The sequence below is a fragment of the Castor canadensis genome, chromosome 7, assembly GCF_047511655.1.
Source record: "Castor canadensis chromosome 7, mCasCan1.hap1v2, whole genome shotgun sequence".
Classification (NCBI taxonomy): Eukaryota; Metazoa; Chordata; class Mammalia; order Rodentia; family Castoridae; genus Castor; species Castor canadensis.
In genome coordinates, this window is record NC_133392.1 from 115,463,455 (window position 1) to 115,535,543 (window position 72,089).

The 72,089-nt window shown below is 40.8% G+C and overlaps 1 long non-coding RNA gene across 1 annotated transcript; it reads right to left on the bottom strand.

Annotated features, from left to right (window-relative positions):
* Positions 1-1,531: 1,531 nt before the first annotated feature.
* LOC141424931 (uncharacterized) lies at positions 1,532-29,208 on the bottom strand. Its single transcript, XR_012449894.1, has 3 exons — positions 29,035-29,208; positions 2,654-3,257; positions 1,532-1,864 (listed from the first exon to the last, which is right to left on the bottom strand). It is a non-coding gene; the product is annotated as an uncharacterized lncRNA (long non-coding RNA).
* Positions 29,209-72,089: the final 42,881 nt, after the last annotated feature.

Genomic DNA, 72,089 nt, shown 5'->3' on the forward strand with positions numbered 1-72,089 from the left:
CTCTCTTTTCTCCCCTCTGTTCCTCTCCCAGTAAACTTTACTGTTACTTAGACTAAAAACAAAGGGGGTAAACACTTAAGCTAGAGGACTGAGTGGGGACTGCAAGTTAATTCTGTCATCCAAGGCCACATGCAATGAGGCACAGGTTGGAAAAATCTGGGATGCCATGAGCCCCAAGAGATTTCTGGATAACTTTCTTATATTTCGTTGTAAGAGTTCCCCCTACCTTTTATAAGTTGCTATTTGGGGACTAGGATATCTCTTACAGTGATGCAAAGAAGTGCCACTACTATTAATTCCTTGCTACAAGGACATTGTGTTTTTGCCTGTTTGGCTTCCTTTTCTCCTGATTTTAATAATTGTACCTCAATTTTTCTTTGAGGAATGCCCCCTTCTTCCTGCCTTAGTAGAAGTGTCAATTAAGTTGTATCACATTCCCCTAAGATAGAACAATTGAATTTTGAATCTGTGTTAGAATGGAATTTTAATCTTGGACAGTACAACCAAGGAACCAAGAATGCCAGAGTGCATATGTCCTGGAGATGGGTAGTGAGGAAACTTTTCTCTATTAAAGAACAGTAATCAAGAAATGTACCAAAGAGGCTAAAAATAGAAAATCACCATTTTATAGCTATTGTCACATTGGATCTAAGTAAAAATCATCAATTGATGTTGTTTAGGCTAAAAAAATGCTGGAGAACAAGATATTCACACAAAACACCATGCCACAGGTTACTTATCAACTATGAAGTCATAAAACTACCTCTATAATGACAATGTCTGGTAGACAGCACTTATCAGATGAACATAAAATCATCAGTGAGAGGTTATTCTGGATCCCTTGATGTGAGGCACTAAAAATAACTCAAGGTCACCTATGCAGTATCCATACCAAATTAGCCCAAATCTAATCAAGAAGAAATAATCACATGAGTCTAAACTAAGGAACATTTTGCACAATTGGCTTACACTTTTCAAATATTTCACTGTTGTGAAAGACTAGAAAGGAAAACAAACCGATAAACAAAATACCCTAGGGAATTATTCTAGAAGAAAGGAGACGAAGAAAATAATATAGTTAATATACATGATTCTTGATTGGATCCTGGATAAATAAAACAGCTGTAAAGGACAGTTTAGGGACAATTGGGAAGATCTGAATATGGACTAAACATTAAATAATAGTATTATTTTAGGACTGAGTATGAAAATTGTGGTTACCTAGAAGGAAATTCTTGTTACCTTATCCTTAGGAGATCCATTCTCAAGTCTGTGAGCAAAGTGTCATAATGCCTATAATTAATATTCAAATGATTCAGGAAATAAATTAAAATTAATGCATATATATATACACATAGAGATATACATATGTCCTACATAGGATATATGTATGTAGAGAGAGATATATCTATATCTGTATCTCTTGCTATATATGATTATGTGTGTGTGAGAGATAGAGAGAGAGAGAGAGAGAGAGAGAGAGAGAGAGAGAACATTTTGCCAAAACTGAACATTTGGTGGGGCTGCTAGAAGGGCATAAGCTCATTGAACTGGCAACTTCTCTGTAGATTTTAAATTTCCCAAATAAGAAGTTGGGGAAAAGTCTTTCTTTTCCTGTACTTAGAGTCTAATACAAAGACTTCCAAATCAATGCTTACCTCTTGTCTCCTGACCTGAGTTCCTAATGTCAATGAACTCGTGGATAGCCAGGAGTGTGATTTCCACAGCTATTGGCACAGAGCAGGGAAGTTTGTCCACTGTTCAGAGTGCTACTCAAGATCTCCACTGTTGGAATTGGTTCAGTCCATGTGTCAGTGGCTGACAGGACACTTCTGACATGGGCAGGTAATTAGAAGAGAGGGCCCTGAGGCAAGGAAAGAGGAGCCATTACAATGGCAGTGAGCCTTGCTTCTCTCCAATCTGATTCCCTACTTGGCTCCCTTCCTACTCTACTGTGGTACCAAAGAGACTCTTTCTTCTCTACAGGCTGTTTTTGTCCCCACTTCAGGACACCTGTGCTTATTGATCTCAGGATCTAGAATGTCTCCCCTCTGGTTCCTAGCATGGCTGCTCTCTTATCACTTGTGCTTGTCTTTGCATAGCTGCCTCTTTCAATTGAAAAGTTACCTCTTCACCAAGTGGAGGATAGCTAAGGCTAGCCTCCACTGCCAACTGCCCCAACACCCAACCCACTTTTTACCCCAATCTACCCTTAGGTTACTTTATAACCTGCCTCACTAGCTGTTATTCTCCTACTTCTTCTGTTTCCTACATTCAGATGTTATATTAGCCAGGACTCTCCAGAGAAACATAACTGATAGGATATACACACACAATAATTAATATACATATAACATGTCAGAAATTATATATTTTATGAAAAATTGGCTCACATGATTATGGAGGCTAAAGAGTCCCATAATATGCCATTTTTAAGCTGGAGACTCAGGAAAACCAATAGTACCACTCTAAATAGTAAAAATCCAAAGGCCTGAGAACTTGTCTGATTCCAAGACCATGATTTTAGTTGTGCTCCTTCTTTCAAATGTTTCTTTTTTTTTAATTTTATTTTATTCATATGTGCACACAATGTCTGGGTCACCTCTCCCCTGCCACCGCCCACTACCCCCCTCCCTCTGCTACCCCCCCTTACCCTTCGCTTATCAGTCTCCTTTATGGGTACTGCTTCCCAGCTAGTTCAGTACACACTCCAACCCATTCTCTGCCATTCTCAGGGCATTGAGACCATCACAGAGACCCCCCACCTCAAGTCAATGCTTAAATCCTAGCCAATGTTCCTCTCCTTCCAAGTCCTTAGTGTGTAGCAAGGACCTTCCACCTTCAGATCTTTTGTGTCTTTTCCAGGTCTTGTCTCACCCAACTCCTTTATGTTTCTGTCTTTCTACATAAACCAGTCTAGACACTCCACAGTTTGCCAAAGTCAACACTTGCTTCTCTACATCTCAAGGCTGCTAGCTTGGAGTAGTCCTTCCCTTGACTTTGTCACCATGGAATATCCATACTTCCTTCAAACATCAGCTCAGTGACTTCTTCAGTGAGGTTTTTCCTACTTTCAACCTGATCAAGACACTACTGCCTCTGGCCTCAGTACATCTTCTCCTTCTGCCGTGGCAGCTAAGACCCGTCTTTCTTGATCAGCCTTCCTCCATGATTTGTGAACTTCCTGATGCCAAGGATGGTGTCTGACTCATTCCAGTGAGGAGACCAATGTCTGGCCCAGAGGAAACACTTCAGATCTGTTAATGAATAAAGGAGAACATCAAAGGTAAAAACAAACAAAGAAAAAATCCCTAGTTGTAAAATGATAACATAAACAACAACAACAATGCTATTGATAACAAACATGTATAGAGTAACAATTCTGGGTCAAGCATTAGACTGTTCTCTTTTACTGAATTATTAAATCCCCAGAAGAATCATGGGATACTAGCATTTAATAACAGACAGTTAGCATTGAGCTATTTACCGTGTGTCTCAGCATTTTTCAGGAACCCCCACCTCAACTCATTAAGCCTCATGAGAGCTGTGTGAATGATACTACTACTGTTATTATTTATTTTACTAATGAGGACACTGGGGCTTAACCTCATGAGATAATGTTGTTTGCCTTAGGTTATACATCTAGTAAGCTGGGGTTTATCTCCCTAGAGTCAATGACTAGACTCCAGACTCCATGCCTCCCGATGCCCTTATCATAACTTAGAATAACTGTATGTGTAGTGAAGTATTTTGATTGTTTAGTACAGTCACTACAAGCAATTCTGAACCTCAGAATATATTTTGTTGGGGTGAGGGAGAATGTGATTCACGTGCTTAAGTACTGCTGAGTTGCTTGCCACTTAAATCTGGGTGCCACAATAATAGATAGTTTTGGTGGCACCAGTTGGGATATAGGTAACATGATAAAAGAGCTTAGCATGAAGAAATCAGAAGACATGCCTGGGGCTGCTTTGGAAAAGCCATTCGTTCTGGATTCCTAAACCATAATCCTTTAGTAAAAGGGCTTGAAATTCAAACTTGCTGGAAACTAACAATAGACTAAACATCTCATGCTCACATCTGTGCCAGAGGATGGGATGTTACAGGAGTGGGATTTGCTGGCTTCAATCTCTGGCCTTTTGGAATATAGAGTAATTGAGAATCTAAGAAGTCCACACTCTGTATGCTCATTCAGCCTGAGGTCATGAATCCTAAATGGACCCCAGGGGTCGAGGCAGCCTGAGGGTGTAGTTTTCCAACTCCAGAAACCTGGGAGCTTGAATCAGAGAAGCTGGAGACAATAGATGTAATGACAATAAGTCTAGAGCCCTTCAACTTGGGGCTGGGAAAAGTATTTAACTTCTCCAGGTCTCAGTTTTACTTTTTATAATTGGGAGTAGCAATTCTACCTCTTAAGGCTTGTGAGAATTAAAGGAGAATATGTTTGTGAAGTTCTTTGTAATCCTAGAAAACATTTATTAGGTCAGTCCCATGGCAGGCATTTTTAAAAGCATTTTTTAACATGTGTTAACTTATTTAATCCTTCCAAGAACCCTATGAGAAAGGTAGCTGAAAATCAGTAGGCTCTCCTGGGATACCAGAGACCAGAGAACCTAACATGGATATGTTCCCATACACTGACTGTCCCACACAATGGGTTTATCTTAGGAAAGCCAGGCCTGATCAAGATGCTGGCCCCTTTCTCCACCCCTGAGGAGATGACAAAAGGCTGAGGGAGGAGAGACTTTGGAGTCAGACAGACTCTGTTTTCAGTCCAGCCTTTCTACATACTGTTGGATTTCCTCTGGCAAATTACCTAACCTCTCTGTGCTATTGTTTCCTCATTTATATCATGGTGATAATCCACTGAACTAAGTGGTAGCAGTGAGGATTACCTGAGATAAGCTCTACAGTGAGCCTAATTTAATGAGTGCTCGGTAATGAAACTGCTACTGTCATTATTATCATTTTAATTAATATTTCCCAAATATGGGCAGTCCACACCTCTGCCCCACCTGTGCCTCAGCCCAATTTTAATGCATGTCTCAGGCCTCTATGCACTGTCTAGAAAAAAATTAATCTACACCAGGCAGTTTTTCTGAAGATCTTACGGGGAGGCTGAGAAGATAATTTACATTGCATGTTCCAGAATTGAACATTTGAAACCCTCCTTTAACATCTTTCTTCTCCTGAATCTGTTTTCCATGCTTCCCCCAAAACTAGCTCATCTCTGCACCATGCATAGCTCCAGTAACCCTTTCAAATTCTGCTATGATCTTTCCAGTCTCTCACCTCTTCTTAGTTCTTTTTTTTTTTTTTCTTTTTGTAGCACTGGGTTTTGAACTTGGGGCCTTGTACTTGCTAGGCAAGTGCTCTACCACTTGACCCATACCTTCAGCCCTTTTTGCTTATTTTATTTTTCAGATAGGGTCTTGTGCTTTTTGCCCAGAGCTGGCCTTGGACTGCAATCCTCCTACCTCTGTTTCCCAAGTAGCTGGGGTTTCAGGTGTGCAGCATCAAGCATGGCTCCCTTGTTAGTTCTTGACCAAATTTTATACCTAAATTTGCATATCCTGCTCAACAAACTCTACAGTTAATCAAACTCTTCTTTTAATCAACTGTTCCTCCTTAAAAGTAGTTTAACTTTTTTCGGACCTCAGCTTCCAGTCCAAGCTGTCTATCAAAGTCACTTGTAAACACCCAGAGTCCTGAAAGGTATTCTACTGAGTGCAATTTTTCTGTCTCCTTCCAATACGCCACCTCTCACCGCTGACATTGGATAACCTGTCACATAATAACAATTGCCACATTATTATTTTAGATCGTTCTTAGTCTTTGTAAGAGCTAAGAAATACACTGATGAAATATACTTAGGTGATGGAGAAATTCCTCAAACTTGGGATCACAAGTGTGTAATCTTTTAAAAATAAGGTAGATTTTAGTGTGGCCATCTCCAAGATTTGTTCAAACGATCAACACTCTTCCCAGAATTTAAGATGTAAGAGTCTTTAAAAAAGAAAAGAAAAGAAACAAACCAAAAATTTGTTTGAATGTTACAAACTAAGTCAATAAAGAAAGCTGAATTGGTATGGAAATGTCCTTGCTTGATCTCATAATAACAAAAAAGACAAAATGATTTCTGCTTTTTCTAAAGCTACAATCACTTGGAGGAGAAGAGGCAGCAAAGCAGTCATTAGTTTTCTTGATGCAAAATAGTGATGAGGAACAAGCAATATTAGCAATTAAACAAAACCATCAAAGTTCCTAATATTATTCATTCTGGTTTCAAAGGATTCAGCTAGCAGGCCCCACGGAACCTTTATAGATGTACACGCATGCATATGGAACAGATAGAGTGGGTTTAGAGCAGTTTCTGACTCTCCTAGTCATCTTTCTAAAGCAATTAACCTTGATCCCAGTGCTGATGGATCCTACCCTCTGCTCCTTGTCTGCTCTTTGGGGGCAGAAAAGGACCGATCATGAGCTTCTACCGTCTTTATTACAACTACCTGCTCTAGGAAGGAATTTTACAGATTTTGGTAATTTGCCACACTTTTAAAGCTTATTATTTTGACCTTGGGGGGCATGATTCCAAGGGACTAGAAAGTAGGAATGGGGAAGGGAATGGAAGAAACAGACTTGGGGGAAGGGTATAAGCGTTTATTTAGCACCCATTATATACCAGGCATGCTTCCAATAGTTTCCACCTACATAATGATGTTTAATTTTCATTACATTCCAGAAGATCAGTATCATTATGTCTATTAAATAAAAGAGGGAACAGAAATTCACAGAGGGCAAGAGACTTGGCCGAGTTCTCTGCTAGTGAGAGGTGAAGCTAAATTGTTTCCTGGGCTTCTGATTCCAAATCTTATGTCCTTTTCCATGTACCATATGCCTATGAGAGATAGCAAAGAGGAAATTTGCTATGGTTTCCTCAGCCAAACTGCTTGCATGCCTTTCAAGGTACATAGGGTGGTGGGTGGTGGTAAGAGTTCAGCTCAGGAGCTAGACACTTTGCAACTTACCTGTCAGGCAGCACCAGCTGTTAAGATACTAAAAACTATCATTATGTCAATTTGTATACTGCTGCTGTCATTGAGTGTTCTTTCTCTGAGCCCCTCAAGTGTTCCCTCTGCTACCTCAAATATCCCAGAACCTTCCCCAGGAACTTCCACACCTCACTGTGGAAGACTAGGTCACTGCAAATAAAGGTGCCTCCAGGACACTAATCCAAATCTTTGGCTACTCTATTCTGATTCATATGTATCTTTACCACACTGATTGCTAATTTTGGATTCTATTTCTGCCCCCAGCCTTTCTTCCTCCATTACAAACCCAGTTGATCTCAGATTTCTGTCATTACTAACATGGTCCTTGACTTTCCTGGTGCTTTATCAGGAAAACGGATAGAGACAGAAAGACAGATAGGAAAGTAGTGCATGCATGGCAGGGTACAGAAACTGAGTTGATTTACATAGCTGAGTTGAGAGGAAAGACAAAAAAGGGCCTTGAGGACAGAAGTTTGAGAGGGAGTAGCAGTAATGTGGTGACAGTTTGTGTGTGGTGACAGTATGTATAGTGAGTTGGTTCTGGAGCATCAGTACATTTAATGAATTAGTGACAAAGTAAAAATGTCTTAAGAAATGTTTTACTGGGAATCGGTATGCCTTAAAATTCCCTAGAGATATAAGACAATTGTTTGTGCAGTGTGGAGGATCAAACTAAAGCCTTGAACAGGCTTGCAAGCACTCTGTCACTAAGCTACACCTTAGCCCTTGGGTTTTTGAGACAGTGTAATAATGCAGGCTGTCCTAGAACTTGAGATCCTCCTGCCTCACCTTACCAGGTGCTGGGATTACAGCTGTGCACCACCATGCCTGGCAGGAATTTGTTTTTAATTACTACTGTGCTATGCTTCTTCATGTTCTATGCAATGCAGAAACTGGGCCGCTGGAGCTCTGGATTTATGGAGGTTACAAGATGACCCTCTAGGATTCCTTCTAATGTCAATCATAAACAAAAATCAAAACTGACCTCTCAAAGGCTGATCAACTTCTATGGATTCTGTAGATAAGATAGCAAGCTGTGGTGCTACAGAACTCAGTTGGAGAGTTCCAGTCTTGGCTCTAACTGTAGTCCACTGTGAGGCCTCAGCATGTATCTTACCTTTATGGGTCTCAGTGTGTGCATTTATAAAATGAAAGACTATATTTATTGTTGCTTATTTTAAAGATTTTTTGTTTTTGAATTTTAGGGGGGTCTTATTTGATTTTTTTTGTTTGTCAGAGACAGTCTTTCCCTATGTAGCCCTGACCTGCCTCAAACTCACTATGCTTCTGCCTCAGCCTCTCAAGTACAGGAACGACAGGTGTGCACCACCACACCAGGCCTAATGTTGCTTTTGGTGGTGTTGCTATTTTTTGAGATTGAATGATATGCCAGGCACTTAATTTTATGTCTGTCATTCAACTAAATTCTTATTATAAATCTGTGAACTATGCAAGATCATTTCATTTTCAGAGTAGACCTAATAAGCATGAGAAACATAGTCATGGACTCCTAGATGACAGTGGCAGGACTGGGATTCACAGTGTCCTCTTTTGCTCTAAATCTGAAGCCTTTTCTTTTGTAACATTTGCTTCCCCACCCACCTCAAAGCCTTAGAATGGCAGACACAATTAAGCTTTCACATTTGGAGAAAAGTGAAAAATACAAAAATGCCTTAGAAAGACCAGGTGTTTAAAATACATTTTTAACTACTCATTTCTTTTCTGCACTTTTTGTTGTTTCACCAGAACTGACCTCACAATTTGAACTGGATGCTTAATGAATCCCTGGATCCCTGTCAATGACAACCTTGTTATCACACCTGTTAGCTGTCAACCTTCAAGGAAGAGAGCCCTCATCCAAGATCCTACCCTTCCTGGAGCAGCCCATCCCCAGTGACTGACTGACACACTATACAGACCTCTGGTTGTCTTGATCTCACTTTTACAGCTCTGAAGGTTCACCTAGTCCCAGAACTCTGAGTGGGGGTGGCCATAATTCCTTTGGGGCCTGCATCATAGCTCATCCTCTCACTCTGCCAGTCCTGCTTCCAGCGTCTTCCCTTCCATGGGTATTCATTCCATGGCATGCCCTAAAAACATCTCATGTGCTCTTCCTCTTGAGTGCCCCAACCCTTTTTGCTTTAACTATTTTTCAGGTAGGATCTAGTGTTTTTGCCCAGGCTACTCTGGACTGTACTCCTCCTACTTACACCTCCCGTGTAACTGGGATGACAGGCTCCTGCCACCATGTTCAAGGTTTTTTTTTTTTTTTTTTGGTGAGGTAGGTCTTGCTACCTTTTCCCACTGGGCTAGTCTTGAACCCCAACCCTCCCAATATCTGCCTCCAAAGTAGCTTAGATTACAGGTGTGAGCCACCATGCCTGATCTTACCAAATACTTTTTAAAGGCTTTGAACCTATCAGCTTGAACCCACAGCGATCCTATAAAGCAATTGTTATTATGATTTCCATTTTACAGATAAATAAAGCAAAGCAATTAATGGTTCCATGTTCTGTCTGAGGTCACATATCTAGTGGTGGATCTAGATTTTAATTGCTGGAGTCTCTCTGAAATTCACTTACCTAATCGCTTTTCCTTACAGCCTCTTCTTACCCATTGATTCATTAAACAAGGGTAGCAAAGAACTAGGTAAGGGGGGGAGAGAGGGATGGTCATATTTCAGGAGACTGAACTCATCACTAAACATTTCTGGTGATAAAATGTGTGTTCTGAGCCTAGAGTCCATATTAAAGCCTCTAGGTATATTAAGGGTACAGGTTGCTAAAGCATCCTAGGTGATTTTGATGCACAGGTGGGTTTTGGAACAACTGATGCAGGTGGCAGTTGCTGGCATAGAGAAGGCACTTAAATGCCATATCAGAGGCCTGGGGATGTGCCATGATCTGGCATAACCATCCTGGCAGGGCCAGAGAAGGAGCCAAGACGCTCCCCTGTATCAGGGTCCCAGGCTAGAGCTCTTTGAGCTGCACTTCCTGAGGCTGGGCCAGGAATCCGCTCTGGGCGTGGGGAACGACATACTTCACACGTGCATCTAATGATTACGCAGGAAGTGGAGTCTTTGAGGCTGACAAATGCTGTGCCGGAAAGGGGAGGGGAGAGCCATCAGGAGGGGGTCAGCCAAGCCAGCTCCCTCAAAGCATTGTCCTTTCCTTCCTCCAACAGGATGCCAGGAGCCCTGCAGAAAAGGGACTCATTTGTCTTCCTTCCCAGCACAATAACTTGCTGCTGGCCTTTCTCTTGGGTTCTGCTCATAGCAACAGGATATGGTCTCTGCCAGGACAGAAGGAAGGAAGGAAGGAGGCAAGGGAAATGACAGGAGCTCAGGATCTCCAGACCCCCAGCCTGGATCCTGAGCCTTGGAAAGACTCAAGACTGCCTGGGTCCAGCTGGGCCTGGTATGTGAAACAACTTTCAGTTGCACAGGAAACCTTAATCAAATGTAAGCTGAGTAACCATTAGAAGCTGCGTTGTAATTCCTGGGCATATCTGAGTGGCCTTTCTCCAACTTTTACCTTAGTCTAATTTCCTTTGCACATTTATTGAAGAAAAAACAAACTGGTTCAATTCAGAATGAGGCCTTCTTTCCTTTTTTCCTGTCAAAGTTAAAACGAAGAATGTATGCTTTAGAGCTTTTTAAAGCCTTTGTTTGCAATTGAGATTTTTTTCTGAGCTTACCCAATACCTACAGAAATTGTGTGTGTGTGTGTGTGTGTGTGTGTGTGTGTGTGTGTGTGTGTGTGTGTGTGTGTGGTGGGGTTTGGAGGTGGATTACCTGTGGCAAAGATAGGGATGGGCTGGGTTGAAAACTTGGAACCAATACTGTAATTTACCACAAAGGTATGAACGAAACAAATCAATAAACTTCAACAAATGCTTTTGTTGTTGATATGAACTTCCTGAATATGCCTAACACTGTGCTCAGGATGAATTGTACAAAGCTAACCCAGAACAAGGGACTGAGGGCCTTCCTGAAGAGATGGCCATTCTAGCTAAGCAGTAGGGAAGATGGGCAGAAGAAAGTGAATCTGAAGTTGCATTCCTCAGTGGGAAGGGCTGCTGAAGAAAGAGCCTATTCTATTACTTTTAGATTAACATTGTATTCTTGCCTCTAAGACTGTTCTAGAATACCAGAAAAACATCACCATATTTTATTAAAACATGGGCCCTTGATGTGAACTCTGTTGCCTGTCAAAGAAATCAAATTTTTTTTAAGTAAGATTATTCAGCACAGACACATTTTAGTGATTAGGTGCTCTCTCTCTCTCTCTCTCTCTCTCTCTCTGTGTGTGTGTGTGTGTGTGTGTGTGTGTGTGTGTGTTTATCCAGAATTAGGATGAAGAGATAAGATGGTGGAGAGGGCCTGAGGACTTTCTGCTGTGGGCCCTGGGGTAAGAATGTGAAGGTAACAAGGTCATTGGCCTGGTGGAGCTCCCAGCCTTGTTGAAAGCCACAGTCAAAAGAGATATCTGAGATACCAGAGCCTAGACTCTGGACCCTGTCCTTTTCCCCCCACTCAGTTGCCCTCTGGAGAAGATTTTTGAGGAGAGGTGAACAAAAAGGAAGATGAGAAAGAAGGGTCAACAACCACTTGCTGAGTATGTACTCTATTAAGCAGGTTACATCCATGATTTCTCTTGGTCCTATTGGGGTTCAGAACATGATACCCCAAAGTGTGGTGCTTTGACATGCTGAGTACTTTGAATTAAAGGGGACTACAACCTCAGAAGCAATCTCAGAAACAAAATTTCTCTGACCTTCTCTTGCTGTCCTGTCTCTTGCCTTTCATTTTCTCCCAAAGCAAGTCATTTCCTCCCAAAGTAAGCCACTAGAATCCTCTTCTCCAAGGCCACACAAATTAAAATCCCTCTGTCCCAAAGCAAACCATAAAAGGAAAGAAAGATACTCTCTCCTTTTTCCTTGAAGACTCTCATTTCAAGGGAGTCCTGCCCCGTATCTGGGAGGAAGGAATGCTACACAGAAAGACCAAGAAGAATCTGGACAGGACTTGCTGCCCACCCCCTGCCCCAATCTATTATCATTAGATAGCTCCTTTTTGTCCAATCACATTTCCATATGACTGTATTCTTTGTATCTAAGCATAAAAATAAAGTTTTTCCAGGGTCTTTGGGTCTTTATTTCTGAAAGTGCTTGTCACATAAAACTTCAATTAAATAAATCTGTTATGCTGTACTCTTGTTAACCTGTCTTTTGTTACAGGAATGTAGGCTGTGACCTTTATGATGGGTGAGGAAAGGTATTATATCCTTTCTGCCCTACAGTCTTTACTACATTTCCATGCATCACAAACACTTGTCCTGATTTTCACCAATGTGAAAACAGGGACTCAGAGGTCATTGTCACTGGTAAGGAGCAGAACTTGTGTTCTTTCCCAAGCCAGTCTGACCTGTATTAAAATTCCAACTCTACCATTGAGAAGTGAAACCTTGGGCTGTTTACTGGATTCCTCTGGGTTTTACTTTCCTCATTGATAAAACCAGGATGAGTGATGCCCATTGTACAGGCTTGGAGGAGTAAATGAGTCCCAGTTGCTGGTACCTAATATACCATCTGTGAGGGGTACTTCCTTTCTTTCCCCATTTTCCTTCCCTTTAAAAAGGATTTCCTTTTCAAAACTGTGCACATTCTAGAATCTGTTCTCTGAAAGAAAGAAAATGCTTCTGAAATATTAATCATATCCATTAGATCCGTGCCTTCCAATATGGTAATGTGCATGTGGTCCTTTAAATGAAAGGTAATTAAAATTAAAATTTCAGTTTCTTAGACTAGCCACATTTGAAGTGCTCAGTTGCTAGTGGTGCTCGTTCAGTATGTGATCAGAAGACTTCCAAATTCTTTGTCCCACATGGAAGAATCCATGGAAGGACATGTGGGTATAAATGGAGTTTATTAAAAGTTAGGGAAGGGAAATACAAAGAGAGCATGATGGGTCCTAGGTAGAATCTGAAGCCAATTGAGTGTGTTTCTGTTCTGCAAGCGCTTTAAAAACCTACAATAACCTATGGGAAGGGAAGAACCACGTGATTCCCATCCAGTAATCAATTAGTGGGAAGGCGCATGGGTGGTTCCTGAGCCAAAGCCTGGTTAATCTAAGATATAATATTTTTCTATGACTCCCGAACTTTCCCTAATTTAGCCCGCTTCACAATGACTACATATGGTTAGGGACCAGTGTTCGGGACAACACAGATACAGAATATTTTCATCTCATGAGAGTTTTTGTTTTGATTTTGCAGTACTGGGAATTGAACCAGGATCTCAAGCTTGCCCTTTCTGTCTCTCTCTCTCTCTCTCTTCCTTCTCTCCCCTTCCTTACCTTCTAGAATTATAGGCATGTACCACTATTCCCAGCTAACATAGAAAATATTTGTGGTGCTGGGGATTGAACCCAGGGCCTTGCACATGCTAGGCAAGAGACTTACCCCTGAGCCATATCCTCAGCCCCATCTCAGGGGAAGGGAGTTTCTATTGGACAGTTCCTATTTCTTAGACAGTTCCTGTTTCTCCTGGCCTTTTGCTAAGCAACAACCCAGCTGCTTACATAGTAGTATCTAAATAAGCACTCTTTGACTTGAATTCTGAAACTTTACTTATTGGAAAAGAGAATACCATGAGAGTCCAAAGGTCTGTTCCTGCTCTGTCCACAAAGGACTGGTGTGATCTGGGTAAGTTTCTTCCTCTCTCTCTGCTTTGGTTTCCACTTTTGCAAATTTAGAGGGGAAGAGGCAATAAGAAGAACACATTATTTTAGACTAGAGCCTTTGCACTTTTTGTCTTTTTTGATAGTTTCACCAGCCTTAGAGCCTTTAGTGTGACCAATTCATCCTTGTTTGACTGGAACTGACCCAGTTGTAAAACTAAAATCCCAAGTCCCAGGAGCTCCGTCACTCCCAGGCAAGGCAGGGGACTTGGTCACCTTACCTACAAGTCCCTTCTAGTTATAAAATTCCATGGTCCTCTGGAAGCCTGAGAGTGGGGTGCCAGAAACCCCCAAATTACTGCCAACAGGATAGAAGCATGGTTAAGAGCTCAGGCTCTGGAATCAGATTAACCTAGGTCTGATACTTGATGCTACCATGTGATTTCTATGGGAATTTGGACAAATAACTACTTTCTCTGCGACTCAGTTTCCCACTCTGCAAAATAATCAGACTAATCCTAGTTCTTCCTTCTGGGTGTTGTGAGGATTAACTTATTGAAGCTTTGCACAGCATGGAACACTCAGTCATCTTAGTATTACTAATTCAGTAGATTCTGAAAGGGAGCTTGTGATTGGGACATTCATGTGCACCCCCCAAGGTACCTCTGAAAGAAAGGTGACTTGGCTTATGAGCCATTCAGCTACCCTTCAGCACAATTCTCACTCTTTGTCCCAGACTTGTGTCTAATAAATAACAGTTCAAATTGGTTAAAGAGAACACATGTCAACTCCCTGCCCGACTGGGATGAAGTGAATCTGATGCAGCAAGTTTACTAAAACACAAACTAATCATTCTTCTTGCCAAAGTAAGCTTTTGGCAGTGCTCTGTTAAGAAAGAAAGAGAGAGAGGGGAAAAATGTCCTGGATTGCTGAGCCAGCATTGTATTTAGACAATTAAATTTGGAAAAGCAAGACAGTTCCTGTAACTACCTCCCACACCCCCTACTCCAAGAACAAAAGGTTTTGTTGAAAGTATTCATATGGATATTAATACCGACACTTTAATGAACCCCTCAGCAAACTCATCAGCAGTAATTAGAGCCAGCCACGGTGCCACCAGTGGGAAAGGTACAAAAGAGTGCCTCCAAAAATTAGTCACTTGTAAGTTAACCCCACAGTCACGTCAAGCAGCCTACACTTGATGGCTGATTCACAAAGATTCCTTGACACCTCTGTCGTTAAGGGGGACAGATCACCATGGGAAGTCTGCAGAAAGGGAGAAGTTCACGTTTACAAAAGACCTTCACGTCAGAGAAGAGTTTTTAGGAAGCCAGGGTTAGAAGTTAATAGCTGGGTTAATGATGGCAGCAATTGTAGTATTGCTGAGCACTTGCTGTGTGCCAGGCAAGGCGTTGAGCAGTTCACCTGCTCAACCTGGCTTAATCCTCATTTAAGTCCTGGGAGCCAGGAAGTTTTTACCGTGTCGATTTTATAGGTGAGGACACAGAAGCTTAGAGGGAAGATGTGAGGGCTTTGTCCAAAGTCTCATTGCTAAAATGGCAGAGATGGAGATTTGAACTCAGGCTTTCAGTGAGATTTGACCCTATTCCTATGAATAGATCAGACAAAAAGGTTGGAATTTTCTTCTCCCTTACTAGAGATGTTTTGGGGGTTAAATACTTGCCTTGGGTTGGGCCCAAGTATAACAAATCCATAGAGAAAAGACTCTCTTTGTTTTGTTATTTCTCCCTACTCTTGAAATTTTCCCCTCTTGGATTCAGAGTTCACACAAAAGATCATGCAGAACTCTTGTCTACTGCTGTGGATACTGCATCATCCAATCATTCCTCTTTCTTTTTTCCTAGGTGGCTATTTAGAGAAATAATATGGTCTCACAGAGACTAAAATGGAAGAAAGCGAGCGTTAATGAGAGAATGAAGAACAAAAGTAAGAGAAAGAGGCACCCAAACTTGGTTTGAATCATTGCTCTTATTATCTTTAATTACTTACTAGCTGTAAACTTTTGAGTAAACCTCTGTGTGACTCAGTTTTTTCATCTTTAAAATGGGGTCGATGATACTTACCTCACTGGATTTGTTGAGATGGCCAAATAATATTGTCTTATGCATTTCCTGTAATTAATGAGGTACTCAATAAACTGACCACCCTCCTTCCCCTCTCCCAGCTTCCTTCTCCTTCCTCCCACCCTCTTTCCTCTTCCTTTCCCTCCACTTCCCTCTCCATTTAGTCCTTGAAACAACTCTTAAAGCAAATGATACTGTCTTATTTTATAAATTAAGAATTGGAGGCCTGGAAAATAAGCTGAGGATCACCAAGCAAGTGAATGTCTTATCAGCCAGAATTCAAATGCAGATCTGTCTTTGTCTAAAAGGTGAGGCTTTTCCCTCCCTACTGAGGAAGGAAACAGCAAAGCTAGGGTGCATCTGAGTGGACAGGGCTTTCACTATTTTCTTCTTTAGCTGTTCCACTGGAGGGCTGTTGAGAAAATTATCCAAATCATGTTAATGAGCAATTGAGTGTGGAGTTTCTCTGAGGGAGGATAGCAAACAAAAGCTACGTTGGGGCTGCGGCTAGGCTAGGAACTGTGATAGTTATCTCAGCTGATACCACCAAGGGACTCTTAGCTCAAATAATTAACTCAATTGCCTCCTCTCAGGAGTGAAGTGGGGCTAATAAAATCTAACCACCTAGCTTGTGGGAAGATGACTCTAGCATGTTTTGCCTTGGTGAAGTGCTTTCAAGACCATCTGGTGCTGAATGGTTTCATGTAGAAGGTATAGTGTTTGCTGGATCCAGGGAAGGAGCCCCCCCAAAGCCTTGATATTGGTACAGCAGAGGTGGGTCTGACTCCAGGACCCATCACTACTGAGCTTGGATGTTGGGTAAAGCTTTCAATTTCTCTGAGACTGGGCTTTTTGCCATAGAATGGAGTTCTATGTAATACAAAATGGAGTTAATAGATTTTACATTCTAACAGAAGGGTTGGGCAGGTATAAAAGAAAGATCTTGATAAAAGGTCTGCTGCACAGAAGGTGCTCAGCATACTTGAGATTTTTCCTCTTCTCTGGGGAAGGAGAGAGAAATGTAGTCCTCACAGGCAAATGAACTGATTTACATCTCCCATTAAGAAATGGTAGTTTCCCAACTCTAAGACTTGTCAATTTGAGTTAGCAAATCACTGTTACTGATGGTATGAGTTTAAATGGTTTCATTCAGTTGATCTCTTCCTCCATCCCATTGCTCCAGTTCTACAAAAATCTGCTTCCTTTTTTCCTTCTCATCCACAGTATTTATTGAGTGCTTCCACTATGCCAAACTCTGTGCTAAACGCCTTTCTGAATTCCATCATTTAACAATAACAATAATTGAGTGGTCTCATGTGACCTCAAACAACCCAATTGAATAGATGCAACTATTATCTCTATTTTACAATTGAGGAAACAAAAGTGCAGAAAGGTAAAGCAAAAGATCCCAGGTCATTTGGTATAAGGAGTAAGAGGAGGGAGAATTCAGACACAAGCACAAGTTGGTCTGATTTCATTGCTCTTAGGATTTATGGGGTCAGTAATTCGTTCCTAGATCACGCTGCAAGCATCCAGCTGACCAGGTTGGGCAGTTAGTCTGCTCAGGGTTATGGGCATTCCTTTTCAGTCCCATATTCTACCACTTTTGCCCTCAAAAGCAGGTTCAGATCTTGGCCTTCATTCAGAAGTCATTACCTAATGTTTCTCAAGTATCAGTAGGTTGCCTGACCAAAAAGTCTACTAAGGTTGCCAAGCTGAGTCACACCCCTCTGCCTTTGTCCCACCTGCCTCTGCTCCCTGGTTCTGTGGACCCCTGGCCTTGTCTTCCTCCCCAGTGCTGCCTGGTATGTGGTGGGTGATGTGGGCCTCCAGGGTTTTGGGCCTGGGTTCTCATTACAACCTCCTGCTTGAAACAAGGCCAAACTGTGGCGTGGCAGTTAAGACTCATTGTCAACTCAACTTCTCGGGGACATCTGACTTTGCTCTCTGCCTGTAAAGTTCTCCCATGTCTTCTTCATCTGGAACATCACTCCTTCCAGAGCAAAATGCCATTTCAGCAAAGCCATGTCTAGAATTCTCCTTGACCCTTCACCTATGCCTCCAGCAAACTTGAGCATTCTGTCCCAGGTCCTCTTCCAACTCAACTGGACCCAGGGGTAGGTTCAGTCTTCACACTTACCATGTTGTACTGCCTTTCTTTTTGCCCTGAGATTGTGAACTCCTGGGGAAATTGTCTTAACAAACATTTAACACAGTTCCCAGCCACTAGAACGTATCATCATTTCATCCTTGGATTAAATGCCTCACCATCTCTTGCACAGGCCATCTGTAAGCAGTCTATCTTAGTGAGTCTCCTCCCATACCCCATCGCAGGACCCAGCTAGCTCTTGAGCTGTCAGATAGACTTTACCAAGTCTAGCTCCCATGCATGTCAGACACTGGAGCTTGGATCTTTGCCTAGTATTTTATAAGCTATGAGACCTTGGGCAAGTTGCTTCCCAAGCCTCTGTTTCCTTGTCTGTAAAATGGTGACACTGAGAGGTCCTTGCAGGAGCATCTCCAAGACTAAAACATATTTATAATGTGCTGACAATGTATGCACATGTGAATAAATGAATAATTAATTTTTAAAAATGTGCTTAGCATAGTACCTTGCACAGAGAATGCATTCAAGGTGGCTATGTTTTTTGTTGTTTTTTTTTTTTTTTAACTTGGTTTCCCTCTCTAGAATGTTTGTTTTGCAAAGGAAGTTGATTTTTCAATGATTTTGCAGTCTCTGACAAAGAACGGACTCTCAGTAAATATTAGTAGACTGAATGATGAGTGAAGAGAGAGTTGGGGTTTTTCTTTTCCTCCTCTACACGCTCCTAGATGTAGCCTGTTGCTGCTAAGTGGTGGTAGCCACACACTAGAACTTAAAGTCAGCCTGCCTGTTCGGGGATTCAGTCATTCCTTCCTGGGGTGTCATGTTCTACTACCTTTACCTCCCAAAGTAAAGTCCGAGTCTCTGTTTGGCTCATGTTTCATTATTGTTTCATTCTTGCTCTGGTGCAGGTCATCACAGTGCCAGATCATCTCTCCATTGGCTTTGTGACACCTGACCAGTTGTTAATCTAAGTCTTAGATTCCTCAATTGTAAAACTGGATAATAACTACTTCTTAGGGTTGTTGTGCACGTAATACTAAAATAATACATTATTATGCAATAATAATAATGTAATAGGCTTATGAGTGGTATACAATTATAATTAATGTCTATTACTCTACATCTGATAATTCTGTTTCATATCATACAGAGGAGTAATTCACTCTCTCTCTCCCTACCACACTAAGAGCTCCTCAAGAGTAGGGTCTGAGTCTGCCTCATCTTTGTGAATTCTGTGCCTGGTACAATGCCTAATGTGTGATGGATGTGAGTACACTTCTATTTAATTCTTTGTTTTTCAATATATAATCCCTCAGTGATGTTCAAGTTAACTAAAGTGGGTATTACTAAAGATACAGACACTAAAGCACAGAGACATTCAATGCACTGCCAAGACCACACCACTATTGTAGTGGCCCAGCCAACTCCTTGGTGAGCCACTATGAAGCTGCGATTGGCTCTTCTGCTCTGTAAACATAGGAAGGAGAGAAGGGTCCTGTTGGGCAGGGTGTTCATAAGTGCGCATGCACAGTCACTTCTACTTGCTGGAGGAGATATAGGGGGTCACACAACCTGGGAGCTCATTTCACCCTAGAAAATATACAGGAAATACACGAGGTTTAGTCTTCTCAGCCTTCCCATTACTTCAGTCCTGAGTTGTAGTTCAAACCAAGGCAGGTCCAGGCACCTGCAAACAGGTAAGCAGCCTACTTTCCTCTCATCTGTCATGCTGGAGTAGACATGACTAAATCTCCTCATCCTCTTCACAGGTCTTGGTTCTTTCTGAGTCACAGGACTACCTCCTTAATCTCTCATCCTTAAGCTTCCTTTCTCCCTGTGCCCTCACAACCAAGGAGGTTCAATTCAGTTCAGCTCTACCAATTTTTATTAAATGGTAAGTCACACCTGTGGGGAGCTTTATCATTTCACAGTCATTATTACTCTTATGCCAGGAACTGTGTGCTGGGGCTATGTGAGGTGAGGAAAATATGGCCCTGCTCTCAACATACTTAGAACCGCTAGGGGAAACAGAAGCATCCAACTAGTTTAATACTACAGAAATACTATTACTGCTGTCACTTATTTTTTGGTATTATTTATTTATTATAATTTATAGTGCTAGGGATCAAACCCAAGGCCTCGTGAATGCTAGGAAAGCTCTTCATCACTGTGTCACACCCCAAGCCACACTGAGAACCAAGCTTCCAACCCATAAGCCTTTGAGGAATGCACTCAAACCATATCCACCACAGCAAAAGCTTTCATGGATTCCAGTAAGGCAGAGAGGTAGAACCACGTGAGGCAGGGCAATTGCCTTGAGAAGACTGAGACGATTCTATGTGGATTATGTATTTTATAGTCTTGCTATGCAATCATTAAAAAAAACAATTGACTTCCTTGAACCTCAATAATCTCATCTCTAAAACCAATTGGGGGAAAGGCAGAATACCTAAAGAGAGGTGATGGAGCTAGAGCTTAGAAGCCTGGGCTCTGAAAGCAGACTGCCAGGGTCCAGGTACCATTTCTATTAGCTCTGAAACCATGGCCAACTCATGTCACTTCTTTATGCTTCAGTTTCCATAGCTATAAAATGACAATGGCACCTCCTAGGTCATTGTGAAGAATAAATAATGTACACATGTAAAGTATTTACTGTAACCTTTTAAAGCATTCTTCTTAGGATTTAATAAAATCAATAGCTAACACTTGTTATCACAACAGAGAATTACAAGACACTTCCATTGGTTCTTTTGTTATTCTCTCCTGGCAGAAAGTACAAATGATTTTTCCAAGTTCACATAGCCTGTGAAAAACTGAAAAGGTACTCAAGACTTGGATTTCTCCCTCCTGCATGGCAGGATAGCAGAGCTGGACAACTATCCTGCTTAGTTTCTGTCTCTCTCTCTCTCTCTTGTCCCCACTTTGCTCCTCCTTTTCTATGTAGGCCTGAGAATGTCTATTTAATCTAACCTTTGCTTTCTTCAACCATAAAATGAGGATGATGAACTCTACTGCCTGGGATTATTCTCTAAACCTTGCTACTCAAAGTGTGGTTCACAGGCCCAGCAGGATTGGCATTACCTGGAGCTTGTTGGAGCTGGGGAACCTCAGGCCTACTGAATTAGACTCTTTTAATAAGATCCCCAAGTGATTTGCATGCATATAAAGTCTGAGAAACTCTGAACTAAAGGATGTGAATGTGTTTTGTAAACTGAGAAGTCAGGTGCACTATGATAATAGTGATTTGATAGAAGTGAATAGCAATTTCCCTGTGCACACTCAATATTCCATTAGTGTAGTTATTACTGGCCACTTGCTCTTGACTAAAATGACCTAAAAGAGGTATCTCCCTGAGCAAATTGGTTCCTGGAAACATAGTCACATGGGACATATTAGTACTCATAAATTATTTCTTGCATATCTGAAGTTCAAATTTAATTGGGTGTCCTGTATTTTGTGTGGCGGTCTTATTCCTGAAGGAATCCAGTCAGCGTTTAAGTGAAAACTCCCTGCAGTTTGGTATATTCATTCAGTTGTTAGCAGAGCCAGGTGTTGGGCTCTCTCCTGACCCTGAGTGCCTGGATAAATGTGGGGAATGGAATCATATTAACAATTGTCCCACTTTGTTTAGAACCTACCATTTCCTGGTCACTTCATATTGATAATTCTGCTTCAACTTTGAGCCTTGCTACTCCAACTGTAGTGTGGACCAGCAGTATTACTTCTTAGAAATGCATTCTCAAGCTTCATTAGAGTCAATTACAGATAATTCGTATGCACACTAAAGTTGCAGACACATTGGGCCAGGCAACACTGGGTAATGAGTAGACTAATACCCGCTCCCCCCGATTTAAAAAAAGAGTAGCCTTGACTTTTTTAGAGCAGTTTCAGGAATACAGAATTGACTAGAACGTGAAGAGTTCCTGCATACCTTCTTGAACACAGTTTTCTCTATGATTGTATCTTGCAGCGGTGTGGCACATTAGCTGCAATGGGTGAATCAATGCTACATTATTAACGCCATAGTTTTCAGTAGGGTTCATTCTTTGTGTTGTGTCAGTCATATAGTAAGTATCATACAGAATAGTTTCAATGCCCTAAAAATCCTCTGTACCCCACTAGTTCATCTCTCCTTCCCTGAGTCCTTGGCAACCACTGGTCTTTTTATTGTTGTATACCTCTTTGATTTGTTTTAAAAACTAAGAAAATATCCATTTTGTTAGGACAAAAAATGTTTCCAATAATGAAACTGATATACAGCTTAAATAACTTGTCCAAGGTCACCAAGCTAATAAGTGTAGGAGCTGAAGTTCCAACCCAAGTCTGCCTTAGGTTCCTAATATATTTTTTTCCAATTTGGCCATGCCCTTTCTTACCAGGAGAGGAGACATTTGTATCCATGTTTCAGGGAAGGTCTAGAGAACTTGATGATGGTCCTCCATGTGAGTGGTATCGGGAACGCAGGGACAAGGGAATCTATCTGGTCTACAGAGGTTCCCACGGATTCCCAACAAGGCATTTCACCTGGTCCTGGCAATCTCCCCATCAGCTGTTTTTGCACCTCATTCAAGCCAGTTATGATTTACAAATGGGAACTGAGAAATGCTAATGACCCTGAATGGGCTTGCTAATTATCCCTTAATCAACTGTTAATGGGCCTTAGCTGCCAACCCTGGGCTGCTGATAGCACTCCAGTTGGCCAAAGTTAAAGAGACACTAGTTGTTGAAGCACTGCTGGCCTTGAAAATAGGAAGCCATGAGATATGGTAGAAAGTATCTTCTGTTCATTTTTCCTCCTCTGACTTTTTGTCCTGATATTTTGGCCCAGTCATGCAATATACTAAATGAAGCCAAAGTAGTCAGAGGATATGAAGAGTCAGATAAAGCCAGGAGTGAACAGCGTGCAGGGAAGATTAGCCAACAAGTGATTATCACATATTTACAAAATGTCAGGTATTGTGTTGAGTGAGTTCTCACTGATCTGTGGATATTCTGGATTCAGAGGGAGAAAATGGAGGCGAGACAAAGAGTATTTAAATGGAAGCTTTCAAGGAACATTCAGGAGAAAGGAATTCATGAATTGAGGGATCTGGAGGCTAGCAAAAGAAAATAGGAAGAAAATGAACATTTACAGAGCATGTTTTAAAATTTTCTTTGATTAAGTTATCTAACATCATTCTACATAAGCTAAGGGATCACTGAACTAAGGACAGCAAGAAGAACCTACCTCTAGTACTGGGACAACAATAGGAAGAGGTTGGTATTATCAAAACTTAGAAATATGGTGAAGGAACATTACAGAGCTGAAACCAGACTCTGAGAAGGGACCGTGCGTGGCTGATGATGGTGTTTCAGTGTTTGAAGGATGAGTCCCATTAGTCTGGGATGCAGCTCTCTCAGGAGGAGGCTCAGGTTGGCAGGTGTTCTGAGGGGGCACAGTGAGGTGGTTCTGTGAATGCTGAAAAAACTGTAAAGAGAAGTCAACTGTTGCTTCTAAAGGGAACTGCTCCTGCCAGTATGATTGTTGCTTTTGCTCATGAACACAGGAATAAGAAAGTAAACAGGAAGGAGAACTCCTTTCTTTTTCCTCTCTAGGTATGCAAGTTCCTATTAATGCCCTCTATTGACTGAGTTCAACAGGTAAATAGCTAGTCAAGCTGAAATGGAATTTGCAGAGTCTTAGCCCTAGCATCTCAAAATACACATTGTGGTGTACAAAAATGTAACTGAAATTTAGCATTCAAAGACTGGACCACTGCAAAAGCTTTTAACTAATTTCCGTTTGTTAAAACTCTTAATTCTCTTAATAGAGATGTTATCTATTCTTGCAACCAAGGTGATTGTCTTAATATGTAAACCTTAAGTTGCTTCTCTATGTAAACCCACAACAGATTCCTATTTCACTTATAATTACTAAACTCCTTGGCCTGTTTCTAAAGTCTTGCTTTGTTTCCAGTGCCTTCCTTAAACTACCTCCCCTTAATTGCTAGGTCCTGGTCACACTGGTCCTCTTGTGTTCCTTGAAATCACTGAGCTCTGTGCCACCGCAGGGACTCTATACTTGCTGCTCTCTTGGCATCAAATGTCCTTCCCCAACTCTTAGTCTAATTTCTTTACATTCTTTAGGACTAAGACTCATCTTATCTTATTCTTCTGACATCCAAGTTTAAGTGAACACCTACGTGACGTTTCTCTTATTACATATACTTGTGTACTGTTTAATGCATTTTATGCAATTTGTAATTATTTAATATTTATTTTGCTCATTAGATTTTGAGCTTTCTTAGACCAGAAATCCTATCAGATTTGTTGTTTCTTACAAAGCACTGGACCTGGCATACAGTCATAACTCCTTAAATATTCGTTGAAGGGTGTGTAGGTTTTTCTGTAGCCCCCACATTAATGACTGTGCACCTCATATTACTCTCAAAGCACATTTAAACCCTTTAAGGGCAGGAATCATATCTCATATGCCTTACCAATGGGCAAAGCATAAACACTGATGGAAAGTTATTTCTTCTCAACTATAGAGAATAGTCAAATATTGAGTCATTTATAGACTGGATCCTTTGGTACATTTTCAGATATTTGATCTGGAACCAGTGGTGGCCACCTTGGGGGACAAAACAAAGAAGCTGTAATCACAGCAAAGTGTGTCAACAACAATCATGTAGAGAAGTGCTGAAGAGCATAGGTTACAGATTGCCTGGGTTTGAAATCCCACGCGGCCATTTATACTATCCATATGACCTTGGGAAAGTTACTTATTCTTGTTACTCCCTCCCTCCTTCCCTCCCTCCCTCCCTTCCTTCCCTCATTTTTCCCTCCCTTCCTCTTCCCTCCCTCCTCCTTCCCTCCTTCCCTCTCCTCCTTCTTTCCTTCCTCCCTCCTACCCTCCCTCTCTCCCTCCTTTCCTTCCTTGCTACCTACCTACATACCTACTGGTTGCATGGTAGGCAAGTGCTCTACCATTTGAGCCATGTTCCCAGACCCTTTATTGGTGTTTTCTTTTTGAGACAGGGTCTCCCTAACTTTACCTGGGCTGACCTTGCACTCTTGATGCCCCTACTTCTGCCTTGCAAGTAGCTGGGATTACCACCACCATGCCCCAAACAATGTATTTCTCACAGTGTGCTGAGCATGCATATAAAGTGCTAATGGGGAAACCAAAATTAAGACAGATATCTAGTACTGTGCTTGGAAATACAAGCATCCAACAAATATCAGCACCTGCCTCTTAAACTTTGCTTGTAACATGCTGCCCCTATCTTCTGTCACTCACTTCCAAAATAGAATTTATTATGCCGTATCCCATGACCTGAAATCTTTATTTTCTATCAACATTAGTAATTCTTCAGGCTAAGGCTTCCTTTTTGTTCACCTCACTTCCAAGTATAATACTCAGGCTTTCCCCTCCTCCAGTGGATTCTTCTGTGTCAGTTTGGATTTTTCTAATGTGTATTTCCCCCAAACTGCATTTTTGTCTTATACTACTTTTTGTTTAGTTAATGCCTCCTTGGAACATAAACTAGGCTCAATAGCAATTGCTTAATTCTATCTAACACAAGGTAGAATTCCCTCTTGATATGAGTTTAAGTAGCCGTGACAGTTTTCAGTTGTAGAGAATGTAGTTCTTCTAGCTAGTGTAAGCAGGATAGGAATTTTTAAATCAAGTATTACTCACCAATATCTGTTATATCATTTTTATTCTAGAACTCCACCTCCTCCAGGTTTAAATTGGGCATTTATTTGTCTGTCTTCATAGTGATCACACCCCTTATAGCCAGGTAGGATCCTGGGGATAAGTTATAGTAAAGGCGATGTGTGTGAAAGTGAGACATGAAGTTTGAAGTCATTTACTTAAATGCATTTCCTCTTTCCCATTTACTGGAATATGGGACATAGTGGTGGAGAACAGCTTCATCCATGGGACAGGGCAACAATCAGGGGTTGTAGGATACAAAGAAAGAAGAAAACTGAATGACCTTGGGTGTTAGAGCCAACATGTTCTCACCTACTGCCCACTAGCTTATAATTAAGACAAATCTTCTGCCTTAGAAGATTTCATCAGCTGAAACAATGTCCTAACTTTAAAAAAATGTATCATTAAAATGGCTTGTAGAATCCTTAGCAGAAGGACTGGAGAAATAGTCTAGCCAGAGCTAGAAATTACTCCAAAGCTCTGGGCAATTCTGAGATCTATATTTTCTTGGACTTCCTATGAAATGGAAGCTTGTGTTTCAAACCTACCTCAACACTGTCACGATTTGCCACATGTTGTACCTGCCACAGTCTGCACCAGCAGAGTGGATGTGCCCTGCCCTGTCCCTTTGTCCCCACAAAGCAACGGGCCCAGAATTGGACTCTCCACTAATGGAGCTACAGAAAACCCAAATACCCTTAAATCTATGCTGGCCAAGGATACCGCAGAGGCAGCGGCAATGTGTCCTCACTTCTGTATTCCAGAATTCATGTGCATCATCTGGGCCGATCCATCCAGAACTTAGCTGCAAGAGAGCCTAGAGCATATGTCTTTGGCTATCCTTGCTTCCACATTTTGGAGATACATGCTAGAAAGAGGATGAGATGGATTTTGAGTACAACTGTACCACATCCAGCACAGTAGAGCTGTTAGACATTGAGGGCATGTGGTCGATCCACGAATAGCTTAGGTGAGCATTTGTTAGGTGTCAGACACAGCCGGTGTGCATACTCACAGTTGAGTATGACATGGTTTACCTTAAAGAGTTCTTCAGTACAACTCACAAGACAATGAAACAAGCTCTATGAGATCATGAGGTTCGGGATGTGTGATCTCAAAATATGACCCCTGGGTATAGTGAGGAAAAGAACAGAAGCAGGAAGGTCCCTTTGACCTTCCCCCAAGTCCTTTGACCGTGAAGCAAATCCTAAAGCCTGGGACAGATTTTTCTAATCTTCCCTTGAAGCAGGTCATAAAACACTTCTGTGAGAGGTGATCTCTCTGTACTCAGAAGGAGGTTTCAGAGACAATTGTGAATAGAAGCCTCTGTAAGTTCCAAGCAGTTATCATTAGATCCAACCCTTTCCGTCCTATCACATTTCTCCATGACCTGCACTCCTCATCAAACCTGGCTTAATAATATTCAGGTTCAAATGTTTCTTTGGGTCTCTATTTCCTTATGATGGCTCCCATGTCCCATAAAGTTATTTTATTATATCATATTAAATGTGATATCTAATATATACTAGAATTTACTAAATATACTTACATGCTTTTCTCTTGTTAATCTTTGTATTATGGACTAAGCCATGAACCTGACCTGGGTGAGGGGAACCTGGCACCTCAGGAGAAGGTGGAGCAGGGCTGCTCACCCAGCTCTCTTGTGCACATGTGGGGAAGAGGGGGTGATGCTCAGGGCAAGCTTGGGCAGGTGATACCTGAACTTAGTCCTAGGGGAGACGCACCACAACTTTGTGATTGAGAACTTGATCTCTAACATGAGACTGTGTTGAATTCCACTTTGGCACTTATGAACTAAAATCTCAAGGAAACTCAATGTAATCCAGAATTATAAGACAATGACTTGTTTTTCCTCCTTAAAAAACTATCCATCAATAATAGGGAATGACTATATTCAACTCTTTACAAAAGTCAGTGCTTTATTTTGAATAAAAAGATATTACATTGTCTTGAAACTATCAAATAACTGGATGTATGATGCCTTTGAAAGAAACCACTCACCTGAGGTCACACCACTAGAGGTTGGTGGAGCCCAAATTGAATTTTTCTCCATAGCCTACCTCTTAACTATTAGCCATAACTTTTTTCTTGCCCACTGGCTGTTTTTTCCTGGTGCATTGCTGCTGAGTTCCAGGCAATATTTCTGATACTAGGGACTTTGTCTTTCCTGTGGATTTCTCACACAGCCTGCACTTTTAGTCTCAATATCAAGGTCTTAAGTGATGATTCCTTGACGCCAGCTCCAGGGTTCTGGGGATCCAGCTTGTTATTTGCTGGTTGCTGCTAGAGTCAGACCTTTCTTGAGTTAGATAATATACCCCAGCCTGCAGGACGTCTTCAGATCCAAAGGAGTGGGTGGCACTGCAGACCCCAGACAGGCCAATGTACAATCCTGGCCTCCTCTGTGTGAGTCCCTCTGAGTGTGCAAGGGAGCTGAATGCAGCCTTTATAAACAGTTGGCCTGCTTAGCACTTGTAGGAGTCACTGGTGACTGACTGTACTTCAGATCATAGCAGCCAGCACTCCCTCATTCTGGCATCTGTAGAAACGGGAAAGGACATCTAAGGGATTCTCAACCCTTTCCCCTTTCCCTCCCTGAGTTTCCAGAAATGCCCTGGTATCACTGACCCTACTTGTTTTCCTACCCTCACTTGCTTCTAAAGCCACCTTGGGCTTTTTCTCAAATACTATTACAATATGATTTGGGACCCAATCCAAGGTTGATGAACCTGGCTCCCAGCCTGCCAATGTCTTATCTTAAACCTAGTAGTGGTAAGATGTCTTGAAGGACTAAAAGTTCACTTTCCATGTTACTCTAGAATGCATTCTCTTATAAATAAAACATTCAAACATAAGATGAGGTCTAGAAGAATGCAAGCTGGAGAAACAGCCTAAAAAGCAGTGTAGAATCTAATGGGGGGAAATGAAGCCCTAGGTTATTTATTTTTTTTAATCTGGTACAGTACTTTGAACTCAGTGCTACATGCTTGCCAAGCAGGTTCTCTACCACTTGAACCACTCCCCCAATCTTTCTGATTTTAGTGTCTTTTTTTTTTTCCCTGAGAGGGTGTTGAGTTTTTGCCTGGGCTGGCCTCAGACTATGTCTTCTTACTTCACCTCTTGTGTAGCTGGGATTACAGGCATGCATCATATCGACTTGTTTTTGAGAGAGGGTCTGGCTGACTTTTTTGCCTAAACTAGCTTAAAACTGTGATCCTCCTGTGTTCACCTCCCAAGCATCTGGGATTATCTTGCCTGGTCCCTGAGGTACTGACGTGAACTTTTCACAAATAATTCCTGCTACCCCCTCCTGTTTCTTCAGTAGTAGAATCCAGAAGTTGACTAGATAGGACCAGAGCTTTTCAAATGTGAATATACATACAAATCACCTGTTTAGTAGGTTCAAGATGGGCCTGTGATTCTTCATATCTATCAAGATCTCCAGTGAAGCTGATGCTGCAGAGTGGACCACGGTTGGATTAGTACTGGTCCACAGAGGACTTCAAAAGTTCCCTGGTATCAGTCTGTGTAGCACATCCCACACATTCTTTCAGTAACAGTAACACCTGTAGTGGGTTTAAACATGTACTTAAACACACATTTGTTGAAATGCAGATATAATAAGTGGTTAAAATTCTAACAATATAAAAATAAACCCAAGAAAGAACTATTGTTAATGGTGTAAAATGTTTAAGAATAAGATGACCCTCTCTAAAGTTTATGGTGGTCAGCTGTCCTTGTGTAGTGAGCATACAGGGTGTTCTTCAGGAGGTGTTAAAGTTTCTCTCTAGTTCAAAGTCATTGATTGCAACACCTGATGTGGTAGATGGCAAGGTGGTAAGTTTGGGCTTATGAAGTAGAGAACTGGAACTTTGTGTTGCATTCTAGATGGAGATAAAGAGTTTGTGGTGACTCTAGAAATAAAACTTCACAGAGCAAAGGGTGTGTATGTGGGATGAGGGGGAGCATGAAAACACAGTACCTCAGAAATCTGGCCAGCAGGGGCTTTGTAAATGGGGCTTTCTTCTCTCAGTCCCTTTCAGTGGACATAGCTCACTTATTATGGGAAAAGTTTGGAAAAAGCTTACTTAGAAAATGTTCTGTGCCATCAAAGAGTAACCTAATGAAATCAAGAAAGATGAGAATTTCTTCAGCAGTGGACTCAGAAATGATTGGGTTCTGATGATCCAGGGTACTCTGCAGTCCATGAGACCCAGGAGAGGGGCAGATTTTGTCTTCCGTGGCCTCAAACACAAAGGTGAGAGGATTTGATGCACACTTGTTGTGGCATTGCCACTGTTTTGAGAAGATTCCTGACATAAGTTCTCTGGTTGTCCTCAGGACAACTCAAACTATTTCAGGTGGCCCCTATGTTGGTTAGACTTTAATCACTATGACAAAATACCTCAAAAAACATCATGAAGGAATAAGGATTAATTTTGGCTCACAGTTGCAGAGGTCTCAGTCCATGACTGGCTTGTTCATTACTCTAGCTTCTATTAGTCCACTCAGTTGAATTCATCAAAGGGATAACCCATTGATGAAGCTAAAACTCTTATGACCTCTCAGTGATTGGGTCCACCAACTGGGGACCAAGTTGTCAATATATGAACCTTTTGGGCATACTTCATATATAAACCATAACAGCCCCCCTTGGCCTGGTAGTTTCTTCTCCAGCAGTCTGAAACCCTCAAGGAAAGTCTTGTTGCACTTATAAAATCAATTTCTCCAAATGACTTTACTTTTGTTTCTGGCTCTTTTATACTAGGCCCACTTTCTGGTCCCATCTCCTCCTTACAACCTTGTCCTCTCTCAAAGTAGAGTACAGTGGCTCTTCTCTCTGTTCTTGGAACCTTATACCATTCCTATAACACCACTTACTCCATACTGTAATGCCACTTTCTTTCATATTAAACCATGAAGTCCCTGAGCAGATGCCCTATTCTGTATAAGATCATGTCTCTTAGGTTTTATGGCATAGAATGTACTCATTGAATATTGAATGAATGGAAGTCCTGGAAATTTCAATCACTGAAGGAAAATTAAGGTGAGCATTGTTAAATATGCTTACATGAATTAATTTTTGGTTAATGGAAGATTTAATAATAAAAGATAGGGCCACTGATTCATTTGACTTATGGACAAATCTTAAGAAGTCAGTACGGCATAGTGAGAAAGACATAGTTTGAAATCAGAAAGATTGAATCTCAAGTCCACCACTTATATGTTGTCAACCATTTGGTAAGTCGTTGACCTTCTGGGCACCATTGTCTTTAATGAAGAAAGAAGAATTCCTATAATTTTCACAAGAATAAATGAGACAAAAGTCTTGAGAAAACTGTAACAAGATGTGCAAACTGTAACTAAATGTGCAAAAGTAGTAGTTACTATTACAACTGGATATTTAAGGAAAATTAACAAGAATACCAAATTACTGTCAGAAGAATTGGGTATGCTACAACTCCGCTCTAAGTTATGAAGATATTATTTCTCAGTCACCCCCACACACACATATATACACCCCATTCACTACTCTATTTTGAGACACTAGGCTGGGACCCTGCAAACCAAAAATTTCCTTGCTAGCAGTTCTCTTTTTGATCCTACCAATAGGGAGTACTAGAGAAAGATTGTAAGACTGAAGGAGGAAGAAGAGACTTGCTTTTTTCTGTTTGCTCCCTGTCCAGACCCTGTTGCTTTTGCCTTGCTTCTTCATTCTGGCAGCCACATTTCCTTCCAATTTAGTCCAGTGCGCAGTTTTTCCAATACTTGGAGAACCAGCCTCAGTGAATTCCCTCTGATTCAGCACATGTACCAACTGCTGGGACTCCCTGCTAAAGGTCTGGATGCCTGCTCCTTAGATCTCTTCCTCCAAGCTCACATACTCAGCACCAACCAAGCAACAGCTGCTTTGCTGGTGATTTATATTTCACTGCTCTGGACCCTTTCCTTTCAAATATTATATTTTAATAATTCTCATCTGTTCCTTTCTCCCTTAGCACTAGGGTGGTAGCTGCTTCCTGTGATTACTAAATTCCATTGTTCTTTTTTTGCTATTTTAGTTCTTCAGCATCGAGTTAGTAATTCTTTATATTAAATTCTCTCTGTTAAAATAATTAGCATGCTTTCTGCCTTCCAATTGTATCCTGAACCACTATACTCGCTGCCGTATTAGGCTAGATTTGGAGAAGAAATAAGAGAACTTTGGTAGAAAAGAGCTCAAGAAATTCCAGTAGTCCTTTATGAAAGTTCTTAACAGCCTCTAGGATGATCCCCAATGATCCTTACATGCTTTTATTTGTGGTGGAATTGATGAGACGTCATGTCTAAGATTAGCATGTAAAAACTGTGCTGTCCATCTTGGGTGTGCTGTATTGTGTTGCTTTGTTTGGGGGAAGTTAGCTGCTGTTGTTAGACTTTCCTGTAGGGAGGCCTCTGTGGGACCAAGGTCTGCAAACCCACGAGTGAGCTTGGGAGCAGATCACCATCCACTGTAGACCCTCACATGAGTACTGTGGTCTTATACAGTTTCACCACAGTCTCGTGAAAGCCCTTAGGCCACAGGCACTCAGTTGAACCACACCCAGACTCTGACCTGCAGAGTTGAGATGATAAATGTCTGTTGTTTTACACCACTGTGTTTTGAGATGATTTGTTATGCAGTAATAGATGATTAACAAAGTTCCTTTTGTTGAGAAACTACAAAGAACAAAAGGAAACATTTTTCATTAATCTGAACATGGAAAACTGGCCCAGGAATCAATAGTTATATATAATTTTGTTGAATTGAATATTCATTTAGTTCTTACAATTTCACTTTATCCAAACCTTGATGTCCATTTTTGTGAAATATGTACTGTTGGAGAGGAGACTGGGGCAAGAAGAAATAATGTATACTTGTAGACTCTTTGGCTCCAATTTACTCAAGGGAATATCCCGAGTTAGGAACTAGATAAAAATATTTTAAGCTCTAGGTCTCTTCTTTAAGGTACTTACAAGTTAATCAAGATGGTAAGACAAAACTAATCAGGATTCCTATTTGCAAACAGTGTGTTTGATATGGTGGGTTAACTGCTTTAATGGGTAGATAAACAGTACTTTAACATCATTAGCTTATTTGTTGGGATATGAAGGCAGGAAGGGGCTGTGTTGTATGCACTCATTCAAGAACCAGGAGCTCAGGGTCTTCCCATTTTGTCATTCTGCCTATTCTATGTGACTAATAAACGACTAGGTGAAGAAAAACAATTGCCAATGATGAGGAAGGGTTTTATGGGCTAGCTCTGGAAGTACATCACTTTTTTCCATATTCCACTAGCAAGAACACAGCTATATGGAGCCATAGAACCACAAGGCAGGCTGGGAGATGTAGTCAGTTACATGCCTAGAAAGAAAAGGAAGTGAGCATAGCAATAACTGCCACAAACAGTAACCAGTTTGTATTCAAATTGGTATAAAAGAAATATGTTGGAATGGCATTTGCATAGATAGTGCTACTAAGTAGAGCTATGCGGGTTGTATCCTGCAGAAAGGATGAGGGAGAGTAAATGGAGGCATGTTCAGCTTGAAGGGAGGTTGGCTTCTTTCTAAAGATCTACTTCTTGGGACATGCCTTTAAGAAATTCATACAAACAGATCCTGTCTGGGGTTGGTACCAGAGGAAGAAGGGAAGATATAAGGAAAGGCTGAAGGAGGCTGAATGTAATGGAAATATTATATACTCATGTATGAAAATAGAAAAATGAGACATGATGAAACTATTCCAAGAATGGGGAGGGAGGGTAAAGGAGAATGATGGAAGGGGTGACTTCAACTATGATATATTGTAAGAACTTTTGTAAATGTTACAATGTACCCCCAGTACAATAGTAATAAAATAATAAAAAAAAAGAAATTCACCTCACTAAACTGATGATCAGGCAAAAGGATGAGGTTTGGGGCTGGAAGCCTGGCTCAAGTGGTAGCACATCTGCCTAGCAAGTACAAGGTACTGAGTTCAAATCCTAGTACCGCCCAAAAAAACCAAACTCAAGGATTAATCTTGGAGATAAGGCAGAATACAATGCTCCTATAAGAATACAATGCTCCTATAAGAACAATCTATTAAAAATGTTATTGCTGACCCTGTCACACTCACTACCATGCTGACAAGCCCTGCTATGCTGGAAGTTGCGTCCTTACTGGGTAGAAAGGGGACTAGCTAGCCCTTTGGGATCTCTCTCATAAGGGCAATTTTAAGGGCAGAGTCCTAAGGATCTAATCACTCTTCGTTGTGGTTTGACCATGTTTCTCCCTCCAAAAGTCATGCTGAAACTGAACTGCTAATGCAGTGGTAGTGAGAGATGGTAGGCCTTTAAGTGGTAGTTGGATCATGGTGGGCTTTCCTCATGATGGGATTAGTGTAGGTGTCATGAGAGTGGGTTTGTTATCTGGAGAGTGGGTTGTTAAAAAGCACCTGAACCCCTTTGTTTCCTCCTTTCTTCCACATATGCCTATTTGCCCTCTGCTTTCCATCATGAATAGAAAGTAGCACATGGCTCTCATCAAATATGACTGCTTAATCTTGAACTTCCTTGGCCTCCAGATTCATAACCTAAATAAACCTATTTTCTTTATAAACTATCCAGTCTCTGCCTCAAGATTCTGTTATATCAACAGAAATGGACCAAGACACACCCTAAAACGCCTTACCTCTGAATACCATCACTTTGGGGATTTGGTTTCAACATATGAGTTTGAGGGAAGGGAATGCAAACATGGACACCATAGCACCATCCTACCAACTATTTTTATAGATCACTCTCAGTACTAATGCTATTGGAAGTTCTTTGAGAAGCAGACACCACATGGTCCACACATGTGAGGAATTTATTAGGGAACATGACTGTGAAAGAAGGCTGAGGAGCCTGGCAGAGCATTAGGTTGCAATGTAAGCCTGACCCCAAATGAAGGTGAGACAGGGTGAGTGAGGAGGCTTGGGCAGAAGTGTCTGAGATGACAGTGCAGCTCTAAGGACATTATGGTCAAGTCTCTGGGAAATCCTGGGCCAATGTTGCTCCTTAGAGGTGTCACCTGTGCCCCAGCAACTAGACATCTTTACATTCATGGAGTGCTTAGTCATTGGCTGGGAGCATGATTCGGGGCAGATGTAGTGATGGATTTCAGCACCCAGCAGTGAGGGTCCTTATGTTCTGTACAGTTGGAAATCCAATAAGCCCATTCTCATGCCACCACTGCAGCAACCTGAATACTCTAAGTCAGTGGCTGGACTCGATGTGATTTAGAATCAAGCTTCCTCAGACATTCCAATGATCAAGGGGGTGAAAAGACCCCTAGAGTCTTGTGTTCTGTTCATGCATAGGTAAGGATCATCTTCATAACATTTAGCCAGTCTACATTTCTTTAAAAATCATTAATTTCCAATATTTTTACATCTATTAAACTGATTAACAAAACTTCTTGTATTGATTGGAGATAAAGATAACTGAAATGTTCTCTCTGGAGTGTGATAGCTTGACAAAATGATGACTAAATACCTTTTGAGTACATTTACCTGCTAGAACAACTAACCACTCCAGAGCTCATTGAATCATATTAAAGCAAATTGGAAACAGTATAACATGATGACATTCATAAATGGCAAAAATAATAAAGGTGAAGGCATAATTAAAATCTTTGAAACATTGAGCTAATCTACATAGAGTCCTTTAAACTCCAACATGAATGGTAAACAGTATCATTACAATATCTCATCCTGGTACAATCTGATAGAGCTTTGTAGTATTATGGAAAGTAGTCTTTGATGCTGTGGAACAACCAGGATTTTCTCATTTCTCTCTGCCAAGATAGGAACAGAAGCCAGCAGAGGATGAAGCTGATGGTGATCAGGGTAAGAAAAGAGGGCTAGAGCTGTATGTGCTTACCATAGGAGGATGTGTATGGACAGGTGGCTGGATTAGGTGAATGCTGCAAGGGAAGGCTACACCCCTGACTCTGCACAGGTGTGTCAGAGACAGAGAGCCTGGAAAATGCCCATCCATTCAGGCGGAACTTCTGAATGATCAGCATCTATATCAACATCATAATGAATATTTACACAGGGCTTTGCCATTTTTAAACCTCTCCCCACAGTACTTGGTCTCATTTAATCTTCATTACCGTTTAAGGCAAGTAGTATTTTAGTCCCCATTTTACAGATGAAGTTTCTAAGGTGTTTTATAGTCATTGTGAAACCTCAATTGCAGCCCAGTTCTTCTATCTTCCTCATTCATAGTCATCTACCACATGCTAACCACTGGTCAGTGCTGAAGATAAGAAGTGATTAGGATTCTGTGTTCCCCAAGGGCTCTTCCTACAAGACTTCCTGGAAAAGACAGTAGCTCCCCATCACCTGTGGGCAACCTGTTCCAAGACCTACAGCGGATGTCCGAAATTGCAGACATCCCCTTACATACATACCAACAATAAATTTAATTTATAAATAAGGCACAGTAAGAGTAACAATAACTAGTAATGGAATAATTATAACAATATATGCTAATAAAAGTTATTTAAAACTTTATGAATTATTTATTTCTGGACTTTTCCATTTAATATTTCTGGACTGTGGTTGACACTGGGTAATGGAAATCAAGGAACGTGAAACCATGGATAAGGGAGACTACTGGGAATTCTGAGAAGATGGAGAAAAAGCACATATGATGGCTTTTTCCCTGGAAGTGTTTACACTTTTAACTACTTTTTGGGATAATTAAACATGTACAGAAAGTTACAAGCATGTCATAGAGCTCCCCCATACCATTCACTTGGCTTATACCTATGCTGGAGTTTGCATAAAGGTAGTATAAATGTCAAAACTGAGAAATTAACACGGTACGTTATTACTAACTAAGACTACAGGCATGATTCAGGTTTCATCACTGTTCCACCTATGTTCTTATTTCTCTCCCAGGATACAATCTGGGATACTGCCCTGTGGTCACTTGTCTTGGCTCTTTATTTTTGTCTGATCTGTGACAGTTTCTTTGTCTTCCTTATCTTTCATGATCTTGAACTTGGTAACAGTCAGGTATTTGGGATAATACCCCTCAATTTGGGTTTGTCTGATGTTTCTCTCATGACTAAACTGCAGCTATGAATTTGCCATCTCATCGCATAGAACCAGTGCTACAATATCATCATGACTTACCACTGCTGGGGTCACCCTTGATCTCTTAGTTAAGGTGGTATCTGTCAGGTTTCACCACTGTAAAATTGCTCTTGTTCTCTTCCTGTACTCTATTCATTAAAAGTGAGTCACTAGGTCTAGCTAAGACTCAAAGGCAGAGAATAATGTCCCATCTCTTCAAGAGAAAGTGTCAAAGAATTTAAGACATAAGTCAAAGCCACTATGGTAATTAATAGATATTTAGGAGGAGATAGTTTGGGACTATGCGAATATCCTGTTTCTTCTTAAAATTTTACCCATTAACTCACCAGTGAATCTAACCTGAAAATTTTTTAGTATTCTCTTTCTTTTACATTTATTATAAAAATCTCCTGCAAGGGAGATTTGAGCCTTTCCTATGACTTGTTTATTATTCTATTGATCATTTATATTAATAGGGTTCATGGGTATTTATTTTATTCTTTTAGTTAATCTGCAACATAATTGTTATTTATTTGGTTTCTAAAAGTGTTCTAGCTTTGCTCTTTGAGGTTGGCCCATTTTCTGACATGCTTCTGTACTGTTTTTAATACTTCCTTATTTTTTGCCAGTATAAGATACTCTTAGCCCAGCTTATGTTTCTCTAAGGAGTCCTGATTTCTTTTATTGGAGAATAATATTTATGAACCAGTACGTGGGCATCCAGGGTATACTTGTTGCTGAGATGTCATTGCTTCTAGGCCCTCTCCATGGCCAGAGCCAGGGAAGGGACTCATGTTAATTAACCTATGTTTACACACTTATCTGTCCATGTGTATCTTCATTAGGCTAAAACAGGGTTCCTCCTGATGTCTCTACTCCAATCCAGCACCACAGGATTCAGTCTTAAATTCATTCTTTTTCTTACTGTTTTTTTCCTTCACCAGGGGGACTTTGCAAACTAGAAAAAGATTCTGTAGCTTTCTGGATGATGAACTTCTAATGGAAGAAATAGGAAGTAGAATAGTTGACCAGAGAACCCATCTGTGGGTGGGCTTCAGGAAACTCTACTGTGTAGAACAGTAGATTCAGTTCAAACTGAAGAATCTTTACAAGATATTAAAGACTGTTCTGGAAAAAAAATCTACATTTAATTCAAAACATACAAATTGTTCTTCAACATGAGGTTCAAGCAAAGTTACTTTCTTCAATTAAAAAAACCAAACAAAACAAAATATGGCCCTGGATCTGAACCCCCACCACCATTCTCCAAGATCAAGAAACAAGGTGTCACTAATTGCCAAGGGTCCTCAACCAGGACCACAGCACACCTGGGAGAGGGAGGGAGCCTTTGGTCAGGAGGGTATCATGCAGACCTCTGCCATCAGTGATTCTCCTATCATCCACTGATGCTCCCTAACTGGGCCTTCGCTGCCAAGCACAAAAACAGGTATGCCTTACCTCTACCTGGGGAGCTTTGTCACAGGACCCTTGACATCTCTCTCAAGATTATGCCATGTTCTTTCCAGCTGACATTCCCCTTCTAAAATCCTGCTGCCTCTGATGCTCAGAGCTCCCCTGCCTGCAGCTGTCAACCTCCAAGAAAGTCAAACTCTGGGATCAAGTAACACCCTGCTTCTCATCAAAGCCACTCATCCTCAGTGCTCCTCTTTCCAGGAACCAGGCCTCACTGCCTCACCATATTTAGAGAGGCCCTCCATAAGACCTAGGTGGGGACTGTCTTTGGCTTGGTCTGTCCTCATCCAGCCAAAGCACTGCATAGTACCAACTCCCTTTGGAGGTGCAGCTGCCCAGAATGCTGCCAGTGAAAATGTCAATGGTTTGGATGGGAGGTGGGGGAAGGGAGATGAACAAGCAGAGGAATTCAGGGTACATTTTGTATTGATTCTAATATTAGAAGTCATTAGTATTATTCCACCTACAAAGGTTGAGTAACTTGCCCAGGGCATACAATTCCTTTGGAAAGGCAGCTTGTAAAGGGCAGATCTTGAGCTAGAACCCAAGATGCCTAAGCCATGTTCTGTTCATAACTCTGCACTGCACAGATTGTTTCTCTCTAGTGACTGCTAGGGATATAGAACTGACTGGACTGGAGATGGCTAGCACTGGAAGAGTAGGAGGAGCAGAGTCACAAGAGAAGGGAGGGTGTAGTATGGGGGGAGGGTGGGTAGGCAGCAGGAAAGTCATCTCTGGCCACACTAACAATTAGCTCTTTTCAGGCCAGAGCTTGCTTATCCTCTAGCTTGGATGGAGACACACCTCCTCCTTGTGGGGAGGTGTGGGCTGAGGCAGCTTCTGCAGCTCCAGCAGAGTTGATCTTGGTCTAGGAAGTCAGGAGCCTGGAGTTCTAGCTTGGTGGCTACCATGCAAATTCAAGGTTGGATCCCAGCCCTGCTTAAGATCTGGAACTAGTACATGAACTCCTCTATTTTCAGTTTGCTAACAATCCTAGCCTCCTTGTTGCCTCTCTTGTTCCTTTTCAGAACTGTGTACCAGGAGTAATCTCTTAAAAGTAAGAATCTAGTCAACTCAGGATTCTTGTACTTTTTCAATTAGTGACCAATAAATAAACCCAAGGTGTTTCTTGCACTTAGAACACATTTCCCCATCTTTGTCATGTGATCTGTTCCTTGCCTACCTCTCTACCCTCTTCACTGACTTTTCTCCATCCCCACTCTCTCAGGTCATTTATTCCTCAACTCTTTCCTGCTTCAGGGCCTTCTTACATGCTGTCCCCATTTTTCTCCTGGCTTCTGCTACTCCTTCTGTAAGTCTCAATTTTACTCCCTGATGAGACGTGCCCTAATACTATTTAAACACAACCCCTGACCTCATTGTGTGCTTTTCTTTCTTTTCTTGCAAAGGGTCTAGCCTTATTTTCAATTATGCATTTGAGTGTACAATTCCTCGTTCATGGCTGTCTCTTCTCATAAGTTGTAGGTCTCTTGAGAGCAAGGAAAAGGCCTGTTTTGACCCATTCTGTCTATCCATAGAGCCATCAACCTAGTACATATTTGGTGCTCAAGAAATACATGGAATATGAAGGAATAAATGATGAAGAGTCACATATAAAATACACCTATAAGGGACCTTTAGCAGATCTTTACAGCCCTGTCCCCTAGTGGATGCAGCCAGAGCACAGTTCTTAGACATGGGTGCAGAGTCTCCCTCGCCCCAATTAAGAAGTCTCTGACCCTGACCCTGAGGAGCTGATTGGATGCAGCTACTGAGGTTGAGGATGCTGGCTGGGCAGATCCAAGGGCAGGCACTGCCACCCTGGGGAGTGGGAGTGGCCTGGAGATCAATCGTAGAGAAGGGAACTGGGGAGCTGGGCCCCTGGGTCCTCATCAGATTCAAACCCGCCCTGTCTCTTCTTCCTCCACTGCAGAAAGCTGCTCTGCCTTGTCCAATGCCAACTGAGCTGCTGCTTGTTTTTGTTGTATGTGTTGCTAGGCAACTGGCCTGTTTTTGCTTATTTACCTCCCCTGGGCCGTTTCACAACACTTTGTAATAGGCCCTGCTCTCTCTGGTGCACATCTGGTTTGGATTTAGCCTGTCAGAGCCCCTCTCAAGGAGAGCTTGCACTTTCCCCAGCAGTCACCCACACGGACCCCTGCAACTCTGGCTGCTCCTGGGCACTGGTCCATTTTAGGCTGTCACTTGCCCAGCCCCCAGCCCTCTCTATGCTGCACCTCCTACACTGAGTTTTCAACAGTATACACATTTCAAAGTCCAAAGAGGGGAAAGTTTGAGAAGGAAAAGACTGATGAGGGTTCAAGGAATATTAAAGCAAGAAGGACACTTAGAGAGAATGATGTTTGAGCCCCCAAGCCTCAGCAGCACCCTCCCCTCCCCTACAGAGAAGGGCACTGCCTCACCCAGGACACAGGAAACAGTGATAGTCCCAAAGTGAAGATTCCTTGATGTCGTTTCCCCTCTGTTGGGGCTTTCCCACCAACAAGACCACCTTGCACTAGAGTGAGTTAGAGTGGACACGATTAGGTTTGAAGGAAATAATGTTAGATCTCTCCTCATCATACCTGAAAATTTCTTGTGGTTTTTGTAAAGGATCAATAGAGATTCGGAGGCTTGGAGATGAAGAGAAAAATGAAAGTTTCTGATTTCCTCACCCACCTGCATAAAGCATATTGCAAAGTAGGGCAGAACAGAGCCGGTCATAGAAGAGTGAGTAGAGCTAGGAGCAAACCCAGGACACCTTTCTCTGTTCACTGCTTCCCTGGAGTTCAGGTAAACAGGTTCTTTTAGACGGAAAACCCAAAACCTTGACAATTACTTACAAGGCTTTGTAAGGCCTGGCCCTGTTACCTGTCTGATCTCATCCTCTCCTCCCCCTACCCTTGTGCATTCAGCTCCAGTGATCTGTGCCAAGAAAGTGAAAGAAGATTTCCTTGGTGTGAAAGTAACCAGAAGCTTGTCAGAGCTCAGTGAATAGGGCAAGTCCTGGGCTATCACCCTCTTTCTCTACCAGTTAGGCTTTATTGCACAGCAAACAAAGTGCACAAAATTCAAACTGTCTTGAAAATCTATGTAGTGTTTCTCTGCCCTGATATATGATTTTATTATCTGTTTAGTATCTGTCTTCCCCTAATAGAATATGAGCTTGTTGAGGATGGTTGTGTTTATTAATGCCTGTACGTAGAACAGTTTTGTACACAGACTGAGCATAATAAGAATTTGTTGAAGAAATGTGTGCATGAATGAATGCATGTGTCTGTTTTGTCCTTCCAGTTCTCTTACATGGTGACATTTCCTTACACTTACCTTTACCATAAAAAATAAAGTGGTAGGTAACCTATCACTTTTTTAGACTATAAGTCACTCATGTCCCCTTATCTCCTTTCTAGCTCATGGCAATTCTGCCCATCTCTGAGCATCAGGAGCACAGCACTCCCTCCACCCAGAATGTCCCTCTCTGTCCAATGCCACCCCTCCCAGTGTGGTTTGTACTGGCCACTTCTAAGGCTAGTGTGGCCCTCTTGACAACTATTGGGTGCCTCTGTGTGGTTTCTGCAGTGGTGGTTTTTCCTTTCAGCCTTCTCCACAGTGAATAATCAATGATGGATAAAGGGAATAAATGGCCAGCTGTTTGGCAATGGCCTGTGTCCTCTAAAGTTTTCTACTGATTATTCCTCAGGTTTATTTTGTCAGTTGTTCATCTTGGATAATGACCTTGTTGTCTTTGGTTCAAGAATGTAGAGTAAAATGTAACACAGAACTCCCTTCACACTTTTATCTTCTCCAGGTAATCATAGTGAGCAGCAATACCATCTATTCAGTTTCTTAAGACAAAATCCAAAATTTAGAAATTGGCCAGATTTCTTTCATGCCCCAGACCCCATCCATTGGCCAGTCCTATCTATACTTCCTCCATAACCCATCTCAGTCCTCCTTTCTCCATCTCTTTGGTCCTGATACTGGGCCTTCCTGCCTGCACTATTGACTCTTTATTTTTACTCTCACTGCTCAGTAAGTGATCAGAATCAGATTTTTTTCAAGCAGAAATTCAATCATCTTTTTTCTTTGCTTTAAACTGCCCAATGGCTTTCCATTCACTTTACATAAAAAGCCAATCCTTTACTTGGGCCCCAGTGACCTCTCCACCCCTTTTCTCACTGTATTTTGGTGGCACCAGTCCTCTTTCTGTCCCTTTAACAGGTCAGCTCATTCCAGTTATGTCAGAGCTTGTCCATCAACGGTCTCCTGTCCTTGGAATTCTCTTCCCTTCCATCTGCATGTGGCTGATTCCTTCTGACCATTAAGCTCTTGACTTAAATGGTACTTCCTCAGAGAAGCCTTCCCTGATCACTCAGTTTAGACTCTCATGACCACTCCATACATAAAGTCATGCTCTCTCATCTCATCTTGTTTTAGATTCTTTCTGGCATGTACCGCCATATGTTTTTCTATTTGTTTCTTGTCTTGCGTCCCCTAATTACAATGAAACTCTAAAAGGGCAAGAACTGTCGTGACCCCAGAACTAGAACAGGGCCTGGCACATAATAATCACTCAAAATATTTGTTGAATGAGCGAGTGAGTCAAAGGAATGCTGGGCATGGACTGAGAGCCAGGAGTCCTATGTTCACATCTAAACTGGCCACTATCAAATCTTGTGACTTTAAAAATGCCATGTATGTGCTCTGCCCTCTCCATCTCAACAATCTGTAAGATGAGACCTGATTTCATGATCCTTAATGTCTTGTCTAGTTTCCAGGTACTCTAATCCTATCAATCTTTCCAGATTGTTGACCATAAAAAGCTGTCAAAGGCAGTGATGACAGCAAGGACCCAATTCTAGCTGATGTATTATTTTTAAATCTCATATCCAAGCTTACATTAGTTATTTATGACTTATATTTAAGGTAACTATCCAAAAAGGATTTGATACAGCTCAAGTTTCAGACCCACTTTGCCATGTCCACAAAGAAGTTCTACTTGTTTTAGTTACACAGAGAGAATGAAGGCTCCTGAGTAGGCTGCTATATTAAAATGGACCTATGCGATTGAAATGAGAGAGACCTAACTCTGTTCAACTATAACAAGGAAAGAAATGTCTTGACGGTCCATGAGCTCTAAAGGAAGAGCTGAATAATCCAGTGCTGGTCAGGCAGTGAAAGAACTGGGCTTCAGGCACCATGAAACCAGATGCTTTGATACCTACTACTGTTCCCAGTGTTTTCTGCTTCTGTTAGTGCTGGCTGCCTTCTCCTCTCTCAATGTATTCTGGCTGTTTCCACATACTCCCAGCACAAAATTTATCATACTCTGCCAAAACCTATTTGTTTTCTTTCTTACTTTCAGTCTTTTCCAGTAAATAAAGTTCCTGGAGGACAAGGACCACACGCATGTGTTGATTTCTGTATTTCATACCTATGTGGTGTCTGGACCATAGAAGGTGCTAAATAAATACAAATTGGATAAATGAATGATAGAAAACCAGCATCTAATGCCCAATACTTTCAAGTACTAGAGAGAGGCTAACATAGACCCCTGCTCAAAAAATAAATATAATTAATTTATAATTAATAAGTAAATAAAGTTTCAGGGAAAGTACACTTTGGTACAAGTAAGTAGACCATATGTTTACCCTCGGACTAAACAATAGTACCTATTGAAAATGATGATGTTTTAGCATCCATGTGACGTCTAGAGGGAGAAGCTTTTAGAGAAGAGCCATGGGAGAAAATCTCAATGGTGTCAACACTCAGAGTTGTGGGGACCAAATGGCTCATTGTAGAAGAAGGTACTTTGAAAAACTATTATGAAGTTGACATTTTTGTAGATCAAAATTGGTCATAGACTAGTATTTTGTATGTTTCAACTTAGTATAAAAGTGTTTGTCTGTAATCCCAGCTACTCAAAAGGTGGACATTGGAGGATCATGGTTCAAGGTCAGCCTGGGCAAAAGCACAAGACCTTATCTAAAAAATAAACCAAAAGCAAACAGGCTAAGAGCATGGCTTGCCTAGCAAGCTTGAGGCTCTAAGTTCAATCCCCAGTACTGAAAAAAAAAGCTTTAAAAGTGTTAGATGAATGTAAGGTAGGAGTAATTTGGATATAAATCAGAATAGCGTGGTTTTTTGTTTGTTTGTTTGTTTTTTAAGAATGCCATGTTTTCAGTGGATTCCTTTTTATAATGATGACTGCCAAATTGACTTACTGTGTGCTAGCTTGATCAAGAAGAGTGCCAAGTGCTTTTTAGGAATTATCTAATTATTTCTTTCACACTTCCTTGAGGTAGATACTATAACTGTCCCCATTCTACAGAGAAGAAAACCGAGGTTCAATGAGGTTATTTTCTCCAGATGACACAATTAAACACAAGCCAGGATTTGAATTTATGAAAGTGGTTGGAGGTCCAGCTCCTCCCCGAGAGCTAATACCCTGCTACCAGGAAGAATAAGACTTTCTCCTACTGTACTTTATAGATCTGGGTGTATTCTGCTTCTGAGTCATTGGTATGACATTATAACTATTAGTGAATATCTGTCATCCATTGCCAGCCACTCTCCTCAAGGGTCCATCTTACTCATTTTTGCACTCACAACAAGGCTAATATTCTACATAGCATGTGGAAGGCACTCACAAAAGGTTTATTGAATTGAATGACATGGGCAGAAGATGAAGAATGATTTGAAATCTCCAAAGGATGTAGTTTTTGTTCTGCATACTCAGGGGTAGTAAGGGGGATGGTACAATGAGAACAGCTGGAATAATAATGAAAACATAGCTATCGTTTGTTGAGCCTGTGAGGTTTCAAGCAGTTTGTGTCCATTATCTTGTTTCTGTATTACCTGGCAAAGTAATGCTGGTATACCCAGGTCTCACCATTTGAGAGCAGTAGAAGTTATTTCCAGAGACTGAAATCATTTCTGTAATAGCAAAGTAGGGCCGTGAAAATGTGATTGTTCCAACTAGGGTCATGCAGAGCATTGAACCCAAAAACTGTCCTTGGCTAGAATTTCACAGAATTCCATTCTGGGCGGGCCCCCAATTTCTACTGAATGCAAACCCCACCCACACTCCAGAGTCCTACAACTCTATCAAATGCATGCTTGACTTGATTTTGTACGTGAACTTGATTCTAAGCCATGGAATTTCAGAACTGTGCCTGCAAGTCTGGAATTTAAATATTAGCCTTCCTGACCTGGACAGCTTTGATCTCCTGAGTTTACACTCACAAGTATTGATAATATGGCTCAAATCACAAGCAAGAACACTGCAACCCAGGGCTGCCAAGTGTGTGCATGTGTACATAGATCTCTGGTGAGATCAAAATGGACTTAAATTACACAAGTCCTTATCTGATGGTGGGGGGAGTGCTGTATAAGGGGCAGAGAAACAGAGCTCACTTTCATGCAGCCAATCTGGCTCTCTTCATCCTATAAGACAGACTCAAGAATGAACTGTAGGTGAACTCTGACCCAACCAGACCCCTACAATATGGCCCAACTTTCCTTAATTTCTTAGTCTGCTTTTTTGTTGATGAATGGCTGCCAGGGTTAGATATTTGTCAAGTATCTATTTTGTACTAGGTACCTTAAGGGTTTACATAATAACAACAACAATAATAAGTAAATTTTATATATGCCAAGTACTATTCTATGAGTCTTACATATTTATCATTTTATCCACACCACAGTCACATAGTTGGCATTATTATCTTCATTATTCAGATGAGGAAACTGAAGCATAGAATTTAATTAATGAGGGTAAAACCATGTGTAAATGACACCTAGCGGTATAACTCTCCATCTTCTTATGAATTCAGCGAGGCAGGTTTGGTCATTTTACAGACAAGGAAAAGAAGTTTAAGTAACTTACAGAAGCCATGCAGTCTATCAATGACAGAACTAAAAATCAAAATTCAATACCATGATTTTATTTATGTGCTGGGGTACATTGTGGCATTTACAAAAGTTCTTACAATATGTCAAATATATCATACCTGAATTCACCCCCTCCATCATTCTCCTTTATGCCCCTCTTCCCCATTCTTGGAATAGTTTCAACAGGTCTCATTTTTCCATTTACATACATGTGTACACAGTATTTACACTATATTCACCCTCCCACACCCTTTCCCCACTGCCTCCCGTCTCAAACAGGTACTAACTCCCTCTGACAGGACCTATTTTTCCCTCCTGTTCTCCAATTTTGCACAAGAAAAAAATGACATTTTTTTGTTTAAGATATCTATACAGGAGTTCCCTTGTGACATTTCCTTGTGACATATATATATATATAATATATATACATATATATTATATTATATATATATTATATTATAATATATATAATTATATATATATATAATATATATTATATATATATATATATACATATATATATATATAAACTATTTCAGGTTATAATAACCTCCTCTATTTTTCTTCTTTCTACCTTAGTCCCCTTATTTCAACAGGTTTAAAAATTCTATATTCATTCTTGTACAAAGAATACATCACAGCCAGGCACCAGTGGCTCATGCCTGTAATCCAAGCAACTCAGGAGGCAGAGATCAGGAGTATTCATAGTTCAAAGCCAGCCCGGGCATGTTTGCATGACCCTATCGTGAAAAAACCCATCACAAAAAAGGGCTGGTGGACTGGCTTGGGGTGTGGGCCCTGAGTTCAAGCCCTAGTACTGCAAAAAACCAAAAGCCAAAGAAAAAAAAAAGAGTACATCTAACATATTCACCTTCTTAACTTCCTTCTTTTACCCTTCCCCTCTTATATGTGATCTCCCCTGAGTGTGACCTGTTTTTCATAATATTGCTGTATTTGTATTAGGTTTATATTCCACCTATGAGAGAACACGTGTGACTCTTGGCATTCTGAACCTAACTTCACTTAAGATGATGTTCTCCAGTTCTATCCATTTACCTCTAAACAACAAAATTTCATTCTTCTTTGTGGGTGAATAAAATTCCATTGTATATAAATACCACATTTTCTTAATCCATTCATCAGTAGTGGGGCATCTTGGCTATTTCCATAATTTAGCTATTGTGAATAATGCTACAATGAACAGGGTGTGCAGGTGCCTTTATTATAATTTGACTTATATTCCTTTGGGTATTTCCCTAGGAGTGGAATTGCTGGATCATATGGCAGTTCTGTTTTTAGTTTTTTGAAGAGCCTCCATACTGTTTTCCATAGTGGTTGCATTAATTTATAGTTCCACCAGCAGTGTACCAGGGTTCCTTTTTCCCACCAACATTTGTTGTTGATTGTGTTCTTGATGGTAGCCTTTCTAACAGGAGTGAAGTGGAACCTTAATGGGGTTTTGATTTGAATTTCTTTTATGGCCAGGGATGTTGAGCATTTCTTCATGTGTTTTTTGTTCATTTGGTGTGTCACATTTATTTATTTATTTATTTATTTATTTTGCAGTACTGGGGTTTGAACTCAGGGCCTCACGCTTGTGAGGCAAGCGCTCTACCACTTGAGCCATTCTGCCAGCCCTTGTTTTTTGTTCATTTGGACATCTTCCTTTGAAAAAGCTCTGTTCAGTTCATTTGCCCATTTCTTCATTGGGTCATTGATTTTTGGGGAGTTTAGTTTTTTGAGCCCCTGTATAATTCTGGTTATTAATTTCTTGTCAGATATAGTTGGCAAAGATTTTCTCCCATTCTGTGGGCAGCCTCTTCCATTTAGTGACCATTTCTTTTGTTGTGCAGAAGCTTTTTAATTTTATGTATTTCCATTTGTCAATCCTTTCTCTTAATTGCTGAGCTGAGCTATTTGAGTTTTATTTAGGAAGTCATTGCCTCTGCCTATTACTTCTAGTGTATTCCCTGTTCTTTCCTGCACTAGATTCAAAGTTTCCAGTATTATATTAAGGTCTTTAATCCACTTTGAATTGATACTTGTACAGGGTTAAAGACATGGGTCTAGTTTAAGTTTTTTGCAGGCAGATATCCAGTTTTCACAATAATGTTTGTTGAAGAGGCTGTCTTTTCTTCATTGTATGTTTTTGACGCCTTTGTCAAAAATCAGGTGGACATAGCCGATTGGATTCATATCTGGGTCTTCTATTCTGTTCCACTGGTCTTCATATCTGTTTTTATGTCTGTACCATGCTGTTTTTATTGCTATGGCTCTGTAGTATAGCTTGAAGTCAGGTATGGTGATACCTCCAGTGTTGCTCTTTTTGCTCAGTATTGCCTTGGGTATTTGTGCTCTTCTGTGCTTCCAAATGAACTTTAGGGTTGATTTGTCAATCTCTGTGATGAATATCATTGGAATTTTGATGGGGATTCCATTGAATATGTAGACTGCTTTTGGTAAAATAGCTATTTTCATGATATTGATTCTGTCAATTCATGAGCATGAGAAATCTTTCCATCTTCTGTAGTCTTCTTTGGTTTCTTTCTTTAATGACTTATAGTTTTCCTTGTAGAGGTCTTCCATATCCTGTAAGTTTATTCCTAGGTATTTTGGGGTTTTTTGAGACTATTGTAAATCGAATTGTTTTCCTATAATCTTTTTCAGTCTGCTCATTGTTGTATAAAAAGGCTACTGACTTTTGTAAATTGATTTTGTATCCTGCTACTTTGCTAACACTGTTTATGATGTCTAGGAGTTTTTGTTGGAGTTTTTCAGTTATAAGATCATGTCATCTGTAAATAGGGTTAGTTTTGACTACTTCCCTTACAATTTGTATTCCTTTTATTTCTTCTTTCTGTCTTTTTGTTCTGGCTAGGAATTCCAAGACTATGTTGAATAAGTGTTGAGAGTGGACACCCTTATTTCATTTCTGATTTTAGAGAAAATAGTTTCAGTTTTTCCCCATTTAATATGATGTTAGCTATAGGATTGTCATATGTAGCCTTTTTTCTGATGAGGTACATTCCTTTTATTCCTAGTTTCAATAGAGCTTTTATTATGAAGGATGTTGAATTTTGTGAAAAGCTTTTTCTGCATCTATTGGTATGATCATATGGTTTTTGTCTTTGCTTCTGTTAATATGCTGTATTAATTTAATGATTTATGTATGTCGAATCATTCCTGCATCTCTGGGATGAAACAGATTTGATTATGGTATATGGTATTTTTGATATGTTGTTGGATTCAGTTTGCCAATACTTTATTGTGAATTTTTGCATCTAAGTTCATTGAAGAGATTGGCCTGTAATTCTTTTTATTGTATCCTTGTCTGGTTTTGGGATGGTGTAATACTGGCTCCATGGAATGAGTTTGGCAGTGTTCCTTCCCTTTCTATTTTGTGGAAAAGTCTGAGGAATTTTGGTAGTAGTTCTTTAAAGTTCTGGTAGAATTCAGCTGTGAATCTGTCAGGTCCTGGATTTTTCTTTTTTGGGAAACTATATTGCTGTTTTAATTTTATTGCTTGCTATAGATCTGTTTAGGTGATTAATATCCTCTTGGTTCAATTTTGGATGGTCATATGTGTCTAGAAATTTGTATATTTCTTCTAGATTTTCCAATTTATTTGAATATAGGTTCTCAAAGTAGTCCCTATGATTCCCTGGCTTTTCTTGGTATTCATTGTGATCTCCCTTTTTCATTTCTAATTTTATTAATTTTGGTCTTTCCCCCCCCTCATATTGGTCAGATAAGCCAGGGGTTTGTCAATCTTATTTATCTTTTCAAAGAACCAGCTTTTTGTTTTGTTGATTCTTTGTATGGCTTTTTGGGTCTCTATTTCATTGATTTTGGTCTCTATTTTTATGATTTCTCTCCTTCTGCTGGTTTTGGGTTCAGCTTGTTCTTGTTTTTCTAGGAGTTTGAGATGCTGCATTAGGTCGTTTATGTGAGACCTTTCTGTGTTTTTAATGTATGCATTCATTGCTATAAACTTTCTCCTTAGGACTGCTTTTGCTGTGTACCTTAGGTTCTGGTAGGTTGTACATTCATTCTCATTAAATTCCAGGAACTTTTTGATTACCTCCCTTATTTCTTCAGTGACCCACTGATCATGGAGCAATGTATTGTTCAGACTCCCGGTCTTTGAGTATTTCCTGCTGTTGGTTTTATTGTTGAGTTCTAGTTTTATTATGTTGTGGTCAGACAGTATGGAGGGGGATAGTTCAATTTTCTTAATATTTGTTAAGATGTGCTTTGTGACCTAAAATATGATCTACTTTGGAGAAAATTCTATGAGCTGCTGAGAAGAATGTATATTGTGCTGTTGTAGGATGGACCACTCTGTAAATGTCTCTTAGGTCCATTTGACCAATGGTGTCATTCAATTCTAGAGTTTCTTTGTAGATTTTTTTTTTTTGTCTGGATGACCTATCTATTGGTGATAGAGGAGTATTGAAATCTCCTACCACCACTAGGTTGGGGTTTATCTGTGTTTTTAAGTCCAGTAGTATATGTTTAATGACATTGGGTACACTGACACTGGGTTCATATAAGTTAACAATTATTATTTCCTCTTGATGTATTGCTCCTTTTATTAGTATGAAGTGACCTTCTTTGTCTCTTCTGACTAAGTTTGAAATCTATTTTATCTAATATAAGTATTGCTACTCCTGCCTATTTTGGGGGGCCAATAGTTTGGCCCTTTCACCCTATGGTGGTGACTGTTTCTGTCTATAAGGTGGGTTTCTTATAAACAACAAATTGTCAGGTCTTCATTTTTAATACAGTTTTGCCAACTGATGTCTTTTGATGGGGGAGGTGAGGCCATTAACATTCAATGTTGATATGGAGAGGTAAGTGGTGATTCCTGCCATGTAGTTGTTTTTGTTGTATAAGGGTTTGTGTATGTGCAACTGATTCTGTGCTACTCTCTGATTACTTATCTGATCTTCTCTTAAGGTTTCATAATTCCAATCCTTTCATGGCTATATTTGTTTTCATCTTCTGTATGTAGGATTCCTTTCAGAATCTTGTGTTGGTTTAGTGGTCATATGTTATTTTAGTTTCCGTTTTTATTCCTTCTTCAACTTTGAGGCATATCTTTCTTGAGATTTGGGAAATTTTCTGCTATTATTTTGTTGAATATTATCTATGCCTTTGGCTTGCACATATTCCCCTTCTTTGATGCTCATGATTTTCAGATTTGGGCTTTCGATGTAGTCACAGAGAGTTTGTGCATATTCCTTTCATAGCTCTTGAGTCTTTTGTCATAGAATCATTCTGTTTTTCTTTAATGTAATATCTATTTTATCTATTTTGTCTTTGGGCCCTGAAATTCTGTTTTCCACTTGTTCCAGTCTGCCTAAGTGGCTTTCAACTGTATTTTTTATTTGACTTAAGGAGTTTTTTTATTTCCAGGATTTCTGTTTGATTTTTTTTTTGAGATTTTCCATATCTTTGTCAAACTCCTCTTTCATGTCTTGTGATATGTTCTATATTTCATTTATCTCTTTTTGTTACAATCGCCTTAGTTTTATTTCAGTTTGTTGAAATCCTCTTTGAGTTCATTTAGTTGTTTCTGTGTCTTCTTGAGATTTTTTTTTTACTCTGTGTTCTCTTGGGATTTATTAAGTTATTTTTGTATGTCCTCTTTATGCTTATTGGCTGTTCTTATCATCATTCTTTTGACATCAGCAACTGGGGAGTCATCTCCTTCACTTTCCACCAAATCCTCTATTATGTTGTCAGTCACATTTCCCTGCCTTCTTTTTCTCCTCATGTTTCTGTTTTGTGCTTTGCTCATGTGTTGTTGGTTAGTTAGTTGTGGATTTTAATCATCTGTTATCTTTCCTTGACTTAATTTGTATTCTCTGATTAGCTTGGTTGTTAGCTAGGTTGTAATATTTCTGTTCACTGACCTGGAGGTGTAACTTATCTCAGATTCGATGCCAAACTAGTTAGTTACATGATATATTAAAAATCATTGGCAATATTATCTATAAACAATGTAATACCATGTTTTAAAGCACACAACAGAGGTCTATTTTTAAATAGACTGTTTTCATATGGTATGATTTCATATGGCCTGTGAACTAAAAATGACTTCAACGTTTTTAAAAGGAATTTTTAAAAAAAGAATTTTCAACAGTGATATTATGTGGTCCTACAAAACCCAAAATATTTATGGAAGAAGTTTGGCAGCCTCTCTACTCTATGTCTCCTCTCTGTGCTGGCTTAGCTACTGTTGCAAAGATCAAATGAAACAATGGTGATGGGAGTGTCTTTTTAATGTTTTTTTTAGTTTATAATAGCTGTATAAGGGGTTTCTTTGTGACATAAATATAAAACTTTTTTTTTGGTGGGCCTGGGGTATGAACTCAGGGATGCTTGCAAAGCAGGCACTCTACCACTTGATCCATACCTCCAGCCTATGACCCTTATTGGCCCTCTTCCCTGTTTAGAAAAATTTAGAGATCCCTAGGCTCTGATCTGCCTTAAGAGAAGATGTTGCCTGCTGCTAGGCTATGTGAGGTATTTCTTTTTCTATTTCACCTCCCATCTTATTATTCTGTCACCCACCTTATTGTAAGGAATTCAGACATAATTAAACTTCAATTGAGGAGAAAAAACATAACCCCCAAAATAATCTTGGGAAGCTAAAACATGCCCCACCTGCAAAACTTCAGCACCTCTATGATGAGCCCTGAACACAAACACCTTCCTCTTCTGAGCTCAATTTAGGCCTTTGCTTTTCCTCCCAGCCTCTTGGCATTTGAAGCTGTTAATTTCCTTGGAAATGCTTGCTTCTGATCTCCCCAATGTCTTCTGCTCCCCTCTTTTTCTCCATGTTCCCATGGTATTCAACACTAGCAAAAATCAATAAACATTAAGTAATAAAGATAAAAATAGAGCAATCTACCAATTTCCCTCCAATTTGTTTCCTAGTATCAGATATGCATACTTTTCCCTGTAACAAATCCATTTCTTTCCCCAGCATGTTCTCCTAGGCATTATAAAAAAAAAAAAAAGATAGCTCCTGGTCTTCTCGCTTCTCTTTCTCTCTTATGTTGTCAAGACAGCCTTTCTTCTTTATAGATTTCCATTCTGTCTCAAAGTTTTCTTCACAAACTCTTTCACCCCAAAAGCAACCCAATCCAGAGCTCTCCACCAAGATGCCATGACTTCACTCTGATCTTTAGCATCAGCCTGGTTCAAGAGCTGACCAGCAGCCATCCTTGCTCCTTGTTTGTCCTCAAAGGGAGATAAAGCAGACCCAGACCCTGTCGTAACTCAGATGTGGTTTGTCTCCATCTTAATGAAGGGAAAGTGGACTCCTGCCTGTTTAGACCCTTAGCCTTGTCTCTCTAGCATGGTTGCAGTATGCTACCAAGGGGTTCCCCCATATGTAGACCCCTTCTCCTTCCTCAAATCATTCACCGCTCTACAGTAAGAGAACTTGCCCCCAAACACAAATCCCATGTGAGTCATTTCCCTATGTAAACGCCAAGTGAAATCAGGGCAACTATCTCAGAGGGTTGTTGTGTGGACTGAAATAGTTAGCATAGCAGCCAGGCACATACTTGGTACTCAATTAGCATCCATTATTTTTATTATGGCAGGTATGCAGTTTGTATGCATTAAATAAATGAATGACTGAATCTATTATCTCATTTGATCTCAATAGCAATTGTTCCTCTACCTTTCCCCATTATATACATTCCAAGTTAGCCAGAAAGGGATTCTTTTCCCCATTTTACAGATGAGGAAATTGGGAATAAATGAATGAATTAATTAAAAATGAATAGATTAATTAATATCTGACCCACCCAGCCTGCTGTCTCTCAACTCCTTCCAGCAACCATAGATAGGCTGTTTGTCTGGGTTGCTGGAGTCCTAGACCATGTAGAGTGGTCCTGGCTTTCTCTCCAGCTTCCCAGTTCCACAGGATTGTGTCCAGAACTCATCATGAGTTGCTCTGTGATTGGCACATCTGTGACTGGCAGGTGCTCCTGGAGTTTGTAAACACAGGCCCTGCTGGGCTCTACCCCAAAGCTCATGGCTTCCCAGAACTGGCCCCAGTTCCTCTTCAGCTACTACTCTTTCTATAAGACCTCTGTAAGCCCTACTGCCCCTTCTGGTAAGCCCAGGACCAGGAGAGGTCCTACTTTCACATTTGCTGTAACACCCACAGGGCGATTTCTGTGTGTGGCAGGCACTTTCTTTTCCCCTCTAGCCTAACCTCAAGCCTTCTCCTGAGGCTTCAGTGTTTTCAGCACATACCCAGTTTCCCACTGAAGCTCGGGAAGGGCAGGTTCTCACAACAGCAAGACTTGAATCTGCCTCCCTGAATGGCCTCTGCCTGGGAGTAAAATGCTTTAGTACAGTGGTATCCTCCTTACCCACAGTGGAGATGTCTGTAGCTTCAGTTACTCGCAGCCAACCTCAGTCTGAAAATACTAAATGGAAAACTTAGAAATAAACAATTCATAAGTTGTAAGTGACTTTTATTACAGTAGGCTGTGCTAGGATAATTGTTCTATTTTATTAGTAATTGTTGTAAATCTCTTACTATGCTCAGTTTACAAGCTGAACTTGTATGTAGCATAGGAAAAGCCTTGTATATACAGGATACTGTCTGATTGCCACTTGCAGGCAACCATTGGCCATCTTGGAATGTATCCCCTGCAGATGTGGGGATGACTGTATTTGCTTGTGTGAGCTTCCCTACACCCTTATGTTGTGGGCATGATCCCTGGTTGGCAGATGTAGGGAGTGAGACTCAGGGTAATGGGAAGGGTAGAGTTGGAAGGTTCAAAGGTAAAAACTTACACCTTTGGGCTTTAGAAACAACGTTGGAGGGGCTGGGCATGTAGTGCATGCCTGTAATCCTAGCTACTTGGAAGATAGAAATTGGTAAGATCTCTATTCAAGGCCAGCCAAGGCAAAAAAGTTAGCAAAGTCCGTCTCAACAAACAAGCTGGGCATGGTTGTGCATGTCTGGGCTCCCAGACAGAGTTAGGAGGATTGTGTTTCCAGGTCGGCTCTGAACAAAAAGGTAGACCCATCTGAAAAGTAACTAAACCAAAAAGCACTGGAAGCATGACTGAAGCAGTAGAGTGTCAGCCTAGCTATTACAAGGCCCTGAGTTCAAACACTGGTACTGTTCCTCCTCCCCCAAAGAAAGAAACAAAGCTGGAAATTACCACAGAATGGAGGGCCCTAGGTGGAATTCATCTTTGCTGCTTTTGTACCACATACATGGTTCCATTTGCTTCCTATCAACTACAAGTTTACTTGTGTCCATATCTGCCTCTCCTACTTGACTGTGTCAAATGAATGGGGTTAATGACTTACTTGGATTCCTGTCCCAGTCCTAGCACATGGCCAAGGATGAAAGATAAGCATCTGAGAAGCCCAAAGTAGACAGCATGCCTAGAGGTAAAGAATGGGTAGAAGGGAGATATGGGGACCCTGTCATGGAGGGCCCAGCAGGTCATAGTGAGGGGCTACATTGAATTCTAGGTGCAAAAGGAAACCACTGAAAGCTTTTGAGCAGGGTCCTTATCTGACATAAAATGTCATTCTGTGGAGTGTGGGGAGCCATTGGAAGGGGAGAGGAAGAATCAAGAAACCTGGTTAGGTGCTTTCCCATCAGGCCAGGCCAGAGCCTGATTTCAGGCTTGAGTGGGCATCAGAACCCCCTGCAGGGCTTGATAAAATACAGTTTGCTGACACCACCCCCAGAGTTTCTGATTCACAGGGCACAGGCTTGTGCATTTCTATGGAGGTTGATACTGCTGGTCCCTAAGCACCAGTGATTCAGAGAAGTAGGGGAGTGAAAGATGAGTAAGACACAGTCTTGTCCTCAGGGAGTACTCCTCTCATGTGAGCACTATGGTAACAGTACAGTTCTAGAGGGGCAGATGCAGGTCCCTTGTAGGAGCCCAGGAAAGACATCTTCCCCAGTGTGCGGTAGAAGAGAAGCTTAGGGGAAGTTTCTAGAACAGGAACTCTTGAGTGGAGTTATCCTAGTTAAATGGCAAGTGACCAGATGAGGGAGGTCTCTGAGAAGGATAGGAAGAAGACATTATTCAAGGCTGAAGATGTGGTCCAGGAGGTAGAAAATAGCAACTTGTGTTTGAATAGTTGGGTCTGAGAGAACCAAACCATGAATCATACTATGAAAGGCTTTGTTTTCTTCAGATTAAGGAGCTTGGACTTTATCCTGTACAGAAAACTTTAAATTAAAGTGTTCAAACTTTAATTTTGGTAGTACTAGGGTTTGAACTCAGGGTTTAGCAATTGCTAGGCAGGCATGCTATTGCTTGAGCCATGCCTCTAGCCCTCTTTGCTCTGGTTATTTTAAAGATAGGTGCTCACTTTTGTCCAGACCAGCTTGATCACAATCCCCACCATCTCTGGGATGGCAGGCATGCATCATCACACCCAGCTTTTTTCCATTGAGATGGGAGTCTTGTGAATTTTTGCCTGGACTGGCCAGGAATTGCTATCCTCCCAATCCTCCCAAGTAGCTAGGATTATAGGCATGAGCCACCAGTGCTTATGTTATGTTATGTTATGTTATGATGTTATTTACAGTACTGGAGATTGAAGCCAGGGCCTCGAGCATACTAGGCAGCTCTACCACTTGAGCCATGTACCTAGTCCTTTTGCTTTGTATCTTGTTTTTCATATAGGATCTCCTTACTTTGCCTGGGCTGAACTCAAACTGTCAACCTTCCTGTCTCTGCCTCTAGAGTAGTTGGATTATAGATGTGAATCATCATGCCCTGCTGGTTTGCAGACTTTGGAGGGGAAAGAGGTAGTCACAAACCCTCTGAGAGTCTGACCAAAGTTAACATGTACATGAACAGAGCTAGGGCATATACTTCAGGGTGTTCATAAATTCCCCAAAGCCTTTCCATAAACTTTGAGTAGAGAATCACTGAAGTTTTAAGCAGAGAGTCAGCCTAGTTGGATTTTTATTTTAGAAGGATCTCACAGTCTTTGTAAAGAATGGATTTGATTGGGAGTAACTGGGTACGGAAAAGCTGGGTTTCAACAGCATAGGTCATGCAGATAGGGAAAAATTTGACACCTGTAGGCAAATATTAGGTTGGGGAATGTCACCGTTGGACTTACTTTTTAGCAAGGACACTCAATTCAAAAAGCATCAGTTGAGGCCTTATTTGCCTGGTTTGAATGTAGGCAGTGCAGGCAAAGCAAGCAAGAACAAACCATCTCCACCCTCACCCACATACTGGAATCTGCTGGTCATCAGGCAGTTGGGCCCAGATACAGCCATGCCTTTGAGGGCTGGAGGCCAAGGACGTGGAGAAAGGCAGCACTCTGATGACTAGGGAGAGGCCATGGGGCAGAGCAGAGTAGTGAGTTCCTGGGAAGCTGCCGGAGTGTCATTCCTTCCAGACGTTTTGCAACAGCACCAGGAAGCAGACAGAGCTAAGATGATTATCTCCTTTGTATAGATGGGAAACCAAAGGCCAGAGAAGGGAAGGCCTGACAAAAGATATGTAGCAAACACCAGGGCAAAACTAGGGCTAGAACACTAAGAATGCTTGACTCCCATATCAGTGTCTTGCCTTAGGCTGGCCCTGGTGCAAAGTCTGCCTTGACCACTTCTGGTGGCTCTAAAATTCTATAATTCTCTCATTCTTACTCATTGACTTCTATCAAAAGCTCTCCAACATTTTTGGACTCTTTATATATACCTGCCTTTGTACCCTCTCTCTCTCTTTCTCCCCTCTCTTTTTTGGTACTGGGTTTGAGGTCAGAGCCTTGCACTTGCTAGGCAAGTGCTCTTGAGCCACACCCCAGCCTCTTTTTGTTTAAGATTATTTTTCAGATAAGGTCTTGCTTTTTGCCCTGGGCTGTGTTCTTCCTACCTGTGGCTTTCCACATAGCTGGGATTGCAGGCATGAGCCACCATGTCTAGCTATCTTAATCTTTAAAGCAAAAGAATTTCTTTAAAGATTCTCCAAATCTTTTTTGTTCTCTGAACGTTCTATGATGGTTTCTAAAACCCCAAGTCCTGCCCCAGCTCTGATGTGACCACATGCTTCTCACCAGCCCAACTCCTTTTATGTAATAATATTAACAACAATAATTAACATCTTTTATTTCTTCCCTTGGACCAAGCACTGATCTAAACACTTTGAAGCCTCAAAACAACTTTATAAGGCAATTAGTATTATCACCCCATTTTATAGATGAGAAAACTAGAAATACACAGAAACATTGCATACTTAATGTAAGGTCATACACCTAGTAAACTGTGGAACCAGAGTTTAAACATAAGCAAGCCACCTCAGAGTTCTTGCTCCTTGGCCCTGGGAAATGAATAGTGAAGAGTTAAAAGTACAGGGAGGGTATGAGAATAGCCAAGTGAGTTCCCAGTGATGGGAGGCTCCTTGGTGAAATTTTCTATCCTTATTCCCATTCTACAGGTTGTATTGGACTCATGCTACCTCCTACCTATAAGGAGACACACTTACAAGAATTCGTTTGTTGGCTTCTGAAAGGCCTTACCAGACTTAGCAACCAAAAATACAGGAAACCTGGTTATATTTGAATTCAGATAAACAGTGAATTTTTTCTCAGTATAATTAAATTCTGTGCAAAATTTGGGATGTACTCATGTCAAAAAAAGTTTCACTGTTTATTTGAAATTCAAATTAAACAGGGCATCTTGTATTTTACATGCAAACTTACTTTCAGTGTGACAAATAAGGACAGGTAATAGAGGTTCTCCTCTAGAAGACTGAATGGTGTGATTATTGCTTTGCTCAATTGATCCAGAAGTTTGACATGAAAGGCTTGGCCAAATTAGTTTCAACAGTATTGCAATGGGAAAGTCCTTTGTGGCCTCCAACATCACCTGTAAGGTTCTGGAAAAGCCCTCTGACATGGAGCAGAACTCCTTGGGATGATGGGAATAGGCTTGCCTATGGCTGGCAGTGTCCCTGGCTCAATTTCTAAAGCCCTTCAATGGTCTTTGCTTTGCTCCCTGCTCACAACTCCACCCAAAATACTCAGGGCCTTTCTAGGGCATCTGAATCTTCAAATACTAATTCCTCCTTCACCTGAACCTCAGTAATCTCTTTACGGTAATTAGAGAAAAATTAAGAAAAGCATATAGTAGATTCTCAATAGAATTGACCTTTCTGCTTTCCCTTTGTCATCTCACAACCAGGAATCAAAGTAGGTCATTTTCTTGGGTTTTCCTCAGAGAGAGTGTTAGAGAGTACTAGGAGAAGAATAACAACCCTCAAAGGATTGCCTGACCTTAACAACATGTTATGAATTCCCAAAAACCTCCCCCAGGAAATCAGTTTTGAAATCTAAATACGTGGGGTTACTCCACATCGTAGACATCTGTGCTAAAGCTTGCTTTACTTATGGCAGATATCCCAGACAGGCACTTTAGCTTGAACAGACCTTCATCTTCTCATCATAGGCTGACCCCAAACCTTCCTCTCCCCCACATTCCCCAACCACGTCCCACCCATGCCCTGTGTCGAGTGGTTTCTATCATCCGTGCACGTATGAGCTCATTGGGAAACTGGCCCCTCACATGCTTTCAATCTGCTTTGTCTTCCCCGATTACCAAGATGTCCCAGGCCAAATCACATTGAGATGAAATGCATTTGGGTGGGTATGCCTTGTGTGCCTCAGCAGAAATGTTAGAACAGCCGCACAGAGCATAGCTGAGACATGCACAAATGCAGATCACATCTCAAAGCAAAGGGAGCCTGGAAAGTGAATGATAGTGGTATCCAAAAATGTATACATTTGTGTGGCAAAGACCACAGTAGTTCCTTAAAGAGGAGAACTCATTCAAAAAGGATTTAGAATAGAGCAAAAGAAAACCTTCCTGGTTTCTATAGCTTGTGGGCTGAAGAACAATATTCTTTTCCTCCTTGCCATTCCCAAGTTACGGGGTATCTCACTGTGGGTCTGTGAAGGACAGGGTCCCAGCTCTATTTTTTTCTGAACTTTTTCTTAACAGAAGCTGCTAAACTGACTTTCACCAACCAGACATGCCATTGACTGTCAGCTGTTGCTAAGATATGCTTATCGCCATCATCTTCATCATCCCCATAGCTGAGGCTCATGGATCATTTATTTTGTGCTAAGAACTTTGCTAAATATTCTACATGATGGATCTCATTTAATTGTATAATGATCTCAGTATATTTTCCATCTCCATTTTAAAGGCAAGGAAGTCGAGGTTTAACAAGTCGAGGTTTAACAAGTCGAGCCCTGTGCCCATATAGGTAATCACTGGGAAAATTGGTATTTAAAGCCCAGACTAGTCAAATCAAGGCCAGCACACTTAGCTCTGGTGCACTTTGCTCTCAATGGTCCAGGGCACTGTGCTTCAGGTCATGTTTGAGGCACCTGGTTACTACTTGATGCAGGAAATTAGAGAGATTCATCTTTTAGGGCATCTGCTCAAAACTGGGGATGGGCAGAGTTGATCCATTTGTACTCTTTAAACTTCCCTGGTCTAGGAAGGCATTTATGTGAGTATGAGCTGCTTTGAAGAGACAAGAGAACATAGAGTAAAGTGGACAAAAACTTAGAAGTCAAATAGCTAGATTTAAATTACAGCTCAGAATCTCATCAGCTGTGTAAACTTGGGCCAGATAACTTTCTTTTCCAAATCTTAATTTTCTCACCTATAAAATAGGCGTAATTATATTTCCCTCGCAAGATTGATGTGAGTTTACTACAAAAATGTAGACTGCTGTTATAGTCTGAATGTCTGTGTCCCCCAAAATTCATATGATGAAATCTAGTCGTCAAGGTGATGGTGTCAAGATATGAGGCTCTTGCCAGGTGACATGGGGAAAAAAGGATGGAAGGTAATCTCATCCTGGAAGAAAGACTGTTTGCCTGCCCCTTCTATGTGAGAACCCTATGTGAGTGCCATCTATGAAGCAGAAAGCACTCATGAGACACTGAATTAGCTCGTATCTTGAGAGCTTGTTTGGAGGTTCTATCAGGGGAAGGCAGCTACTCATATACCCTTGACCAATGAATGATTCTCCTCTCTATTGGTGATAGTTGTCCTCTTTGACCAAGCACGCAACTTCAGGAAGGACACATGGAGTGGTGACTAAGGAAGGGGACACACACCTAGCCAGCCAGATCAGCCGAATCAATGCTGACAATTGATGGGTGACAGATGTCACAGCCAGCTTGCCCTCACATCTTCAGCTGGCATCTCGATCTTGGACCTTCTAGCCTCTAGCATTGTAAGCAATAAACTTCTATCGTTTATAAATTGCCTAGATTAAGGTATTTTGTTTTAGCAGCCCAATGGACTAAGATACCTGTGTTTAGGCATCCATTTTATTGAGTAGCTTTCATATGCATGGGCTATTAATATCTTAATAAATGTCCATTCCCTTCTTTTAATAACAAGGATTCTATATTACAGGTATTATATCAACAAGACATAGCACAGAGCCTGGACATAATATGTGCTTATTAAATGTAGAGTATATAATGATTGCATAAATTAATGACTGAATAAAAAATTAATATGTATGTCAGCTTTTGATCTATCATGAAGAAAAATAAAGTGAGGAGATGAGGATAGAAAGAGAGGGGATAATGTATAATTTATATGCAAAGTGGTAAAGAGAGACTTCTCTAATTTTATCCTATTTGAGCAGGGTTCTAAGGGAAATGAAGCAAGAAACCCTGTGGCTACCTGGGGAAATGTGTCCCAGATGGAGAGAAAAAGCAAGTGCAAGGCCCCTGAAGCAAGAGTGTGTGTTTGGAGGCAGTTCTAGGAGGCCCAGATAATGAAGCAGAGGGTTGGTAGAAAGAGCATCTGGAATTGAGGTCCAAGAGAGTCTGGAGGCAGATTGTGTAGCACCTCAAGCTGGTGGAGAGAACATTGTTTTAAGTGAGGTGGAAAGCCAACAGGGAGTTGATTAGAATCACTGACAAGCTCTCTCTAGAGGTTCTGCATAATTGAGATTTCAGAGGAATGAAGATGGGAGCAGAGAAAGCTGTTAAAGGACATTATAGCTGCAAAAGGAGATGATGGTGCTAGAAGCAAGGTAGTTATTCTGGAAATGTGTAAGACATGCTAGAATTCTACATGAACTTTGAAAGTTGAGCACATTGCCATTATTTGCTTTTATTTTCCCAGCTTTCTTGAGGTGTACCTGACAAATACAAATTGTATATATGTAAGGCGTATAGCCTTACATATATATATATATATATATATATATATATATATATATATATAAATGATAGTCACATTCAAGCTAATTAACATATCCATCACCTCTCAGAGTTACCTTTGGAGGGGCTGGGAATGCTTAAGACTACACTTTGCAAATTTCAAATTTTTGAGGTAGTAGGGTTTGAACTCAGGGCCTTGTGCTTGCTCGGTAGGTTCTGTACCTCTTGAGCCATGCCCTAGCCACTTTGTTAATTAGAATCACCTTAGATCTTCAGTACTTACTCATCTTATAACTGAAAGCTTGTATCCTTTGACCATTTCCCCTGCCCCTAGCCCCTGACAGCCACCATTCTACTCCTGCTGTCTTGAGCTCAGCTTTTAAAAAAATTTTTTATTGCTGTGCTGGGTGAGGTACATTGTAGCATTTACAAAGGTTCTTACCATGTGTCAAATATATCATACTTGAATTCACCCCCTTCAATGCTCTCCTTCATCCCCCCCTCCCGATTCCTGGAACAGTTTCAGCAGGTATCACTTTTGCATTTACATATATGTGTATACATTATTTGCACCATATTCATCCTCCCACTCCTTTCCCTGCCACCTCCCCCATCCCACTGGTGCTAACCCCTCCCCCTGCCCCCAGGCAGAACCTGTTCTTTGTAGAAGAAAAACATTAAAGATAAAAAAGAGAAACATGGCATTTTTGCTAGTTTGAGATAAAGATAGTTACACAGGAAGACTCTTTGTGTTGTTTCCATGCATATATGTATTATAACCCCAATTGGTTCATTTCTTCCACTCCTCTTCACTTCTCCTTAGTCCCCTTCCCATGGTGGCCCTGGCCAGTTTAAGATTTCTGCATTCATTCCTGTACAGTGAATGCATCAACCACATTCATGTTTTTGGTTTCCTTTTCTTGCCCCATCCCTCCCGTGCACAGCCTGCCCTTAGTGTGACCTGTGTCCCATATTATTGCTGCATTTGTTTTAGCTCTATAATCTGCATATGGGGGAAGCTTAACTTCACTTAAACTGATGAGCTCAACTTTTTAAGATAGAACATGTGAGACCATACAATATTTGTCTTTCTATATCCAATTTATTTCCCTTACCATGATGTCCTCGGGTTCATCTATATTATCTCTATTATGAAATGGTAGGATTTTCTTCTTTTTATAGCTGAATGATATTGCATTATTTGTGATATATATATATATATATATATATATATATATTCTTTATTCAACTACCAGTGGACACTTAGGTTGTTTCATTGGCATAAAAGGTAGGAAGAGGTCATTGTATAGCAATGAATAATGCTGCAGTGAACATGGGAGCTCAGATATTACCTGGTATACTGATTTCATTTTCTTTGGATATATACCCAGTAGTAGGATTTCTGGATCATGTGATAACTCTATTTTTAATGTCTTCCATAATGGCTAAGCCAATTTACATTCCCACCATCCATGTACAAGGGTTTCCTTTTTCCACACACCTGTCAAAGTTTGTTATCACTTTTTTTTTCAGAATAGATAGCCTAACAGGTGTACAATGATATGACATTGTGTTATTGATTTTCATTTCTCTGATGTTGATGTTATTCATGTTAATTTCTCTGCTAGTGATGTTGAACTGTTTTGTATACCCATTGAATATTTGTATGTGTTCTTCTGAAAAATGTGTATTCAAGACTTTTGCTCATTTTTAATTAGGCCATTCAGTTTTTCCTGTTGACTTTGGCGTTCTCTCTGTGTTGGTTATAGGATCAAGTGTGGAACATGAGAAAGTGCTCTGCTTTTCTAAGGGATATTTTCACTGTAGGATTAAGTGTCATAGTTGTTCAAGTGATAGAATTTTCCTCCAGGGAGCACAGTGGTGTGATAGATAGTGACTATAGGACCATCAATTTGGGTAGATATTCAAGGAATGGGTATAAGAAAAGGGAGATGGTGAATTTCAAGTGTCCATAGGACCCCCTAAGGGAGAGAGGTTCTATTGCAAAGGTGTAACTCACAGTTTGAGATATAGGTTTGGGATAAGTTGGAACAGCATCATTCTATAGGTAGTACCTGAAGCCTCTGGAACAAGTCAAGAATAGCGTCCTTTCCAATTTCTTGAATATTTCATGTGCAATATTCTTAAGACTGATACATATATCTTGAAGAGGAAATAATAAGATCACTAAAAGTATGAAAAATCTGGTAAAATATAAAATGAGGGATAATTATTCCAGAACATTAGGTTACAGGTAGCTAATCCATTTTCTAGAAGTGGAATGGAGCAGCTACATGGTGGTTAATATTCAGGAAAAGGAAGGCAATTTAGACAATATGGGTATAAATCCCTCCATATTATAGTACCTACTTTTGGAAATACTGGCCATGTAAGTTTCATTAGTTTGGGTCACCCAATAGCACATGTGTTTCTGCATCTTCTGCATCTAGAGTGTGCTGGTTTTGTTCAGATGAATGGTTAACAGAATTCCCAAGAGATGGTGTATAGATGGTAAGTTCTATGCAAAACTTTTGTGTGTTGCAATACGTGTTTATATGTTGCTAACTGATTAGAATTTTCTCTCTCAACCTCAAATACCTGGGAATCAACAGAACTGGGCTCCTGTCCTGGCTCTGCAATGCCATGATGGTATCTGCAAGTTGAGATGTTTGTTCTCCTCTCCACAGTTTCACAACAGTATGCAGTTCTGGCTCTGTGCTGTATGAAGGTCACCAACACTCTATGATTTCAAAAGAGGGGAACTAGGACAGCCATAAAGAATGAGGTGCCTGGAAAACTTGAAGTAGAAGTATGGGCTGAAAAGAACTAGGAATGTTTTTGTGCTGGAATAGGAGATTTGGGAGGGATATAGTAATGCCTTAAAATATTTTAATGGTGACTATGTGAGTGAGAAATTTACTTGTTTCTCATCCACATTGACCAATGTATGGATGTGCCAAAGACATAGATTTTGGATCATCATGAAGAAAATATCTCTAATACTCTTTGCCACCCAACAGTGGCATGAACTGCCTTTGAAGGAGTGTTTATTCTCAAAATGACTGATAAAACCCTTAGTTTGGATTTAGGTATCACATCTTGAGATTGAACTGGATGAATGATGTCCTCTTACCTCCTCACATCACCTGCCCAGTATCTCCCTCTCCCTATCTCTGTGGTTCTTTGGTTCAAACTTGGAGGATCAAAGCTGCATGGGGCTTTCCTAAGTGGAAATTAAACCTTAGGCCCCCTTTTTCTGTCAAGATGCAAACCGTCAGTTTGACCCAAGATATTCATAACTCTTCTGAGAGATTAGTAAGGGGAAGCAAATACCTCTCATTCCTTTGGGCTTCCTGAACCATGTGGTGACTGACCTCATATGGACACTGAATGGCACCCCAGCCCCCAAGGGTGCCTTATCCTTGGTATGGCCCCAGGTCAAGGCCAATCAATTTTGCTTTAAGGGAAGGAATGTGAAGCATGTCCTGTAAGATGGCCCAGAACAGATGTTCTGTTGTTCTTTTGTGATCGCTTTTGCTAAGTGGCTTATGACTGAGTCCTTGAAAGTCAAACCAGGCATGGTCAGGGAATCTAATTATTGATGTAGGAAAAAGAGAAAAGTCTGGGGGAAAGACAGAAGAGGGTGAGCATTCACAAGAGCTGGGAGACTAGAAATTGGTTTGCAAGCTAGAGAACCTAACAGGCCACATAGTTTGACCCCTTCATTTTCCAGATGAAGATTAGACATACAGCGACTTCCTTGAAATCATGCATAAAGCCAGGGCTAGATTTAGGGCAAGTGAGGCACTTTTCTGACCCCGAGAGTGATTCCCTCCTTAAGTTTTGTACCTAGGTTCGTCACCGGACTCATTTAGTCTTGGCCCTGAACCCTGTACTACCCAGGCTGTCGGACACTTGCCACATTCAAAGGCCTTCAGAGACATTGCTGTGATCTAAATGTTTGTTGTACACCCTACTCCCTGTCCAAAATTCATACATTGAAATCCTAACCCCCCGTTAATAGAAGGTAAGGTCTTTGGGAGATGATTAAGTCATGAGGGCAGAGCCTTTGTGAATAGGATTAGAAGCCACTTGTGCTTCTATAAAAAAATACCACAGTTTTGGTAATTTATAAGTGATATAAGTTTGTTTTTCTTCATTCTGGAGGCTGGAAAGTCCACTGTCAAGTTGATTTGGATTCTAGTGAGGGTTGGTTGATCTCTGCTTCCAAGATGGAGACTTCTCTCTGTATCTTCCAGAAAGGTTAATGTTGTATCTTCGTATGGTGAAAGAGATGGAGGTGCAAAAAAAGTATCAAATGCTTGGTGAAGTTGAAGCTTCATCTTCTTTTTTTTTTTTTCTTTTTCTGGGGGTTGAACTTAGGATCTTGTGCTTGCTAGGCAGTTGCTCTACCACTTGAGCCACATCCTCAGGCCTTTTTGGTTTGTTATTTTTTGAATAGGAGTTCACGTTTATGCCTGGGCTGGCCTGGATTACAATCTTCCTTTGTATGCGTCCTGTGTAGCTGGGATGTCAGACATGAGTCATGACTCCTGGGTTTTATTGGTTGAGAGGGTGTCCCTTGGCCTGAATTATTCCTCCTCAGTCCACTCTGTGGCTTGTTCTAACCCCTCATTCCAGCTGTCGCTGCTTTGTCGTTCTAACTGCTGGGACCCCCATCTCAGGTGGTCAACCTGAGCAAACCTAGGCAGTGAGTGGATCTCCACTATTATGTTCAACACAGCACTTAGAGCCATTTGGCAGTCTACTGAGTATTTTATGTTCTGCCCCCACCTTTACCCCGCTAGAGTGCAAGTTTGATAGTCAGGGGCTGGTCTATCTTGTTCAATTCTACTCTCGCATATGGCTGTCCCTTACTGAATGCCTTTTAAATGATCTATGACTTTTCACTGACTCATTTATCCAGTCACATCATCTGTGCATGATCATCTTAGAGATGGAGAAAGATAAACCCAAGAAGGGGTGACAGGTCCAGGTCACACAGCCAGTGCATCGCACAGCATCAGCTAGAATCTATGGTGTTGGGTTTTCCAGCCAGTGTTCTTTCTACATGTCCTTTAACTCTTTGCTGAACTAAATACTTTGATTTTTTTCTGTTAAGTAATGGGGAGTTATTGAATATTTGAAGCTTCAGGAAAGTGGAGGATACATTCTATTTTACTCTAAGGTAAATGCCTCCTTCCTTCCTCTTGCCACATTCACTAGTCTGATTTCAAAGGCATCTGCTTTTCCATCTGGGGGTCACAAAGTCACTGTTGCTCACCATAAATCCTTCCTTGGTGTTTCTTCACAGCTGTACTAGTTGACAGCTCTGAATCACTGGCACCATGAAGATGCCAAGAGAACTGGTGCTGTCAAAGCATGTCAGCCAGACACAGCCTGTGACTGCCGATGGTTGCACTAATGCACCTGTGCTATGGGGGAGGCCCATCTGCCCTGCCTCACTGCTGCAGGGAGGATGCACTGAAGATGAAGGGATGTCACTTCAGGAGGAAGATGATTTATTCTGAAGGATTAAATATGACCCTCATGTCAAGTTCAAGTTTTTCTCAATCAACTCAGAGCATCAGAAGTTTTATAGAAAAGTAGCCCCTTTGCTATAACTTTAGGCCAAAATGTGAACACAATGTTCTTTGAAGCATCTTTGATAATGGCAAAAAGGTTGGAGATTGGTAGACTAACTATAGTATTTTTGTAAGAAGGCATATTATGGAGCTGTTAAGATCTAATTTTAAAAATAGGTAGATATAACTAGATTCTTATAATGAATTGGTTAGAAAAATTAAGTTATAAAATGTAAGTAGCCTTTGAGCCTGTTTTTGTTTTAAGAAAGTATAGATGAAAAGATGGATGAATGGATGGATTTATCATAGACAAATATGTAAGAAGATATGTATAGCTAGATGGATAGACAGATGTATAAGGTGGATGTATACAAGAGAAAGACTAGAAAGACCTATACCAACGTATTAGCAAAGTGGTTATCTCTGGTTGGGGAATTAACTTTAAAAATCACTTACCTTTATTTCCTGATTATTTAATAATAAGTTTATGCTGCTTTTGAACACATAGTTCTTAATGTCAACCCACCTAAATTCTGAGTCAAGAGCTCATCTTTTACATATGTCTCCTCTTTATGTCTTCTTTATTCTTCCTGAATAGATGTTTTTAAGATCCATCCATCCATCCATGAATTCAGGAGGCACAATCTATGTGGACTTCAGAAGGCACTTAAACAACTCCCCATGATACTTTCATATTTATTTCATGTCCTCTCAATACTCTAGACTAATTCGTTGCTATTATTCCTTCTCTAGACCTTGGGTGCCATATCTATTTTCCATGCCACCCTTTGTCCTCTTTGTCATTTCCTACACATGGTATAAGACCTTCACATCTTACCCTTTCCTCTTTCCTTTTGTCACTTCTACCCCATATCTCCATCACCCCAACCCTCTTCATACCTTTTACCTTACTCCAGTTGAATCTTTCCACTGTGTATCATTATTACCTATGTACTTGCTGTCTCTTTATGAGATTGTGTGCTTACTGATGCAAGGACTATGTATGTCTTCATTTTGGCACCCAGGGCCTAATTGCCTAATAAAAGCCAGTATGGTTCTCCCACAAGCATGTTATGACAGGCTAAATGGAGGTTAGCTAAAGACCTTGCTGCCATTCATTGATCAACAGACATTCACTAAGCATCTACTATATGCTGAGTACAAAGATTAATAAGACAGTTTCTGCCTGCAGGGGCTTACAGCTAGATAGGGGAAGGCAGACACAGGCAAATGAGAAAAGAACCATAAAAAGGCTGCCAGAGGAGACTAATGTCCTGTCACAGCCTAGACAGTGAGTCTTCTGGGCATTTCAGAGACTCCTATATAGTATGTGGACACGGGGTGACTTCCTGTGAAAGGTAGGGTTATAGCAGGGTCTTCAAAGAAGAGAAAGACAGAGGACATATCAAGTAGGGAAGCAGTGCAGCAAGCATACAGAGTTGCCAGGCTCCTGGTTTGTTATGAGTGTACAGATTGTGGGATTTGAATGGGCATCAGACATATAAGCCCTGGGGCTCATATCTTGCTAATATCACTATGAATCAGTGTGGTTTCTTTGAGCCTCTGTTTCCTTACCTATGAACTGAAAATCCTATTACCTGTGGTATCTGTGTTACAGGGAAGTGAGGAAAACCTAATGAAACATGGTGTGTGTTATAATTACAAATTATAAAATAATGTGCTTACATAATTCAAAGAATGGTGCTAATCAACAATCTGGCTAAAGGAAGGGATTATAAAGGAAGGGTAATGCTAAGATTTGCTGGAAATATTTAGGGCAGGCTTGGGGAAGGCCTTAAAGATTCAGAATCTGATTTTCCATTTGCTCTCATAATCCCCAGTTATCACTTCTGTGAATTCTTTCTCATTGATCTGCCCTACATTTTAGCCTTGTGCTCCTGACATCCCACTTACTAGCAGAACAGGCTTTTGATTTCTGTTGACATATCTGTCTTCCAAACCATGCACTGAAAGCGGGCACCGACCCTATTCACATTAACTGGAACACGGTTGGGCTTAAGTAGATGTGTGTTAGTGATAATCCTGGCTATTGTTGATGGTGCCCTTATCAATTGGCAGTCATTTTGGTAAGCACTTAATAAGAATTTTCTCATCCTTTTACTCTCATTTTATAAATGGAAAAAGTGATTCTTAGGATGCTAAATGACTCAGGTTCAGTTAGCTCGTAAACATTGGATGCAGCATCTCAATTGAGGTAGCTAGCCTTTAGAACTCTATATATTTCACTTGAATTCATTCATCCATTCATTCCAGTAATGACTGTGTGCCTGCTACGTGCCAGGAACCCTTCCAGACTGGTGGAATATGTCTTGAAGAAGCAATAACAGGATATCAAATAATCCTATGCGAAGTAAAAATGTGAAAACAATGGGTGATCAAAGTACAGAGCATCCTAGAGGTGAGGACAACTTAACTGTGGGTAGGGGTTAGGAGCAAGGAGGAAGCAAGGTCTTCCAGGCAGAAGCAAGGGGAAGTATAAGGACCCCAAAGTGGGATTCAGCAGGCGCAGTCTGACTGTTGCAGTAAGTCTTCCTGACTGGACAGTGTGTTTTATGAGAGTATAAATCGCATCTTAAACATTTCCATTTTCATAATCCAGCACAGCACCTGGAATTAAGTATTTAGTGAAAGTTTAGAAAATGAATAATGTTGGCACTTACATTTTAAAGAAAGTGAGAACAATTCAAATTTCAGGAGGTCACTGGAGGGCTGAATGGGGAGATGACTCTGACTTGCAAGGGGCAGCCAAGGATGACCAAAAGAAAATGAATTTATGTTTTTACCAAAAACTTTATTGCTTGGCTAAAAATCTCTCCAGGCCCCCATCTCAAACCCATACTCCTGTTAACAAAATACAAAACCAACCCTGTCGAAAGTACTGTGGCTTTTACAAGTTGCTAGGATATCAATATATTTACCCATAACCACAGACACTTGGCTCAGGAGCAGCCCACTCAGCCCTCACATGAGGCTAGATCATGGGGATTCAATCAACATGAGGTCCTGAGGGGGCTTTGAAATCAGCCAGGGAGTTGATAATTGCCTGGAGGTGCCACAGCTGAAGTTTTCCTTCAGGTTTTGCTATAATAAGCTTTTTTTGTTGCTAAGTTGATTTGTTTTGGCCCCTTTAGGGGTTTCAAATTCAGTTGTGATTTGCACCTGCTTTTTTGTACCTAAAAAAACATATGCGGGAGAGAAAGGAGTCATATTTTCCTATTCCTTGCTCCCTGTACTTCCAAACCAGTGATGCTCAAGGTCCAGATGCCCTTGGGGAAAATAGGACATTGGGGGTGGGGCATTAAGTGCCGTAGACGAATGTGCAGGAAATGAGGCCTAGAACAGGTTGAAATCCAGGCCTAAGTGCTAAACCCTAGAAGATTGCTGCTTCTGCGATGATCTGGGAGGAGAGGGATGGTCTTTTGTCAAATTGCAGGATCCAGAGCTGTTGACTCAGGACCTACAACAGGGTCAGGCACTTAGCTTCCAAGTGCTTCAAATGCAAATAATTTCCACTGCATCAGAGGAAAGCAAAATGGACCTGCCCCCTGGTTTTCAGAACTCTTCTGAATCATAACACTCTCTAAAACAAAACAAGATCCTACCATCCCAGTCTGTCCTTTTTAAAAGCGCTGCATCCATCTCTTGGCATCACCATCAACCAGAATTTTTCAAGGCTCCCTTTGTGTGACTCAGGGCTGCAAAGGCCAGCACAGGTCCTACCCATCATGGATGGATAGCAATTTACAAATGTGTCCCACCCTACATTCCCATACAGTCTGCTGGAGAATCACCTCTTCTTAGGCTGAAGTTATTATTTCAATGGGTAAATGGTCTCTCTAATTTTTGGCAGGAAGGCTGACTTCATAGCTGTACTCCTGAAACTCTGTTTGGGGCTGATGGCTACAAAAATGTAATTGTCATAGCCCACAGCTTTTACAATGGTTCAAGTTTCTTTTTCTTTTTTTTTCTGGTAAGTTTTGTGACATAATTGGCAACTAATTCAACCTGGAAGACGCATTGGCAAGTTATATTGCTCAAAACTTCATGTTCCATAGTTCATTACTAACGTCTTTTCTCTAGTTCTGGTGGACAACTGGCAAGCCCTGCTTTGAAAAGTGTT